The 69,019-nt window shown below is 49.1% G+C and overlaps 5 protein-coding genes across 5 annotated transcripts in view; 2 read left to right on the top strand and 3 right to left on the bottom strand.

The window, feature by feature from the left end:
* The window catches only part of ZDHHC18 (zinc finger DHHC-type palmitoyltransferase 18), a 30,119-nt gene extending 24,536 nt beyond the window's left edge, over positions 1-5,583 (top strand). The window contains exons 7-10 of the mRNA XM_040229710.1: positions 625-737; positions 1,623-1,722; positions 4,186-4,263; positions 4,834-5,583. Of these exons, the coding sequence (XP_040085644.1) occupies positions 625-737; positions 1,623-1,722; positions 4,186-4,227 (255 nt within the window). The 3' untranslated portion in view covers positions 4,228-4,263; positions 4,834-5,583. The remainder of the gene's footprint in view (positions 1-624; positions 738-1,622; positions 1,723-4,185; positions 4,264-4,833) is intronic.
* Positions 5,584-9,106: 3,523 nt separating this feature from the next.
* SFN (stratifin) lies at positions 9,107-11,445 on the top strand. The gene has a single exon (XM_040229712.1). It carries the CDS (start codon positions 10,182-10,184, stop codon positions 10,926-10,928), a length of 747 nt encoding a protein of 248 aa, XP_040085646.1. The 5' UTR covers positions 9,107-10,181; the 3' UTR covers positions 10,929-11,445.
* A 7,206-nt stretch (positions 11,446-18,651) lies between these two features.
* Positions 18,652-29,731, bottom strand: GPN2 (GPN-loop GTPase 2). The gene is made up of 5 exons (XM_040229714.1): positions 28,998-29,731; positions 28,258-28,414; positions 25,856-26,016; positions 22,067-22,197; positions 18,652-20,604 (listed from the first exon to the last, which is right to left on the bottom strand). Exons 1-5 carry the CDS (start codon positions 29,406-29,408, stop codon positions 20,532-20,534), a joined length of 933 nt encoding a protein of 310 aa, XP_040085648.1. The 5' UTR covers positions 29,409-29,731; the 3' UTR covers positions 18,652-20,531.
* An 87-nt stretch (positions 29,732-29,818) lies between these two features.
* On the bottom strand, positions 29,819-36,696 carry GPATCH3 (G-patch domain containing 3). The gene is made up of 7 exons (XM_040229713.1): positions 36,230-36,696; positions 34,484-34,896; positions 32,619-32,793; positions 32,224-32,283; positions 31,395-31,516; positions 31,156-31,283; positions 29,819-30,566 (listed from the first exon to the last, which is right to left on the bottom strand). The coding sequence occupies exons 1-7, from the start codon at positions 36,663-36,665 to the stop codon at positions 30,350-30,352; spliced, it is 1,551 nt and encodes a 516-aa protein (XP_040085647.1). The 5' UTR covers positions 36,666-36,696; the 3' UTR covers positions 29,819-30,349.
* An 11,563-nt stretch (positions 36,697-48,259) lies between these two features.
* Positions 48,260-50,442, bottom strand: NR0B2 (nuclear receptor subfamily 0 group B member 2). The gene is made up of 2 exons (XM_040229715.1): positions 49,815-50,442; positions 48,260-48,852 (listed from the first exon to the last, which is right to left on the bottom strand). The coding sequence occupies exons 1-2, from the start codon at positions 50,353-50,355 to the stop codon at positions 48,611-48,613; spliced, it is 783 nt and encodes a 260-aa protein (XP_040085649.1). The 5' UTR covers positions 50,356-50,442; the 3' UTR covers positions 48,260-48,610.
* Positions 50,443-69,019: the final 18,577 nt, after the last annotated feature.

Here is a 69,019-nt window from a genome sequence, read left to right on the forward strand (position 1 = left end):
AGATGCCATCAGTCAGCTTCTCCCAAGCTGATTTCCTGGGGGTGTTTCTGCAGGATATCACTAGGGGGTAAGCAAAAAAGGGCGTCATGGCCAGATACATTTGGAAGACTCTACGGTGCAGTCAAGCTGGTCTCCTTCACTGCTGGTCTCCTCAGTGCCTTTGACAGCCAGCTCCGTGGAGCTAGAGAGGGGCAGGGTTTCATCTCATGCTCCGCCAGCGTTGCTAGAGTTCCCTGGTTTTCAAATGAGAACTGAGACTGAGAAACAGTGCTCTGTCCGGGGTCACGAGCAAGTCTGGGAGAACCAGAGTTCACAGCCAGGTCAGCCTGAGCCCTGGGCCCTTGCACTAGCCTCCTTCCTGCGTGGCTGGCAAGAGAAGGAAGGATGCACTGCGAAAGCTTCCTCTGGAGGCGTCTCTCTGGCTCTGCTCTGACTTCTGCCTCCTCTTCTGGGTGCCTTCCCAACACCCAGCAGTCCTCCACATTCTCACAGAACGACTAAAGGGTAAAGGCACATTCCCTCCAATAGGCTAGAATTGGTTTCAGAATTTGCTGGTCTTCTCCAGCCTCTAGAACAGGGAAAATGAAGGGAGGTACCTGACTCAGAGCTCCTTCCTGCCTGCAGATCAAAGGCTCGTGGTCCAACAAGAGGGGCGGCGAGGCCTCTGTCAACCCCTACAGCCATAAAAGTGTCATCACCAACTGCTGTGCTGTGCTGTGTGGCCCCCTACCTCCCAGGTAAGCCAGGGAGGGTGTTTGGGAGGTCACAGGGCCTAGCCTGGCCAGTGTGTGTGTGTGGAGTGGGGTGGGGTAGCTCTGTGAGTCTACTCCTCTCAAAGAGGTTCTGGAATCACTGATCTCTCCACACCAAAGATGCCCTCCGTCCGTCATCCCCTGCTGTGTGCTTTCAGGGCCCGTGTCACAGAAAGGAATTTACAGTAGAGTTGTAATTTGTAATCCTGTGTGCTCATTGTAGAAAAAATTAAGAACAAAACATCAGAAAGAGTATTAGATATCACATGTAATCTTACTCCCCAGGGATAACCACAATGAATGTTGTGTCTACCTTGAGGGACTCTGCTGTCTGGTGCTGATGGCTGCACTGGGTGGAGCCTCCTCTCCCTCCTGGTGGCTCAGCTCTGCAGGGAAACGCCCCATCTGTCCGGACACTAGGGGGCGCCAGATGTCCAGATCGGGAGTTCAATTGGAAGCCCTGAGGGCGGGTTGGGGGTGGGGTAAGATTTCCTCACACCTTCCCCACCTCCTCCCGCCCAATATCCCGTCTGCCTGTCGCCCATCCCGCCCCTGGGGAAAGGACAGTAGGAACTGCAGGATCTCCCAATGCCCTTTCGTCCTCGCTCTTCTCACCTGCAGCTTGGGAGCCCGACAGAAAGCCAGGCAGTTTGAATTAATAGTGAATAAATTCTGTGGCCCAAAGCCAGGTGTCCAGAGTACAGAGAAGGCCCTTCCAGAAAGGAAGGGTCTTGAGCCACCAACTGGAGCAGCCTTTCTAGGGCTGGGTCTTGCCTCATCTGGGAGGTGGACCCAGCTGTCCAGGCCCCGGCCTGGAGCTGTGGTGTCAGGCAGGGCCCTCATGTGTCCCCCCACCTTGTTTTTTGGAAGCCTGATTGACCGGAGGGGATTTGTGCAGTCCGACACCGTGTTGCCCTCGCCCGTCAGAAGCGACGAGCCAGCCTGCGGAGCCAAGCCTGATGCCAGCATGGTAGGAAGCCACCCATGAACCGGGCTCAGTACTTGCCACCTGCTGGCCTGTCTGCCCCTCCGCACTCACCTGCCACCCTTCACACCTGCCAGGACCTCCTCCCCATTCCACCTGAAGGGAAGCAGAGCCGCCCAAGACTGCTTGAATCTTTTCATATTTATTTCCCACCCTGCGTGGCTTTCCTCGCACTGTGCCATGGCTGTGCCCTCTGCTCCCCAGACCAGGCTCACACGGCCGGGGGCCCCAAGTTCCCCCAGCTGGTCAGTGGCAGGATTAACAGGAGAGAGAGGCCAGGGCCCCTGAGGCCCAGCGGACCACGCCAAGCCTCTGCCCAGCCGTGCCCTGTGTGAGTGAGGCTGTGGACTGAGTGTGACGCCTCCCGGGTCGGGGAGATGCTGGGCCCTGCTAAGCCGGGGGCCGAGGCGGGTGAAGCTGGACTGAGAAGTCGGCTCCGGACAGCAGGCTGTTGGAGAGGATGCCTCTGGGGGCTGCTTGGGCGTCCGGGCCCCTTCCTTCCTTCTGGGAGAGCTGTTGTTCTTTCTTCCGTTTTTGTTTTTGTATGGAGTCGGCCAGTAGACTAGAGCTGGGGCTCCAGGTAGAGAGGGCAGAGCTGGGGGTGGGTGGGGGAGCAGCCTGCGTCAGAGGAAGCCACATCCGCCAGCCAGACACCCGAGACCTCAGCGCCTGCATGACTCCTGGGCAGCACACTAGGAAGGGGGAGCCTCGCCCCCCTCTGCCCATGGAGGGTTCTCCAAGGGCCCAGCCTGCCCCCCACCACCACCTCCCTCCCAGGTCAGGTCTGGGGATGGGCAGGTTTTACTTATGCTGGCAATACTTGAAACGGGTTTATTAATGCTGGGTATTTTGCACAATTTTATAGACCTCTTTTCTACATAGCATTTTTTTTAATGGAAGACAAAAAGAAAAAGTCAGCCACATTGCTATCTTTGTAGTGCCAGGTGAAGGATTATCTGAAGGCACCCTGGTTTTAATAAGTTTATTACAAGAGACCTTCTGGCTGTGAGTGAGCGAGTGTGTGTGCGCGCGCGTGTGTGTGTGCTCTTGTACGAATGTGGCTGGCTCCCACACCCCCTGGGTTGCCTCACTCTCTGCCATCGCCCTTGGGTGCCGCCAGTGGTGGCAGCAGGAGCAGCCTGAGCCGTGGGGACGGGGAGTGTGTGCACTGGTCACAGGAGACACCTGGGCTCCTGCTGCAGTCCGGGCCATCCTCCTTGCCCCCCTCCAAGGACCTCAAATAGTGCCCGGGACTTGGCCACCCAGCCCCCAGGTCAGGCTTCCAGCTGGGCCTGCCCAGACAGGCTGGGGCCTGGTCAGCTGGATGGGGTAATGGCTGTGGGAGTGGCTGCCTCGCCACACCCCCTCCTCCAGGATCTGAGTATGGGACCCAGCGCCAGGGGCTAGAGCATGGCCAACTGAGGGCCTCCCTCCAGGAAGGACCAGGGTGGGCTGAAACGAGTGAAGGTTGGCCTAAATCTGGGCCAGAAACTTAGAGGATGGCCCTCCTCTCCTGGGAGTGACAGTTTCTTGTCAAAATAGATAGGAAATTGTCTCTCCATCCCCCTCCTTGGCCCTCTAAGAGGGCCAAAGCCCTTGGAAAAGGACATAGAAAGTCCCCGCACCTTGTCCTTCCTTGCTCCAGAGCCTGGTGGGTCACAGGCAGCTGAGAAGTCGCAGCCACCAGGAGTCCCCTCTGGGAGAAACCACTTCGCCCCAGCCTCAGGGCCCTGGGCTCTGCTGCAGTGGGAGTGAGGGGTGGGGAGGAAGCTGGCTAGAGGAGGGGACTCCGACCTGCCTTTTATTTAAGCCAGTATTCTTTGTTCCTGCTTGTAATAAAATTTTTGTTTTTAAGAATTGATTTGCTTTGGTTTGGTTTTTATTTGCTCTTTCTTTGCTGAGACCCCAACTGGCAGCTCTCTGTTCTTTTAGCCAAACTTGGTCTTTCCTCTTCAGTTCAGTTCAGTCACTCAATCGTGTCTGACTCTTTGCGACCCCAGGGACTGCAGCACGCCAGGCTTCCTTGTCCATCACCAACTCCCGGAGCCTGCTCAAACTCATGCCCATCGAGTTGATGATGCCTGGGTAGACAGAAAGAGGGCAGGCAGCCCAGTGCTCCAGCTGAAGCTCTCTCCTGGCTGGAGTCTGTTTGCTGGAGGCTGAGCACAGAGGGCTGTAGCTAGGCCCCCGCAGGCAGGGCAGAAAAGCCATCCTGTCCTCTCTCCATGCCCTCTACTTCCTCCAGCCCTGGGGGCTTGCGACCCCTAAGTTCTTTCTTTTCTGTCTTTCCACTCTGACCTCCAGTGACTGCTTAGCTAAGAAAATGTTTGTAAAGAAGTAGATTCCAGTTTGAGAGCCAGAGCCTCCCTGGCCCCCACCCCCGCCTGGGCAGCAGGTCCCCACCAAACAGCTTGTAACCCTGGCCCACCTCTCTGGTATCTCCCCCAGGAGGACACCTGTCAGGATTTTGCCATCTCCTGCACAGCCTGAGGGGAGCTAACAGGCCTCTTTGCAGAGGGTTAGCTGGTAAGACTGTATCTCCCCTGTCGGCCAGCAGCACTGCCCGCTCCCCTCACACACCATACCATCCTCATCGCATGCCTCGCTGCCCCCACGGGGCCCATTCATCTGTCTGGTGTGCGGTGCAGTGTGTGTGCTGGCCGTGGTAGGGCCCTCAGGACTACCCCCCATCAGCGGAAGGGCTGGGGCGTGGGCGCAGGGCTAGGAGCCGCCCCACCCTGCACGGAGGAAGTGGCTTCACGCAGAGCAGCTCTCCAGCTGGAGCAGGAGGTGAAGGGCAAGGTCGGGAGAGGATGGCGTACCTGCCCTGAGGCGCTGGGGCCTGCTCTCACGGTCCTGGTGCGCGAGGGGGCCCTGGGTCACTAACTTGTGTCCTGGCTTTCTGTCCTGCTGAGCTTTTTCTCTCACCTGCCTGTTTTCTCTCTGCTTGGTTGCCTGCTGCCCGAGCCTCGGCCCTTCTGTGGGGAAGACGCAGGTGCTGTGGCCACCCCCTGCTCCCCGCCGGCCTCCTCTCTCCTCCCCATCGCGCTAACCCTCTCTCTTCTCCTCCTTTGCTGTCCTGCCCGGGATCTCCAGTGTGTGCGGGGGCTTAAGGACCTCCTGAGGACTGCTGCTCTCTGCCTCTCCAGGAGCGGCCTGGGGGGCACCAGGCCCCCGGCACCTCCACCTGCCTAACCCGTGGCCCGTCTGCCACCGTCTGTGCCTACAGGGTCTGCCCCCAAGCCTGCCCCGCATATATTCTCTCTAGAGCCCACCCCCCCAGAGGAGACAGGAGTTGGCCTCTCTGCCCCCGCTCCCACTCCCCGCCAGAGTGTAGAAGGCGCCGGAAAGCAGCTGTCAGCACAATGATGTCAGACTCTGCTGAAACTTGCCCTCCCCTCCTCCACCTTCCTTCCCCTTCCCCAGATCTGTCAGGAGTCAAGACTCTAGGAATCTTGCCTTACAGCCTGCCCACCCCAGGATCAGGCAGAGCTCTAGTCTAGCCGAGCAGGTTTCTTCAGGAGCCTTCTGGAGTGTTGATGACGCTGCTGAACAAGTTTGGTGACTGTTCTGAGCACAGCTGGTTTGACACTGTTCCCACGCCTCCCCCCCCCCCCCCCCCACCCAGCGGGTAGGACGCAACAAGGAGGACGCTGTCCCCCTTTGCTTCAGGCACCGAGGGGCCGGGCTAACGCTGACAGTCCTGAGCTCTTCAGAGGAACTGAAGGCAACCAGGTGGGCCTAGGGAATCTGCTGAGCCCATGGCGGGGTGGGGGTGGGGGGCTGCTTGTCTATTGTCCTGTACCTTTTTTTAACCAAAATAAAGATCTCCCACTTCTTGCCATACCTTTGAGTGTCTGGTACCACCTTTATTTGGGGTCCAGGGCTGGGGCCTATGATGAATCTGCAGGAGAACATCTGGCTTATCCTCAATGCCAGGCTAGTCAACTGGTCAGAGCCACTCTAGAGATTTTTAAAAAGAGGCACAATGAAACCAGAGGGGACACAGGCAGAGCGGCTAGGGTTGTCTTCACTCTGCCCCTCCAGAACTCCTGGTCTCAGTTCCAGAGACCTTCAAGTCTTAGCTGACCTCTGAACTTGGAGAGGTCCCAGTCCAGGCTGGGGCAGCGGGTTTAATTCCCGTCTGGGGCTGTCACACCCTGAACTGAGCCCAGCCCAGGGTGATAATGGAATCTTGCCTTTCCCCAGCTGACATCCCACATCAGAATACACGCCTAGGCCCATTCTCGCCTAAACCTATGAAGAAGGTGATGACAGCCTTTTAAGGAATTGCCCAGGGTCTCGCAGCTGATAAATCCAAGATCTGCACCTGCCCCATGTCTCTCCCAACCTCTGACTTTTCTGCACCACCCAAGGAATGAAGATGGCTGCGGTGGAAGGAGGGGATCTAAGAGAAGAAACCTTAATATCAGAGAATGTCGTTCAGAGCTAGCAGGGGCTGAGGGATGATCTGTGTTGGCCTCCTTGAACTGATGGGGAAACTGAGGCCAAAAGATAGGAATGGACCTGCTCAAGGCCTTATAATGGAGCTGGGATGCAGTTCCACACCCAGACCACATTCCATTCTCTTTCCAGTAATTCCACACACTGTGTCCTAGAATGGCCAAGGAGACGTAGGATACTCTAAACAGCAGTGCCTTGAGGAAAAAAGACTCAGATAGCTGAGTCATTTAAAAGTGATCTAATATCTCTCCCAAAGACAGCCAACTAGTGGAGTGAGCTCTTAGCTGAATAACTGAACTCTTCTTTACAACTAACCATGGGAGAAGGTACCATAGTTTCCCCTCTCTCTCTCTAGTCACTAAGTTATGTCCGACTTGAGACCCAGTGTACTGTAGCCTGTCAGGCTACTCTGTCCATGGGATTCTCCAGGCAAGAATACTCGACTGGGTTGCCATTTCCATCTCCAGGGGATCTGCCTGACCCAGGAGTTGAACCCGGGTCTCCTGTATTGCAAGCAGATTCTTTACTGACTGAGCTATGAGGGAAGCCCTTAGTTTCCTCTAAAGCGTCTGCCTACAATGCAGGAGACCCGGGTTCAATCCCTGGGTCGGGAAGATCCCCTGGAGAAGAAAATGGCACCCCACTCCAGTATTCTTGCCTGGCGAATCCCATGGACGGAGGAGCCTGGTAGGCTGCAGTCCATGGGGTCGCAAAGAGTCAGACACGACTGAGCAACTGCACTTTCACTTTCTTTCACTTTAGTTTCCTCTAGTTACCTGATTGATCATTCCAAGACTGAAAAAAATTTCCGAGGAAGTTCACTCTGAAGTCTAACCAGCATCCCTCCTGCTGCAATCAGATCCCTGTCCTTGTTCTCAGTGGAGGTAGATAGCAACTGGTTGGTGCCTTCTCTATGCCACAACCCTTCAAAGCCTGTTATTACCAGTTAGGAAGGAGTGGTTGTCTGTGGGACAAGAGGCTTTGATCCTGCGGGTAGGAAGGATGCTCTATGGGAGGGTGGGGAGGTAGCAGGCAGGATGAGGAAAGCCCCTTTGCGCTGCAGACCCCACTCCTGCCCTGCTGACTCAGGCGGCTGACAGTGGAACCCCATGCCCTGTCAGGGCCTGCTGCCTCCTGCCTGCCTGGGCTCCTGGACTTGGGAAAGGGAGGCCTGGAGGCAAAGGGAGGTGCCTGAGACAGGAACTGAGTCAGGACTGACAGGCCAGAGCGGGCAGGAGGTGTTAGGTAGCCTGGCTCCCAAATTCACCCCTGAGCTTCAGCAGGGGAGGGGAAGGAGTGACGAGGTTCCCTTTCCCCTGCCCAGCGCTGTGCTGAGGGCCTGGAACTCGTGGTGTAAGCCACCACCAGGTCTATGGTGAGAGTGGTAGGAAGAGAAGTAAGTCTTCCTGCCTTGAGACAGAAACATCTGCAAAATCCCTGGGTCTACCAGGCCCTGCCCTCCAGGTTTCTAATGTTTTGGAATCTCCAGCTTTCCCCCAGGACCTGGGAAAGCCCGGGCTGGATGACTAGTACCAAGGAAGGTCCTTGAGGGCCCAAGGCCTGTGGAGGCCAGAGGAATGTGTGAGCTGGAGAGGGTGGAGGTAGTGCTGAGTGAGTGCCTCTGACCATTCATTCATCGTCTCTCCAGTTGGGCAGGGTCTAGCCTTTGGTTGAGACTTGGTTTGGGGCCGGCCCTTCCTTATTTCATAGAAATCAGCTCCATACTAGTGCTTCAAGTGTGTATATTTATAATAATAAGGCTCGGTTTTCTTTTCACATAATGTTAATAGTTACCATCCACTCTGCTAAGTGCTTTCCATCAACTCATTTAATTCTCACAACAAGCCCCATTTTTATTCAGGAAAACTGAGGCTCATAGAGGCCAAGTCACTTACCCAAAGCCACAGTAGCTTGTAAGAACTGAACCCAGGCAGTCTGATTCCAAGACTGTAGGCTGTTCTGTCATAGAAAAATAATACACATTCACCATTGATAACCTGATGATACTAGGAAAGTCAAAGGAAAAAGAAAAACCCACTTAGAATCCTACTACCTAAACATACACTGTAAATTGGTATTCCAGTATGTTTCTTTTTCATTGTTTTCTGTCAGTGATCTGATTTAGGCAAAGCCTTCAGGATGGCAAGCCTAAAATCCCTTCTGCTTGCTTCCTTGGAAAACATGGCATCAGCTCAGACACGTCCCTACTTTCCCTTCAAAGAAGCAGATCTCATCTCTGGGCCTCAGAGTTCTGGTCTAAGCCTCCCTCCAGGAGGAGAGGGTGGGTGTTCAGACACCAAGAGGAACTGGGGAGTGACAGGCTTGTGAAATAGTTCTGGTTCAAGCATTAAACTGGCTGGATCCCAGAGAGAGGAGCCCCGCCCCAAGCCCCATCTGAGCTTTGGCTAGAGGTAGAGCAGACAAGCAGGAACCCACCCTCCTAGGTGCAATCCCAACACCTTTGGGTGAAAATTTCAACTGACACGGAGACAGGGTCTCAGTGAACAGGGACAAAAGACTGGCAACAGAGAAGTCTCCATCTCTGAGGCTTCTGCCAGGAATCAGAAGTGGGGCCGTGGTCAGAGGGAAGGGCAGGGAAACTTCTGAGAGGCAGGCTCACTCAGCTGGGGGGAAGGGGAAGGCAGCACTCAGCTGGGACTGCTGCCCCATAAAACGAAATGACGTGTCACAGCCGCCTCCATCTCCTCGGTCCTGTCTTTTCTCCCCAGTTGCTAGCGTTTCCCCCCCTCCTGGTACCCAGCTGGGCAGGGTACCCAGGTGGCGGGCATCCCTGCCTCTGACAGAGGGCGGGGCTGAGTTAGGCAGGAAAGTGGAACAGCCAGTGAGCTGGGTCCCCACCCTCTGTGCGCCCCACTGACACATGATAGCAGACAGGGGGGGCAGGTGACCTGGTGTGGACAGCCAGAGGGCAAGTCCTCAGACAAGTGGCAACAGGCCACCAACTTGAAAAGGAAAATTGTGCTGTGATGGGGAAGGTATCCAAAAAACCTACTGGGTGACTAATTACAAAGGCTGGGCCAGAGCGTCAGAGGCCGCTCGTTAAACACCTCATTAAGTGGCACTCTGAAAGCTGCCACTTTTGCATTCTGGGAGCTCAGAGGGGACAGGATCCTGAGAAGGAGTGAGGGGTGGTGGGTAGAACCATTTCAGGTAGACTCCGGAAGAAGCCTGCATGTCACTTTTAAATAGTCTGGAGCTCACAAGTCAAAAGACAATGGGAGCAAAGCCAAATTTAGTAGCTGTGTGACTGTGAGCAACGCTCATCTTTCTCTGAGTCTTAGTGTTCCCATCTCTACAGTGGGAGTAGTGTCACAGACTTGCCCATTTCACACAGACATAGCCGGTTAGATTAAGTTAGATCATGGGTATGAAGGCGCTTGGGAACCTAGCTACCGCCCTACCTAAACAAAGAGTTATCTCTCCTGAACCAATGCGGGAAACATACCTGGCAGGACTGGGAACCCCATCCTCCTGCACCTGGCTTTATGGGCTCTGCCTAGGCCCATAGCGGCCAGGTAGCTGAAGCCATCCTCAACCCCTGTAAGAACACGGTGAAGGAGGATCTGATTTGAGCAACTGGGACAGCTACCTACGGTAGGCATGTAATAGAAGCCCTGAACCAGAGGGGGCAGCCTGGGGCCTGGAAAGGTGTCGGTGCAGGTGAGGCCAACGCCCAAATCTCTCCCGCTGACAGTCGGGATGACTCACCCCCGGCCCCCGCCTCCCTACCCGCCATCCCAGCCCTTTTACCTCTAAGGAAGAGCGGAAAGGGTGTGGGGGCGAAGAGGAGAGGGAGGCTGGTCCAGGGCCCTAGCCCCGCCCTCTGCCCCTCCCACCCTTCTCTGGGCCTGGCCTTCCAGCCAAAAGGCGGGCAGAGAGCAGGAGAGGCACAGAACCCGGCCTTGGTTCCGAGGCAGCCAGTTAGTCCGCCGCCTGCCTGTCTGCCTGTCCCCAGAGCCATGGAGAGAGCTAGTCTGATCCAGAAGGCCAAGTTAGCCGAGCAGGCCGAACGCTATGAAGACATGGCAGCTTTCATGAAGAGCGCTGTGGAAAAGGGCGAGGAGCTATCCTGCGAAGAGCGCAACCTGCTCTCAGTGGCCTACAAGAACGTGGTGGGTGGCCAGCGGGCGGCGTGGAGGGTCCTGTCCAGTATCGAGCAAAAGAGCAATGAAGAAAGCTCGGAAGAGAAGGGCCCGGAGGTGCAAGAGTACCGGGAGAAGGTGGAGACAGAGCTCCGGGGCGTGTGCGACACAGTGCTGGGCTTGCTGGACACCCACCTCATCAAGGAGGCCGGTGACGCCGAAAGTCGGGTCTTCTACCTGAAAATGAAGGGCGACTACTACCGCTACCTGGCCGAAGTGGCCACTGGCGACGACAAGAAGCGCATCATCGACTCAGCCCGGTCGGCCTACCAGGAGGCCATGGACATCAGCAAGAAGGAGATGCCGCCCACCAACCCCATACGCCTGGGCCTGGCCCTGAACTTTTCCGTCTTCCACTATGAGATCGCCAACAGCCCGGAGGAGGCCATCTCTCTGGCCAAGACCACCTTCGACGAGGCCATGGCTGACCTGCACACCCTCAGCGAGGACTCCTACAAAGACAGCACCCTCATCATGCAGCTGTTGCGAGACAACCTGACGCTGTGGACGGCCGACAACGCCGGGGAAGAAGGGGGCGAGGCTCCCGAGGAACCCCAGAGCTGAGCCGCACCCGCTGCACGCCCTGCCCTGCCCTGCCCGCTCCAGTCCCCCACTCCCGGCAGAGAGGACTTGTATGGGGTGGGAGGCCCGACCCTTCTCCCCAAATGCTCTGGCCCAGCTCAGAAAGGCTCCATAGAGAGGAAACAGCAGAGCCGAGTCCCCCCTGGAGCCAGAGGATTCCACACTTCCTGCAGCTGTCAGGCGCTCCTGGCCACTGGTCATCATCCAGCCCTGCTCTCTGTCTCCACCCCCGCCCCCCGTCCCAGACACCCCCCCAACCTGACCACTTCCTCCCCACTCCAACCCCCTCCCGCCCCTGCTACCTATGGATCTTAGGAATTGAGGAGTGTCCCATCCTTAGAGCTGAAAACCGAACTGTGTGGCCGAGGTTGGTGATGAAAATGTGTGTGTGTGTGTGTGTGTGTGTGTGTGCGCAGCAACCAAGACCCAGGATGAGAGGGAAAGCATGTCTGCTGGGTGTGACCATGTTTCCTCTCAATAAAGTTGCCCTGTGACACTCCGCCTGTCTTTTTCAGTTATTGCGGAAGGGCGGGACAGGGATTGGTGTGTGAGTTACAGAGACCCTGACCTCCTTGGGGCTGGCTCAGTGACCCGCAGGCAAGACTCTGGAGCCAGGAGAGAGGCTGGGGATCCAGCCCTCTCCATCAGGGTCTGGTCTAGTCCCCTCAAACTGGTCCTATCCCGGGAGGGTCGGGTGAGCAGCGCCAAGGCGGCTTGGAGACTCCTCTGCCAGGAACGTGGGGTGGGAGGCTGAAGCCCTCAGGTGTGAGGGGACAGTCTCCGGGGTGAGGTCGGAGGGGTACGCCGCAGTGAGCGGCACTGAGCACCTCAGACCTGAAAGCGGGGAACAGTCCCATTAGATCTGAGCGGAGGGAAGTATCACCAGGGGGCGGGTATGACGCCGCCATCAAAAGCTCAGGTCTGAGGAGAAGACCGCCTTCCAACGTTCGGAGATGGGGACAAAATAAAACGGCCGTTGACGAAGAAGCGCAACTTGAGTGCGAAGGGCCGCCAAGAGCGGGTTCGGCTGTGGCGGGCCAAGCCCACCGCCTCCGCATCTCAGCTCCCAGCAGCGACGCTCCTTGGCCTGCGGCCGCCTAGTGAAGCCCTACCTTCATAGCCTGAGGCCAGAGGCGGGCCCGAGGCTGGTGTCATCCAATCACGGGAAGGAGCTGCTCAGGGTACCGCCCCCGGGGCCAGACAAGGAGCGGCGGAACGCGCTGGGAGCGTCTTCCCGTCGCCCGCCGGGCCCTGCAGGCGCCGGGACACGCAGCGGGGAGAAGAGGCCCCCGCCACCCGCCGAGTGCCAGGGGCGGAGCTTTCCTGGTTTCACTCGGACAAGTTGCCACCCGCCCGACCCGAGAGCTCAACATCCTGAGAGCAGCGGGGCGGGGCGGGGTAATGCGGAAAAAGCAGTCCCCGCCCTCTGAGTCATCCGCTCTACCGGCGGTGCCTGGGCCTGGCCTGGCTGGCAATATGGGCTGGAAAAAGGCCACCAGGGTGTCTCCATCGCACTCTAGAGCCCAAGCAGCCCTGACCTGGTGGCCAGGAGGCTTGGATATGACCCTCACTGGCTTTGCAACCCTGTGCTATGTGCTTAGTCGCTCAGTGGTGCCCGACTCTTTGCGACCCCATGGACTGCAGCCTGCCAGGCTCCTCTCTGGCCATGCCCTCCTCCAGAGGATTTTCCCAAACCGGGGATGTAACCCAGGTCTCCCGTATTTGCAAGCGGATTCTTTACCGACTGAGCCACCAACCTTGGAAAAGTCATTAACCCCCACCCTGGGCCTCAGTTTCTACCTTCTGTATCATAGGAGGCTTGAACTAATGGCTTTTTAGTTTGACTCCAAGCCTGCTTTGGCCAGGGTTCTTAACCATGCTTACCTTTTGTCCTTATTTGTGAAGTGAGGATTAAAAAATAGTTCCTTCCTCTTAAAAGTTGCTGTGAAGTTTGAGAAAAATAAATGTATGTAAAGTAGCCCATAATACATATTTATACATGTTACCTATTATTAATCCTTCCAGCTTCGATAGTCCAGAATTTATCTAGCATTTCTGTGCCAAAAGGAGAATAATCAGGCCCAGTCCTGAGGAACAGCTTTACTGCCAAAGCCAACCTGCCTGATCACTGGATCACCCTAGAATACTGGCCTGACACATACTGGGGGAACTGAGTCCAGCCTCATCAGGTGGAGTCCAAGTTTGGTCACACTCATGGACTAAAAGGCTCTTATCAGAATTTCTAATTCTTCAGGGGACGCTGGCAGGACCACTCAGATGCTCTCTTGGTCCCTTGTCTTCTCTTTTCAGAAGGGTATTAGGTATTAAGGTTTCAAACCAGTGAAAGACTCTGGGAAAGAGCAGGTGACTTCCCTTTAGCTTTGGAAGTGACCTGGTTTCTCTTACCAGACAGGTCTGGTGACTTTCTCTTAATGAGATAGGTCCTGGGAAAGCAAATTCTTCTCTTTTCTCTCTGCATTTAACTTTTGCCTACTCCCTTTACACCACCCATGGTTGCCCTCTATGGGGAAAGAAACGAGCTACTCTAAGGTAGCCTGTTGGTGTTGACAGATTTTAAAAGCAGATGCTATGGTTTGGAATATCACCAGACAGGCTAGCTGTGAGCTGCCTCAGGCACCAGCTTCTGAATTGGGTCCCAGACCTTTCTATCTAAAGCTTTCTTAAGGTTACCCAGGGTGGGGCCTCAGTGAGCATTTCTGGTCATCTTTTCCTGGCCTAAATTTGACATTAAAAAATTTTCAGTTCTATACAACCCAACACTGTATATCAACTGTACTTCAATAAAATTTTAAAAATATATATATTTTTCAGTCCTGGTGCTCTTGGGTATGAAATTTCTCTTAGGGTGATAAAATCTTCTTGGATTTAAATAGTGATGGTGGAGTAGGAAATGGCAACACATTCCACTATTCTTGCCTGGGAAATTCTATGGACAGAGGAGTCTGGCGGGCTGCAGTCCATGGGGTAGCAAGGAGTCAGAAAAGACTGAGCGACTGAGCATGCAGCATGATGGTCACACAATTTTGTGACTATATGGGGGGAAAAAAACACTGAACTGTGAACTTTACAGTGAATTTTATGATCTGTGAATTATGCTCAATTAAAAAAAATCAGCCCCAGAGGGCAAAGTCGGTAAGAATGCAAAGTTCCAATAGAAATTTCATGATGGCCACTCCTCTTTTCTCATCATCCTCTCCACTTGATCACTTTCTTCTAAACTTTTCCAAATTTCAAAGCCATCTTCAGGTCAAAAAAAGACTAGCCACCACTCCTTTCCCTTTAACACATACGGAGCTTTGGATATGCTACCTAGTCTATCAACTCTTTTCACTTCTTAGGTATATTTATTCAGCCATGGTTTCATATCTATTTGGTTCTACCTCTAGCTTTGCAATTATGTCCTGGGTTTATTTTTTTAACTCCCCAGAGAGCTCCCTTAAAATGGTAACGTTGTCCCATTACTCCTTCCCACAGAGTCTCCAGCAAGGTTTCGTGTACCGGAAGGAGCTCAAAACTTAGTTTTAAAATCATCCTTCCAAATGCCTGGAAACTAACATAGGTTAGTACCAGGTCCTCTACCGTGGAAATGGAAATACAACTAGTTCGGGGATAAAGCAAGGCTGTCGAAACAGAGATTGGGCTCACCAAGAGTTAAGTAAACAGAGTCCTATCCTTTCTGCATTGCTGGATAATCCCCCAGGAAACAGAGACCCAGGGCTTACAAAGATCTTCCTCTGCCAAGAATTTGCCTTGTATGGGGAAAATTTGCAACCTAAGATTTCTCGAGAAGGTATCTACTCTTCTCTCTCTTACATGTAGTTACTTCAGAGAGCAAAGTTCAAACTGGCTCTGTCAATCCACAGGGGTAGGTGATGGGAAGCAAGGGGTAGGGGTTAAGGTGCTTTATCAGGACTAAATAGGCACCCTAGGAAGACCAAGGCACTCGGGTCAGGCAGGCTACTGTGGCTCCTTCCAAAAAGGCAGAAAGGCAAGAGACTCACACACAAACTTACATACTGCCCAAGTGTCCAGTGCCTTTTTGGAAGAACTTAATTTCAGATGCTTGCACCAAGATTGCTCTTCTGACCAAAAGTCCCTATTCTTGCTTCTTCCTAGAGAACAGAAAACAGTTGTTAAGAGCACAGTGTGACTGCTATATGCCAGGCGGTTTCATACCTTAATCCTTACATATTATCTCCTCGGTTTTGCTTATGAAGAGACTGAAGCTCAGAGCAGCTAAATAACCTAATAATCCAGGTTACACATGACTTATGTGCTCGGGGAGTAGAACAGGTCCAACTCCAAGGCTCATGGTTTTTAAACCACAATGGCTATTTTCAAATTTTGCTCAGAGGTTTCCCTAGCAGCTGCCACAGGGCACGGGCTCAGTGGTCAGGGGTTCCCCAGTTTCCCCACACTTTGGCTAAAATAGCCACACATATGCCTTTTTTTGTATATTGGGAGTTTCATGAGTTAAAAATAAATTTGAAAAGAAACACCTTATGTTATGCTGTCCTGCTCCTATCTTGGACTTTCTAAGAATCAAGAGACGCTTCTTCCTCTACTCAATCTAAAGCCACCCCAGGGCCCAGCAGAAAGGAGTTGTTTTAAGTGAGAAAAAAATGTGTAGTGGACCAATTTTCTGGCTTGTTCATCAAGTTAAGGTTTCCTTAACCTGGTTACATCTTCTGTTCCTTTTCAATTCTTCACCCTGTTCTTAGGGTCTTCACCCCCAGCCCTGCTGTGTGTAGGAGGAAAGGGGTTGAGGAAGGCAGGATTCTGCAGGGGTAAGTCCCCCTCCTCTCACAAACCCCCTAGCCCCACCTACCCACTGAGTCAGGAGCCAGGAATGTCTCTGGGGGCAGCAGACAGGTATATCGCCCTGGGGTTGTCAGAGGGCTGATTCATCTCTCATCTCCACCCAATCTTCCCCTTACTGCTCTCTGAAAAATTTTAACTCCTTTTTTTGGCCGCAGCTTGCAAGATCTTAGTTTTCTTCCGCCGGGGATTGAACCTGGGTCTGCTGGCAGTGAAAGCTCTGAGTCCTAACCACTGGACTGCCCAGGAATTCCCAAGAAATATAGAGATTTTGCCTAGGGATAAAAGAAGAAACCCCAGACTCTGAAAACACGGAGTCTTCAATCTGTGGCTAGGTACAGTGTTTAAAAATACATCAGATTATGGTATTCAATGAATATTTGCTAAAAGAAAAGGCAAGAGGAAGATACATTTCCCCCTTTTCTTCCTCCAGACTAAAGTTAACCTGAAATTTCCTTGCCTGACTGTAAAGGGGACTGGTTTTTAGCTCAGAATCGAAGATGTGGCCACTGGTGTGACTTACGAGTTGTCCCAGTACATGTCCTTTGCTGTCTCTGTGACCCCAGAGAGCAATGTGGAGGCTCCAGGATTAATGTACAGGCAGAGGTGACAATCCAGAGTAAAGGGAGGGCTAGGGAGCATTTCTTGAAGCCATATTTGGACAGTGAGCACACCACTTTAGATTTGCTTATTTGGGATGAGTTTGAAGGGCCCTCTCACCTCCCTCCTCTGTAACTGCTTCAGGGTTTGGGATGGGGAGAAAAAAAATTCAATTTTGCTGTGTTCTAGTCCAGAGCATTTTACCAGTACTTGTATCTTTCACCTCAATTGGGCTCCAAACCTCCAGCCTATCCCTTCACAGTCCCTCAGCCTTAGGTCACTTGGAACTCGGGCTTCTGGGACTGTGTGCAGCTGGCCGGACATGAAGGACACAGTGGGTTGGAAGTGAAGTACATGGCTCTCTCCTACCCTCATCAAGCCTGATGCCACTGACGGCTGTGTCATCTGGGACTCAAAGGGGACTAGAAGAAGAGGTGAGCAGCCCAGACCTGGCTGAGTAAAAGGTTCAACAACCAGGGGCAAGAGAAGAAAAAGGAGAGGAGAGCTACTCAGCTTGATAGGGAATTTCCTGCCAGGATTCTGAGGTGGGTAGGCCTCCCCGCTTCTTCAAAAACAGGGTGGGCCTGAGTGGTGCTGGGAAGTCACTCCCATCTCTGTCAGAAGCCTTGAGAATCTCTCAGACCCTGATGGGAGCCTCATCTTCCCACAGACCTTAATGGGGTCAGGCTTCCTATTCTCAGCCAATTGTGGGTGAGCGTTTTGCTACTTCAGCAACAGCAGAGGGCAGACTGGTTGTGCTTCAGCTCTGTGGGCTTTAGGGTGTCATCCTCACTCCTCAGCCTCTTTGTCCAGGCTGGAAGCCTTTCCAGTGAGCTGTGGTCTGATAGGTTCCAAATGCTATCTTCCGATTGTTGGAGGTTCCCAGTTCAGAGCCAGGAAACGCACAGGTTAGCCATAATGTCAGTGGTTAGCAGAGATGACCAAGAAGGTCCCTTGGAAGACACTCAGGGACGGTTTCCTCCCTTCAGAAGTCATGATTGCCAGGTGAGGTTGGGACTGAGAAGAGCACTTCCAGACAGGGCCTGTGAGATGTAAGGTGGCACTTTTCTGGGAGCCATTTTGGGAATATGAACCCAGAACCTAGAAAATGTTGGTAATTTTATTTCTAGGACTCATGTATCGTAAGTTAAAAGTCAGAGACTCAGACAAAGATGTTAATCACAACATTATTTATAATAGCAAAAAACTGGCAACAACTTAAAGACTAACCATGGGAGTCTGGATAAACAATGTTTTAATCATATTATAGAATATTATCATGACCTTAAAAAAGGTTTTTCTAGTTTTCAACAAGGACCTTCTGTACACACAGGGAGCTCTGCTCAATATCATGTGGCAGGCCTGGATAGGAGGGGAGTTTGGGGGAAAATAGATACATGTATGTATATGGCTGAATCCCTTTGCTGTCCACCTGAAACTATCACAACATTGTTAATCAGTCATATTCTAATATAAAAGTTAAAAAAGATTTTAAGATTTTTCTAGTTCTAATTACATGAAAAAATATTAACTGAAAAAAGGTTATAAAGCCATAACAATATATCCCACATATATAAATGCTATAGCTATCCCTCTGAATGTATAGAAAAATAGACTGAAAGGAAAAACACAAAATATATTTATACATTTGAATAGAAAATTTATTACTTTCATTTTCCAAGTATTTTTTCTATTAGGGAAAAGAAAAAAAGAAATCTTAAGGACAGTTGTCACTTGCTGCCAAATTGAGGGTAGTCTTTCTCTGGTGGTTTAGTCTCAAGTTGCGTCTGACTCTTGTAACCCGATGGACTGTAGCCTGCCAGGCTCCTCTGTCCATGGGATTCTCCAGGCAAGAATATTGGAGTGGGTTGCCATTTCCTTCTCCAGGGAATCTTCCCAACCCAGGAATCGAACCCAGGTCTCCTGTATTACAGGCAGATTCTTTACCAACTGAGCCACAAGAGAAGCCCTAAAGAAAGTCACTCAGCCGTGTCCGACTCTTTGCGACCCCATGGACTATACAGTCCATGAATTCTCTAGGCCAGAATACTGGAGTGGGTAGCCTTTCTCTTCTCTAAGGGAATCTTCCCAACCCAGGGATCGAACCCAGGTCTCCCGCGTTGCAGGATTTACCACAAGGAAAGCCGTCTTTCTCTGACCCTGCCTCTATCACGCTGAGCACACCTCACCTGCAACTCAGATGCCTCTGCTTTTCTGCACTGTGCTGTCCCCCTCGTCCTAACAGGGGAACAGAAAATCATGTTGCTATCAGTGGGAAGTGGTCAGAGCTCCATCCACTGGAGGAGACACACCCTTGTTGTCACACCAAGGCCTGAAAATAAAGCTTGGAGTGTTTCCATCCTTCTCCACTCGCTGATGCTGAGGGTGCTTGCATATGAGGCCATAAAGTTCTACATGACGCCTTTCTTCCATCTGGTGTGTTTTGGTGGTGGCTGGGGCCTCTAGTTCGGGGTAAGCATCAAAACCCCTGACCACAACTTTTGGTACCAGCTTCAAACACACAGCACCCACCCTCACGCCTTAACTGATGAGGGCTTTGTCCAAGAGCCTGGGCGTCATGATTCCCAGGCTCCAGGCCTCACAGGTGACTCAGACAGCCCCAGGTAGTGCCTCCTGGCCTCAGTTTCCCTGGCTTGCCCTGTTGATACTCCCCACCTACTGTGTACAGTGTTAATAGGGGTGAGGTGCTTTGAACTCCTCAGATGAAAGAGGCGGGGGAAGTAGTACCCAGTTATTATCCTGTATCCTGCCAGGCGTGGGAGTCGAGGTCGACTGCTTTCATACTGTTCCAGTCCAAAGAGCCTCCTATGGCCCCTTCCCCTCTGCCTTGTGCTCTGATGGCAAAACTAAGAAAGCAAAGCTCAGTCACCCCCATCTCAAGGCCACTTCAGAACAGTTCCCCCTGATTTACGACTCAGGGATACTCTACAGGTGTCTAAATTCTTTCTCCTGATTGGCTACGAATCCCGTGGGAGAAGGGGCCGTGACTTTTCACCACTAAGGATTCACCATTTAAGAAGTCAGCAGAGCGAGTGTGAGAGCCAGGTTGACCGAGGTTCAAACTCCTCTGTTTTCTGTTTCCTCATGTAAAGTGGAGCTTAGCACTATTTCCCGTCTCATCTGTATCCCTAGGCGTTCCTGTGAGGGTCATATGAGGACTGTCTGTGTGGAAGCTCTTTGTGAAATGCGAAGCCCATCCCATGTGTTAACAGGCCTGAGTGTCTGCAAATAAGACTACTGGCACAACTGCCATCTGTCCCCTTCTGCCTCCAGGCTACAACTGAAAGAACATTAAAATTAAAAAAGAAAGAAAGAAAAGAAAGCCTGGGGCGCCACCTATGGTTGAAAATAGGAATTGAACCCAACTAGCTGCAACACCCAACCAGAAGCAAGTACCAGTATTTCCAACCTGAGTCAACGTAATTTTTGTCACAGCCTTCATGATACCGTATTATATACTAATATTTTTCTTTCAACAACTCATTTTGTATAAATAACTTCATTCAACTTTAATCATTACTATAAATGGAAAACTAACACTTGCCCCTCAAAAGAATAAAACTGTGAAATAAACAATAAAATAAAACAATGCAAGATCTGCTAGGAAGTGGTGCTTGTGAAAGCTCAGGCTTGAGTTCACTGTTAGCGCTGAAGATGAACAAAGGAGCACAACTGGAGGCTGAGTCATCCCTCCAGCATGATCCTGGGCTTGGGGGCGACCCTGCCCTGGAGTACGAAGAAACAGGCCTCTTCTGAGGAAAGGCAGCCTTCCCACGTTCCCACCTCCCTTGGCCAGGGTGGCGGAAGGAAAGTTTGGAAGCCACAAGAAGCAGAAAGTAAGCTCTTGTATTGCAGCACATTCCATCACAGCCTGAGTGGGTCAGTGCTGAATGCCCGGTGGCAGCACCCAGAGCTCACCAGGGTGTGACTGGTGCTCTGCTTGGCGGCACATCTGGCTTCAGGCCAGAAGTCCTCCGCAGGCCTGAGTCTCCCCGCGCCTTCCAGCTCTGGCCTGGAGGGCTGCTCTTGGATCTGCAGCTGCTGAGCCATCCAGTTCGTCACTGGGAGCCGCCACCCACCCCAGCGCTGGGTCGTGTGTCTCGTCCTCTGGAGCCCAGCTTGCTGCTACAGCTGCATGGCCTCCTGCTCCACTGACTGCTCTGAGGGCGCCAGGTACTTCTCCTGGAGGCCCAGGGTGCTGATGGGGGGGCTTGTCAAGGCTGACAGCACAGGCAAGGATGGGGAACTGGTCTGGGAAGGATCTGATCTCTGTGATGCCTGCCTCCCAGCTGTGTCTGGCAGGTTTCTCCCATCCTGTTCCCTTCCTCATAATTATAGCTTCAGGCCAAGGGGACCAACTGGTCTGGGAAGTCCCTTGAAGCATCTAGACCCACATGCTCCGCTTTGTGCCTTTTCCCCACACTGCTGAGCAGCAGAGAACTGGAGCGCGCCAACCTCCCGGCTCTGTGTTGTGGCACAGGCTCTGGAGCCATGCCCCTCAAACACGGCACAGCCCTCAGCTCCCACCCCTGCTCCCCACCTGAAAAACCTGCCCTCTCCTCTTCCATTTCTTGCCTCAGTGAGCACAACCACCCCTGAAAAGTCAAAGTGTTAATCGCTCATCGTGTCTGTCTGTGACCCCATGGACCACAGAGCATCAGGCTTCTGTGTCCATGGAATTCTCCAGGCAAGGATACTGGAGTGGGTAGCCATGCCCCTCCAGGAGCTGGAGGTTTTCCCCATCCAGGGATCAAACTTGCACTGCAGGCACATCCTTTACCAGGCAAGCCACCAGGGAAGCCCTACAACCACCCCTGCCACCTGGGTCTACCTTCTGCTCCACCTCCTTCTACCCTATAGCCACCTGGTCACCAGCTCTGGTTGTCTATCGCCTTAGTATTTTTCCCAGGCCACACCCTTTTTTCTATTCTCACTACTACTCTCTACTCCGTTTTTTACTCACTACTTTTCTACTCTCACACCGTCCTCACCTGGAGACTAAAAATGCTCCTGCTCCCAATCACATTCCTTAAATGCACTTTCTGTACTTAGAAAGTGAAGTTGCTCAGTCGTGTCTAACTCCTTGCGACCCCATGGACTGTAGCCTACCAGGCTCCTCTGTCCATGGGATTTTCCAGGCAAGAATACTGGAGTGGGTTGCCATTTCCTTCTCCAGGGGATCTTCCCAACCCAGGGATTGAACCCAGGTCTCCCGCATTGCAGGCAGATGCTTTAACCTCTGAGCCATCAGTGCTTTTCAAAAATGGACATCTGATCACATCATGCTCAGCTCATCGGTAGGATGCTGGTTCCCACTGGCCACCCACAGACCGAAGTCCACACTCCTCCACTGCCCACCTCCCTTGACCACTGCATCTCCCCTTCTCCTTCACGTTCAAGACACCAGGCAAACTGAAGCCCTTGTGTCTCTCCCACGTGACCAGTGCCCTTTCATGGCTGGGCCTCTGTATTTGTTGCTCCTTCTGATCAGTGTCCTACTTTATCCTCAGGTACAAACAACCCTGAAGCCTTCCAAGGGAGCAGCCACCAGGGAGCCCACTGGTCAGAAGGAATCCAGTCATCTGTAAGGGCAGACGTGGCCACTCCTCAGCCCCGGCCTCCTGCTCTTGGCCATGGTGGAGGCTAGTGAGGAAGGATACGAGGAGAAGTGGAAGTCAGCTCCCATGGCGGCAGACATCATGGCCTCCAGGCTCCGCTGCTCCTGGACCCCAAAGCAGTAGCCGTTGGCTTTATCCACAGCCTGCAGCACCCGTTGGATACTCTCCTTGTCCTGAGCAGGGAGGAGAGAAACAGAGGTATGTGGAACTGAGGTTGTACCAAACCAACTGCATTCTCCAAATATGCTCCCTCCATCTTGCCTCGTGAAGCCTCTAGTCCATGCAGCTTCCTTGGCCTAGAATATATCTTCAGTGTCACCAGAGGCCCGACTACACCCCTTCTTTCCTGACTACCAACTCACCCAAATTAGAACAGATAAGCTCCTCCATGCACACTTCACCCAAATTAGAACAGCTAAGCTCCTCCATGCATACTCACCATCCCCTGGGTTATCCCCACTGTAGCTATGAGCCTACCATCTTACTATTAACAAGTTAGTAACTGCCCCACTGGACTGTGCACCCCATGAGGTCAGGAACTTGTTTGCCCAGGCATCCCCAATGCCTGGCATAGCACTTAGCTCACAGCAGGCACCCAGTAAATATGCATGCAACTTATTTGTTCCTCCATGTAAAAGTGGTAAGGATGGTCCCTACATCACATGATGGGAAAGAGATCAAAAGAGCGCATGCGACAGTCCTCGGCACACACACACAATATCTAACACAGAAAGCCTTCAACAAGTTGTAAATTGTACGATTAATATTATAGGGTTCACCTTCTCATGGTAGAGGAAAAAAGTGTGGCACTGAACAGAAGAGACAAGTTCTTTTAAGTCCACCCACAGCAGAAAGGAATCTAACACGCACCTTTTTCTCTCAGGTTCCCTTTGCAGGGCACAAGGTGAGAGACACACAGGTTGGGTACTATTTTGTAAAGTCAACAGACAGTTGCCCATCTGGAAAAAGCCTGAAAGACTTGTCTCAGGCCTTGGTCAAGTCCCTTGCTGGGGACTTTCTGAACTTATCCATTTTCACACAGAGGAGGTAACATATGTGGAGAGAACCCAGCAAAACAGAACAGATAGGGCCAAAGTCTGGTCCACCCTCTTGACTGGAATCCTGCCTCCCACTGGTCTCAAAACCAACGAGACTGAATGATAGCTGAACCCAGGACAAAGACGACTGTTTGAGGCCTCAAAGCTTCCTATAGCCTTGGTCTGGAAGCGCAGTCCCAGGCACTTCAGAGCCAATAGCCAAGGGAGGAGTTGTCCTAGTGCCTAGTACAAGCACACCTCGGAGATACTGTGGGTTGGGTTCTAGAGTATTCCAATAAAGCAAATCCCACGATCAAGTGTGTCACATGAATATTTCAGCTTCCTAGTGCATATAAAAGTCGTGTTCATGCTATACTGTAGTCTACTAAATGTACAATTATGTCTAAAAGAAAATACCTTAATCAGGAAGTACTTTATTGCTAAAAAATGCTAACTACCATCTGAGCCTTCAGTGAGTCATAATCTTTTTGCCGGTTGAGGGTCTTGCCTCCATGTTGAAGGCTGCTGACTGATCAGGGTGGTGGTGGCTGAAGGCTGAGATGGTTGTGGCAGTTTCTTAAAGTAAGACAACAGTGAAGTGTGCAGCATCAATGGACTCTTCTTTTTATGAACCATTTCCCTGTAGCGTGCAGTGCTGTTTGACAGCATTTAATAGCATGACAGGAGAACTTCTTTCAAACTTGGGAGTCAGTCCTCTGAAACCCTGCTGCTACTGATCAACCGAGTTCATGTGACATTCGAAATCCTTTGTTGCCATTTCATCCTTCACAGTATCTTCACCAAGAGTTTCCATCTCAAGAAACCACTTGCTTTGCTCATCTCTGAGAAGGAACTCATCCATTCAAGTTTTTTCATGAGATTGTAGCAATTCAGTCACAGCTTCAGGCTCTTCTAATTCTAGTTCTCTTGCCGTTTCTACCAATCTGCAATTACTTCCTCCACAGAAGTTTTGAACCCCTCAGTCACCCACAAGGGCTGGAATCAATGTCTTCCAAACTCCTGTTAATGTTGAAATTTTGACCTGTTCCCATGAATCACAGATGTTTTTAATGACATCTAGAATGGGGATCCTTTCCAGGAGATTTTCAATTTACTTCTCCCAGAACCATGAGCATAATCACCATCTATGGCAGCTATACCCTTCAGAAATGTATTTCTTAAATACCAAGACTTGAAAGTCAAAATGACTCCTTGATCCACAGGCTGCAGAATGGATGCTGTGTTGGCAGGCATGAAAACTTCTCTATCACAGCCCCTGGGTGAATAGGTGTCTTGTCAATGAGTAGCAATATTATGAAAAGCATCTTTTTTTCTGAGTAGTAGGTCTCAATAGCAGGCTTAAAATATTTAGTAAAACATATATACAGATGTGCTGTGTATCCAGGCTTTGTTGTTCCATTTATAAAGCACAGACAAAGTAGATTTAACAGAATTCTTAAGGGCCCTAGGATTTTGAGAATGGTAAATGAGCTCTGGCTTCAACTTAAAGTCACGAGATGCATTAGTCCCTAACAAGAGTCAGCCTGTCCCTTTCAGCCAGGCACTGACTCCTCTCTAGCTACAAAGTCCTAGATAACATCTTCCAGTTTAAGGCTGTTTTGTCTACACTGAGAATCTGTTGAGTGACGTCACCTTCATTAATTATCTTAGCGAGATCTTCTGGATAATTTGCTGCAGCTTCTCCTTAGCACTTGCTGCTTTACTTACACTTTCATGTTACTGGGATGGCTTCCTTCCTTAAACCTCAGGAACCAACCTCTGCAAGTTTCAAACTTTTCTTCTGTAGCTTCCTCACCTCTCAGCCTTCAAAGAACTGGAAGGAGTTAGGTAGGGCCTTGCTCTGGATTGGGCTTTGGCTTACGGAAATGCTATGGCTAGTTTGATCTATTCAGACCTCTAAAACTTTCTCGATATCAGCTTTCTGATATGCTTCTTCATATCAGCTTTCTGATATGCTGAAAGATTTCTGTTGTGCTTTCTTACCACTCCTGTGTTCACTGAAGCAGCACTTCTGATTTCCTTCATGAATTTTTCCTTTGCATTTACAACGTGGCAAACCGTTTGGCACCAGAGGCCTAGCTTTCGGCCTTTCTTAGCTTTTTGACATGGCTTCCTCACTGATTTTAAGTATTTCTAGCTTTTAAAGTCAGAGACGTGAAGCTCTTCCTTTCACTTGAACACAGAAGCCAGTGTAGGGTTATTAACTGGCCTAATTTCCACATTGCTGTGTTTTAGGAAATAAGGCGGCCCAAGGAGAGGGAGCGAGATGAGGGAACAGCCAGTCAGTGAAGCTGTCAAAATACGTGTCAAAATCCACACGCCATCTGTGGATTAAGTTCACTGTCTTATATGGGTGTAGTTGATGGTGCCCCAAAGGACTGTAGAGAGTAACATTAAAGATCACCAATCACAGATCATCATAACAAATATAATAATAATAATGAAAAAGCTTAAAATATTGTGAGAATCATCAAAGTGTGAGATAGAGACATAAAGTGAGCAAATGCTGTTGGAACATACACTTGTTGAATGCAGGTTTGCCACCTGCAATTCGTTAAAAAAAAAGAAAAAAGCAGTAGCTGTGAAGTACAGTAAAGCAAAGTGCAAAAAAACTGAGATGTCCTTAGGGACTTCTCTGTCCATCCAGCAGTTAGCACTCTGAGCTTTCACTGTCCAAGGCCCAGGTTCAGTCCGTGGTTGGGGATTCCACAAGTTGCGCAGCATGTCCAGAAAAAAGAAAGAGAGAAAGAAAAAAAAAAAAGTATGCTTGTACCTGGATATTGAGAGGGATGAAGGAGACTAGGCTGTAGTCTTCAATGAGCTGCACCAGTTTCTCATTGAGCTGCCGGTAGTGGCGGAAGAAAGGATCCGAAGCAAGATGGTCCAGCAGGTAGGAGAGGTCCAGGACCTCTGTGTAGTAGTCCAGGTTGAAGGCTAAGAATAGAAACTGGTTAGCACGGGAACTCTATTCAATATCCTATGATAAAGATAAACCACAATGGAAAAGAATACGAAAAAGAATATATATATATGTATAACTGAATCACTTTGTTAACACAACATTGTAAGTCCATTATATTTCAATTAAAAAAGAAAAAAAGAGAAGAGAAACTGGTATTAGGAGCAGCTGGCATCAGGCAAAAGACCTGAGAACAGGGAATATTTTTTTCTTTCTTCTTTTACCTTCATTCACTCACTCATTCATTCATTCATTCAACAAATATTTGTTGAGGCAGTGAAATGAACTTACTAAGAGAAAACAACTGATTTCACTTGTTGGCGCTGCCATTTACTAGCTCCGTGGGCAGTTACCCACCTCATGAGGCTACTGTGAAGATTAATTGCCATAAACCTCAGTGCCTGGTTCAGAGAAGTGCCTGATCAATGGTAATAAGACTGAACATGTACCAATAACACTGCCTGGTCCCTGCCTCACGAGGCTCACAGCCAGGCAGTACCCCCTGGACCAGGCACACACACTCTAAGTCATCTATCTAGCAAGCTGGCCTCTTGGGAAAATGACTTTCCCTTTCTGGGCCACTTCCTTCTTAGCATAAAATGAGAAGATCAGAATAGATGACTCAGAGGTCCCTGAACTCAGTTCTATGAATACAAACTTCCTCTTAAGAGAAGCAAAGTGGGCCTTCCCATATTATCCATTTCTGCCTGGAAGACTCAAGCAGCTGGGAAGTCAGCAGATCTGTCCTAAAGTCAGTTGAGGGAATCTGGCTGTCGGAACCAACTGACTCACACCCTGAGCTCTGCTTTCTGTATTCTTACCAGCCCTGATTAGAAACTGACACCCCCGTGCCTGCAAGGAAGAACATGTGGGCATTCCAACAAACTTCTTGGATTGCCTGACAGGTATGTTTCTCACTGAGAATGGAGAAACTGCAGCCAGGTATACTGGCACTTAGATTTCCTCTCAGCTAACATGCTAGCTGAGTGACTGACCTTGGGCTATTCATGTAACTTCTCTAGGTCTCAACTGCCTGATCTGGTGTGTACCTCAATCTCTTGTGAAGATGACTGGCAAGACTCAAAGCTAGAAATGCAGAGGACAAACATGTGGCCATCTGGAATGAAGGCTGTGAAGCGGGGAGAGAGGCTTGGAAGGACATAAATCTGTACACAGATAAATGGGGTGTCTGGGCTTGCCAAGAGATGGACCAAGACTCTGGGCTGAGGTGGCCCCTCCAAGGTGCTGACATCCTTCCGCGTCCCAACTGGCAGCCAGTCACCCTCCCTGGACAAGGCCCCAACACTTCACTCTTCCCACAACCTCCTTTCAACTGTTCTTCTCTCCCTTCCTTTGTGGCTGAAGATGGTATTTACAGAACTGATGCTGCAGTCAGCAGAGCACTAATTTTGCAGGAGAAAAACGCTGGCTGTTAGAACCCTAGGCAATACCCCTGCCTCGTGCCAGCCTGCTTCTCCCTTTGTTGTTCCCACCTTTATCTGTCCACTGGTTCAGTCCCCAGAAATGTGAGAGCCATTCTTAATTCTTCTACGTCCAATCCACCAGCAAATCCTATTTACTGAGTTAAGTTTTGTATCTATCTCCTTCTCTTCGTTCCCACTAACCACCGCCTGGGTTGCTGCAAAAACCTCCTATAGGATGTTTTCATTCTTGCCTCTTTCAATTCACAAAGCAGCTAAAAGGGCCTTTTCAGTTCATGGTGTTCTCCTGCTTCATATTCATCAATGGCTTTCCTCTTTAGCCCCTGCCCACCCCTCTGACCCTGCTTCCTCCTATCACTCTCTGAGCTCCACTGAGCTCCCCAACTCCCCACCCCCTTTCCCTTGAACACAAAAAGCTCTTTCCCTAAGGGCCTTTATCGTTACTGGATCCCCTATCTAGGACACTTCTGCCTTGACTGGCTTTTTTTTTTTACTACTCAGCTCAAATGGCAGTTTACACCCTCCTTCTCATTCACTCGCTATCCATCATTTTCTTCTAATTCTTTCATAATACATATCACCCCTCTCTTGTCCCCAAAACCCAGAATAGTATCTGGCACGGAGGGGCACAAAATAAATGGGCAGAGGTCAGATCTGCCTGTGGCTACTATCACCAGGCCATACACGGTCCCTGGAAGCAGCTTCCTTCAGCAGAGACCTCTGCATCACTACAGCCCAGCTGTTGCCCTGGGCTGCCAGAACGGGATCTCTCACCCAGCTTCCCATAGTGTTCGATGAGGTCCATCTTGGAGAGGAGGTTGACGTGGGGCAGCTCCACGTGCAGCATGGTGGCCAGGGAAGTACACAGTACCGAAATGAACTTGGCAGGGTCTGTGCAATAGTGAGAATCCACCAGGTGAACAGCAGTCAGCTGGGAAGGGAGCAAGGCAAAGGCGTGAGAGTGGCCTGAGGAGGCAGGGAACATTAGCGCCTCTGTCCCTCCCATCAGACTGGGGACTTCTGAGGGCAAAGGGCAAGTCTTCCCATTAGTCTCCTCCTCCTTCTGTTTCATTCTAACAGCCACTGCTAACCCTTATCCCAGGAGAGGTGAAACACTTTTTCCTACAAGATGCCTTGCACTGACCCTCCCAGTGGGCACTGCATCTGACTCCACTGTTTCACTTTCTTTTGCCTACCAAGTCACAACAACAATCATCACGCCACTTTCCACTTAACCCCTTCAAACTCCCAATAATCCCAAATTGGGTAGTGCCACATCCATTTTACAGATGAGAAGAGAGGTTCAGAAGGATTAAACTGACTTGCCCAGGACCACATTGTGGTCCAGTGGCAAAGTGGAGTCAGTGGCAAAGCCAGAATTCGAACTCACACCTGTTTTACTTCAAAGCATCTGGGCCCCTACCTCACTGAGGGACATGGAGGCGTGGCATCTGTCCTCCTCCCTGTCTCAGTTCTTCCATCTGCAAAATAGGCCCGCTAGACCCCAGACGCACCCTAAGGTCCCACTGCGTCATCTGGGAGAAGATGCTGCGCAAGGCTCCGTGGTGCGTGCAGAGTTCCACTTGGCCAGGGCAGTCGAAAAGGAAGTAGTGGCCGCGCAGGGGGTCGAGCTTGGCACGCAGCCAGTCCAGGTTGGCCTCCAGGTACTCCATGCAGTACAGCAGGCCGCCGTTGGGGCCCAGCTGCAGCGCGTCCATCACGTCGCCCAGCCCCACCAGCTCGCCCACGTCCACGGCGCACTCGTACGGCAGCCCCTCGTTGGCTGGGTCCAGGTTCACCACCGCCACGCGCCGGCCCAGCCCACGCAGGAACTCGCTCATGCCCAGGCAGTATGTGGTCTTCCCCGAGCCCGGCGGGCCGATCACCGCCTGCCCAAACGCTGTGGTCGGAGCGGCTCCCGCCATGGGCGGCCGGCACACGGCTCCGTGCGGAGCAGCTGAGCGCGGCAGGGGAGGGAGGCGGGAGCCACACTGGAGACGAGCTCTGAGGGCAACGACGGGATCCCTCAACGTGCGCTTCGCCCCGGGCTGGCCGCGATGCCCGGGGCTCGCCTAAGGAAGAGGAGGGAACCCGCGCGCTGTGAGCGGATCAGAAGGCTAGGTACCTGCGGGACCTGCATCCGACTTCCGGAAGGCGTCGGGAAAGCCCGGCCCGGAGAGGAAGTCCCGCCCTCACGATGACGACACAGCTTGGCGCCGCGAGCTGTGGCGCCCTAAGTGGTGACGCTAGGGCGTGGGGCCGACTTGGCCCTGCAAGGACTTTTCCGGGGGTTTCCCCACCTTACTCCTGGCCCAAATCCCAAGAGAAAGAGAAATTCGGTAGTTAACTTTTTAATTCTCCCGTTAGGTCACAGACCCGGCACATCTGCGGCAGGTTGTCCGCTGCCCCGGCCCAGCCAGTGAAGGGTAGACACTGGAGCCCGCCCCAAGACTGTCTCTTAGGAGCACGAGCCCTCTCCTCTTCCGTGTCCTTAACCCACCTCTTTCTGGGCTTCATGGTAACCTCCTCCCAGGAAGGTTTTGCTGATAACCTCAGTCAGTCCAGCTTTTCAAGGGGCTGGGGGAGGCAACAGAAGCAAGCCCAAAAAATAGGGACTAGGGTTAGAAGACCAAGGAGGAGGAGTCATTAATTCCTTTCATTAAAGGGAAGTATATAACGGGGGCTTTTTGTAAAAATGTCCCTGAGGTAGACAACCAGAGGCAAGTTCTGAACAAAGCATCCTGAACAACTGTGCAGACTGCTGCTCCCAGAGTTCTCTCTGCCTTCAGTGGAAGATAAGGCTGGGCACAGGGCTGCCACTGGGCAGTTATGAGTGATCCTGATTAAGGGGGAGTCCTTGAACCTGTCACTCAGGCTCTGAGAGGCTGTTCAAGGCACAGCTGGAACTCCTCACAAAAGCCATGTCGGTGCGAAACTTCATGCTGGTGGGTGGCTGGCGACGGAGCAGCGACTCTCCTTGGTCCTGGGGTAGGGGCTCATCATAGATTGTGGAGATGAGCCCCAAGCCAGTTCCACGGGGCCTCTTCGGTTGCCCAAATGGCTGGAGCTTCTCTCCATGGTACCTGAAACAAAAAAAAGGTCTTTCAGTGAGAGGGCTGTTCTCTTACCCCAGTAAAGGGGCTGGGAAAGAACAGGGTAATAGCTACTATGTATTTTCAGCTCAGTCGCTCAGTCGTGTCCTACTCTTTGTGCCCCATGGACTGCAGCATGCCAGGCTTCGTGTCCATCACCAAAAATATCTGGTTTGTCCCAAAGACAGAGCATTGAAATCTCCTGCCCCCTCATCTTATCTGTTGATGGTGCCAGCAACCAGGGGCCTCACATACTGCTTTCATTTTAAATAGTACACAAACTTCAGAACAACTGTTACCACTTTGTGACTTACAGTCACTCCCTAAGAGCAATCATCAAGTGCAAATTCCTCAGACTTGAGGGAATGACTCCCTCAGGAGATTAATCATCCTTAATCAAGCTTGATGACCCAGTCTTGAAAAGACTAGTGCCAGATCTACTTTTTCCTTCTAATTTTGCTTTAAAGTTCAATCCCTGCGGGGTCTCTAGCACCGATCCCAGAACCAGAGGGAAGGGGGAACCAGGGTACAGCTGAAAGGCTCGCTTAGGCTCCCAGGGAAGTCCCTCAGCCATACTCACCCCAATCCACGCTTGCATCTGGGGTGCTGGCCATCATTATCCAGGGCGTCAGGAACACCTGAGCACTGGCTGCCCAGGCCCTGGCCCTCAGCCCAACCCTGCCGTTCCAGCACCTTCCGCCCAATGCCCTGCAGAGGAAAGAGAGAAGACTCAAGACATGGGGCTCCTGTCGGGGCAGGGGAGGGATTGGGGGTAAAGAAAGGAGAGAAAGGGGTCAGTGGGCTGGGCACAATGCTCACCTTGGTATGGCGCTCGAAGGTGCCCACCTGGTGTCTGATCACAGAGCCGGCCTCCTGGCCATCACGGAGCCTCCGTTCCAGACGCATTTGGACAGAGTCTCGGGCGTCTTTGTCTCCACTATCTGAGGAAGCAGAGCCCAGTTTGTCGAAGGGTCTCTCTCAGTAGAAGTAGGGAAAATCAGGTTTCTAGGCCCTCCTCACAAGATTTACATATTCATCTTTATAGTGTGTCATTACTATATTTCTCTCATTAGACTGGGAGCTTGCCAAGAGTAAGAACCATGGCTGTGCCATTTTACAGATGAGGAAAAACTGTGGTGCATAAAAGTCACAGAGCCAAAAAATGAGAGATGGAATTAGGACCCAGGTCTTCACCTCCCACTTTGTAAATCACCCTAGGTCTTTTTTTTTTTTTTTGGCCACATTGCACAGCATGTGGGATCTTAGCTCTTCAACCAGGTATCGAACCCAAGCCCTCTGCACTGGAAACTTGGGAGTCTTAACCACTTGACACCTGGGAGGTCTCAACCCTAGGTGATTCTTGACTCCAGAATCTAAATTCTTAACCATAGCCTGAACTCCTGATCCTCCCACTCTACTCAGGCCTGCCCATCAGAATCAGACCTCCCTGAGGGCTGTGCCCACATGTCCTTCCTCCACACAGAAAGGAAAAAGACACTGCCCACAACCAGCACTTAATGCACTCAACTGATGATCTTTTAAGAGACTCGTGCCCTGTCTCAGACTCTGCTAAGCAGGTCTGGTAAAGTGTCACTGCATGGCCAGGGCACCATTCCATCTCCGAGTACTGCAAGCCCAGGCCCAGTACCTGCTTCGTAGTACACGCTCATGTCCACATCCCAGTCATCAGCTGTCTGTTCATCAAAGTCTGCAGAGAGAAAAACATCAAGCAGAGTGAACCAAGGCCTCTCAGTTCTATCAGTTAAATCTAGACTCAGACACACATTCTAGAACTTGGAGTGTATATTCAAATCTCTCCTCTAGGAGGGTCACTCAGAATTGGGAAGAGGGCATTTTCTCTCCACTCCCCTGACCCACCACCCCTAGAAAGGATGGCTGGTCTCTCAAACACAACAATGTAAGCCTCTTTCCTAGCCCTCTAGTCAGGCTCACCACCAGGGAACCCACCGTGTGGAGCAGAGCGCCCTGAGTGAATGCAGCAGGGACCACCCCTGCCCTTGCCTGGTACTAGCATTACATTACCTCCTTCCTCCTCCTGCCAGAACTGGGCATCGGTATAGAACACCAGGCCGGAGCCGCCCTTCTCCCACTTGAGCTCGATCTCCTCCTCAAAGAGCCGCTCAGAGGTCCGCTCCTGCCCCGTCACGTCCTCATGCAGTGCCTCGTGCCGCTCCCACTCCTCACCCCGGTCATCATCCTGGGAGAAGGTGGAAAGAGGAGACCTGCCTGTCCAGCTACCTGACCTGAGGCCCACAAGTAGGCAGCCTGCTGCACAGGAGGTCCTAGAGATGGGACCTCAGCTCTATTCCTCCCAATTTCTCAGAGAAGCAGCAGGTTTTTGGCCCCTGGGGCCTGACCTGACATCTCTCTACGCCCTGAGTGTTTCTCAACATACTTGGCCACTTCCCCTACTAGTCTTTTTTTTTTTTTTTTAAAGCTGCACCACACAGCAGGTGGGGATCTTAGTTCCCTGACCAGGGACTGAACCTGTGTCCCCTGCACTGGAAGCATTTCCCGGGCGTCCAATCGTAACCATTGGACCTCCAGGAAGTCCCAAGCCTGACTCACTCTTATCGTTGCACTTTTGGTCACGTCACTCTCCCGGCCTCTCTGCCCTGCTCTCCTACCACCACCTCTTCTACACTTGGTTAAATCCTTCTCATTCCTCAAGTGCTATAGCTCACATGAAGTCCCCCACACTGAGGCCCACAGCACTCTCACTGGTCTGTGAACTTCTCAGTGTTAATCAATATACACTGTTAATGCCTTTCTACATTATGTCACAAAGGAAGAAGGGACAAGAACTAATACCTACTGTCTACTGTGTCAGGCCCTTCACATACCTTAGCTCCTTTAATCACCCCAACAACTCTGAATAAATACCATTATTCCCATTCTACAGATAAGGAAACTTCGATTTAGTGAAGCAAAGTAATTTGCCCAAGATGGTACACCAAGAGAGGGGCAGCACCAGCCTGCAAACCCATTCTATACCATGTACCCTTTGCAGATACTTGTTCTTCCTCTTCAGGGAGAATGAAGGCTCTTTGAGGGAAGGAAATGAGTCTTAGAGGGTCTCTAGAATCCTATGCTAGCCCCTGTGTTTACAGCTGCTTGACTGGACTTGTGGAATGATAGAATGACTCCTGGCTTAAAATCCTTAAAATCCTCCTGCCCCACTTAAAATTCCAGGAAGTCTCAGGAATCACTGCTGCAGAGAAGGTGCTGGAGAAAAGGCATTACAGTACCACACTAAGGATGTGGTCCAGATGTGTTAGTAACTCCAAGTGGGGAGCTTTGAAGACATAGATCAATTGCTTTTTACACAAGGTACGCATTAAAAAAAAAGTTTCCCAATAAGTAACAAAATCTCCTGATTCAATGGGTGAACAACGAAATTTGGAGAAAGAGGTAGAAGAAATATCTCTTTCACTGATGAGGTTAGACCGGAGGCTAGCGTTCAATCCAGATTCAAGGTCGGAAAACAGAGGTGACCTCTCAACAACGTGATGAAAGCACACAGAAGTTAGATAAGGAGTGAAGGGGACTGGGTTCACATCCTAGCTCTGCCTCTACTTCCCTAGATGATCGTATCTCTTAGTAGATTTCATCAGTGAAAGAGACCCTCCTCACATTTCTTCTGAAGCAATGAAAAGAAGATGCCTTTGAGAATCTTTGGATAAAAGCTCTGGTCCCTTTTCCCAAAGAAACATATACCTGCACAAGCAAATGCAGTTTTATATTCAATGTCAGGGAGTTCAAAGTCTTTAGAAGCCTCCTGAGGACCCAGGTTTAGAACTCTCGGAATACACAATTGAAGATTGGCACTAGCCACGCGTTTGCCTCTCTAAGCTGCCAGCAAGCACAAGAGGGCTCTCTGTACTCACGTCATCTGAGTGTGTCTCTTCTTCCTCTTCTTCCTCTGGCTCTTCATGGGAGCTGGATGGTATGTCTGCCAAGCAGCTTCCCTGGGCTATTTCCTCACCCTCGGCCGTGTACACAAGCTCTTCTTGCTCCACAGTCTCTGAGTCCTCATAAGTGAAGGGCACATTGCCATAGCGCCGAGAGGAACCTGTCTTGGGGAACTGGAGCTGAAGCTGGGTGATGATCCGAGGGGGTAGGCGGCAGGCCTGGATTAATTCTAAAAAGACCCGCAGGGGAGTGCCAACATTCCCATTGGGCATCAGCACCGGTGGATTCAGCTCTGGCAGCTGCCTCAGGTCAGCCAGTGTGAAGGCTTCACTCTTAGCTTTGTGACTCTGCAGTTCCTTCCGGGTCTTGAAGGGAAAAGAGCCCAAACCTTGGAAAGCAGGGAGAAGAATGGCACTTGAAACCTGAAAGTCTCCAGCCACACGTAAGCCAGAAATTGGACAAGGTTTAAATCCTTTCGCTAATACTGTTTCTCCCTTTCAAACTTTTCCAGAGTCCCTTCCTCTGTTTCCTGACCAGAACCACCTAGTAATTTTATGCCATTTCTCATGACCTCGGTAAGCTCACAGGTTTCTTTCAGATCTGGTTCCTGATGACCTTTTGACTCTCAACTGCCACTAACCCTCACCCATGCACACCCTCATATCATGTGTTCCAATCATATCAAACAATTTAACATGCCCTGAAAGTTTTTGGACTTTCACATCTCTGTATCTCTGTAAATACCATTTACTTTGAATACCATTCTTTCCCACAAACTCCTGTTTATATTTCAAGATCCAGATGAGAAGCCACATTTCCTAATCCTTCTAGGAAATCAGTTTCTCCTCTGTCATCTCACAGCAGAGGGAGATAAAGAGCATAGGCTCTGGAGCAAAATGTCTGATTAATATTGTGACTGTCATCTTGTAACATAACTTTTGCATCCTTCAGTTTCCTCACTTACAAAACGGGTGACAATAGCTCCTGCCTTATAGGATAGTTGTCAGGCGTCAATAAGAAAATGAAAGGCTTAGAACAGTGCCTAATAAGGAAGCGATCAGTAAATGTTAACAATTAGAATGGCATCTCTGTAACAATTATCTTTTTATAAATCTGTGTTCCTTTTTGAATTCGAAGCACAGACTGTGTCCGACTGTTTTCTACATACAAGCTAGAGTCACACTCAGTCTATCAACACAGGCTAGATTTGTTGAATGAATACATTTGAGGGCCCTGCACTGTGGTTCCTGTTTCCATATCAAAGTGATTTCCCAAGAAAATGGGAACAGTCCAAATAAAAAACCTTGTCTCTTCATTTGCATCTTGCCAGAGGAGCCTGGCATGCTGCAATCCATCGGACTGCAAAGAGTTGGAGACTGAGCAACAACTACGTCTTGCCAAGAGAAGACTGGGCGGGGGACAACAGAGAAGGGGCAAGAAAAACAATACTTGACTTCCTTTTCACCCCTCTATGTCAGTGCAAAATCGAAAGGATCTAGGAATAGACTTAACAAATTGGAAAGATCATCTGAATAGGCCTCTGTTTCCCCTCTCTTCCCAAGTTTTTCTACCATGCAAACTAAGCCTGAAACTTTGTCCACAAATTATCTAAACTCTTGAAGAGCCCTAACGAGAGTCCTAACTTATCCTCATCACTCCTCAGGAAAGATGCCTCTGGTCCAGTGCCTGTAGGCCAAGTCTAGTCTCTTTCCCACGGGTACCTGATGCCTCAGTAGGTAACCGAAGTCTGCGGATGAAACAACGACCATGTAACCAAGTCCCCTGAGAATCCAGCCACCGGCGGCCCGAGTACATGCGGAGAAACCTCTGGGCTTGAGCGGCCCCCCGTACAGAGACGACACAGCAGCAGGTGCGGGTCCGGGTAGGGTTAGAGTCCTGAGTTGAGAGAGCACCGGCATCGTTGAGTGAAGTCTGGGCAAGATCCTGGCGGATAGGAGTTGGGGTAGAGTCGCGAGCAGCCTGGGGAGGGGCCCGCTCAGGCCGATGCCGGTAATGGAAACAGAGGAAGCCACAGTCGCGCTGTTCCCGGAACTGGCTAAAGTAGCTCCGAAGCTGGGCTGACCGCAACTCCGAGGGGATACCGCTCACGACTAAATAAACTACCGCCTCCTCTTCGGCCTCGCTGGATACCGCCATCTTGGCTATCACATGATCGGCTGGAACCAACTCTCGCGAGAACATCGCGAGCTGGCGATGAGACGTAGCAATATTGCGTATCCGGTGATCAGTCAGCCGGGCTTGTGGTTATGGAACAAAGAGCTGGGAACGTTCGAACGAAGTGAAGTCGTTCTGTCCTTTTCCCACAGACAGGCAAGTGGTGATGAAAAAAGTCACCCGAGAAGTGGTGTTACAGCGTTCCTTTACAAGAACGCTGCCCTTGCTAAGGCGCTTCAGTCGTGTCCGACTCTGCGACCCCATGGATGGCAGCCCACCAGGCTCCCCTGTCCCAGGCAAGAACACCGGAGTGGGTTGCCATTTCTTTCTCCAATACATGTCAGTCAGTTCAGTTCAGTCGCTCAGTCGTGTCCGACTCTTTGCGACCCCATGAATCGCAGTACGCCAGGCCTCCCTGTCCATCACCAACTCCCGGAGTTCACTCAGATTCACGTCCATCGAGTCCGTGATGCCATCCAGCCATCTCATCCTCTGTCGTCCCCTTCTCCTCCTGCCCCCAATCCCTCCCAGCATCAAAGTCTTTTCCAATGAGTCAACTCTTGACATGAGGTGGCCAAAGTACTGGAGTTTCAGCTTTAGCATCATTCCTTCCAAAGAAATCCCAGGGCTGATCTTCAGAATGGACTGGTTGGATCTCCTTGCAGTCCAAAAGACTCTCAAGTCTTCTCCAACACCACAGCTCAAAAGCATCAATTCTTCAGCGCTCAGCCTTCTTCACAGTCCCAACTCTCACATCCATACATGACTATTGGAAAAACCATAGCCTTGACTAGACGGACCTTAGTCGGCAAAGTAATGTCTCTGTTATTGAATATGCTATCTAGGTTGGTCATAAGTTTTCTTCCAAGGAGTAAGCGTCTTTTAATTTCATGGCTGCAGTCACCATCTGCAGTGATTTTGGAGCCCCCCAAGATAAAGTCTGACACTGTTTCCACTGTTTCCCCATCCATTTCTCATGAAGTGATGGGACCAGATGCCATGATCTTCACATTCTGAATGTTGAGCTTTAAGCCAACTTTTTCACTCTCCTCTTTCACTTTCATCAAGAGGCTTTTTAGTTCCTCTTCACTTTCTACCGTAAGGGTGGTGTCATCTGCATATCTGAGGTTATTGATATTTCTCCCGGCAATCTTGATTCCAGCTTGTGTTTCTTCCAGTCCAGCATTTCTCATGATGTACTCTGCATAGAAGTTAAATAAGCAGGGTGACAATATACAGCCTTGACACACTCCTTTTCCTATTCGGAACCAGTCTGTTGTTCCATGTCCAGGTGGTCTGGTATTCCCATCTCTTGAAGAATTTTCCACAATTTCTTGTGATGCACACAGTCAAAGGCTTTGGCATAGTCAATAAAGCAGAAATAGATGTTTTTCTGGAACTCTCTTGCTTTTTTGATGATCCAGCAGATGTTGGCAATTTGATCTCTGGTTCCTCTGCCTTTTCTAAAACCAGCTTGAACATCAGGAAGTTCACGGTTCAGGTATTAGTGAGGATCAAATCAGAAGTCTGAGGGAGGGACAGTGTTTAAGATTTCCCAAACCTAATTGTAATTATCAGTTTAGAGTGTTTTCCGTCGTTAATCCATTCATTCTTCCAAAACGTATTGGTGAACTCCCACATTTAGAAAATCATTTAGAAAATGATTTGGAAAAAGCATTTAGAAAAAGAGAATCCGGGGCTTCCCTGGTGGCTCAGTTCCCTGTTATTTTCATGATAATGGGGAGCTGCGAATATGAGAGGGCTTTCTGTCCTTATTTTCATTATTCATCTTTGTACGTCTTTCACATAGTAGATGCTTAGGGAAAGCTGGTTGGTTGTTGGAGGCCTTGCTGCTATTGGAAAGGATCAAGAAATGATCCCTCCCAGGGATCCTGCAACACGGGAGACCTGGGTTTGATCCCTGGGTTGGGAAGATCCCTAGGAGAAGGGAATGGCTACCCACTCCAGTACTGGGCTCCCCTGGCGATTCAGATGGTAAAGAATCTGCCTGCAATGCAGGAGACCTAGGTTCTATCCCTGGGTCGGGAAGATCACCTGGAGGAGGTCATGGCAACCCACTCCAGTACTCTTGCCTGGAGAATCCATCCCATCGCCAGAGAAGCCTGGCGGGCTGCAGTCCGTAGGGTCGCACAGAGTCAGACACGACTGAAGCAACTAAAGGCAATCCAATTGAAAAGTGGGTGGGAGACCTTTCACAGAAGAGAAACATCTAATTAATAATGAAAGATACTCAATTTCATTTCATCAAGGAAATGTAATGAGACCCACTTCATAGCCAGCAGATTGGCAAACATTTTAAAATCCCCAAATCCTCTCTTAAATCCTGAAGAAGTAGAGCAACTGGAGCTTCCTTACGCTGTTAAAAGTGTAAACTGGTACCACTGCTTTGGAAAACAGTTTGGCATTACTCTGTAAAAGTGGAACTCCACATATGTTTCGACTCAGAAATTCCGCTTCTAGTTATATGTTTTGTTTTTTAAAATCACTCATTTATTTGGCTGCCCTGGGTCATCATTGCCATGCGCAGTCTTTCTCCAGTTGTGGTGTGCGGGCTTCTCATCACAGGGCCTTCTCTTGTGGAGCACAGGCTCTAGGTGCGTGGGCTTCAGTGGCTGAGTTGCCTGGGCCCAGCTGCCCTGAAGCATGTGGAATCTTCCCAGGCCAGGAATTTAAACCTGTGTCCCCTGCTTTGGCAGGCAGATTCATATGCCCTGTACCACCAGGGAAGTTCTCTAGTTATACATTTTAAAGAAATTCTTGCGTGTGTTTATCCGGAGAGGTAGTGACAATGTTGAACCTTGCTCAAGCCCTGTGATCCTGGAAAACAGTGAAAGTTAAGAAACCCCCTCCACCCTTTTGTGTTCTGGAACCAACTTACTGCAAAGAGACAACCTTCCTTTTATGACTTAGATAAAACTCATGAGTGCCTTCTTGTTTACCTATGGCAAGGCTGGATACAGACTACAAATTTCAATTCTTTGCCTCATAAATGCTTAGATGAACTGCTTTTCCCCACAGATCAATAAAAACAAAATGTTTTAGTTTAGCTTCTCTCCTTCCTCCAGGTCCATGAACTTCGCACTGTGTTCCTCTCCCCAAGCTTGAGCTGCGTGCAATTCCTCCTTAACAGCCCCCTTGCCCCCGAAGAATAGTCTGGGTTCAGAGTAAAGCATTTTCTGACCTACTGTCCCATATGTCATTCCCAGTCATCCCGCTTCATCACACTAAGTTCTTTCTAGCCTTATTTACTCCTCCCTTGAGAGAGATGAGAATACCAGACCACCTGACCTGCCTCTTGAGAAATCTGTATGCAGGTCAGGAAGCAACAGTTAGAACTGGACATGGAACAACAGACTGGTTCCAAATAGGAAAAGGAGTGTGTCAAGGCTGTATATTGTCACCCTGCTTATTTAACTTCTATGCAGAGTACATCATGAGAAACGCTGGACTGGAAGAAACACAAGCTGGAATCAAGATTGCCGGGAGAAATATCAATAACTCCAGGAAATGTCAACCCACTCCAATGTTCTTGCCTGGAGAATCCCAGGGACGGGGGAGCCTGGTGGGCTGCCGTCTATGGGCTCACACAGAGTCAGACATGACTGAAGCGACTTAGCAGCAGCAGCAGCAGCAGCAGATATGCAAATGACACCACCATTATGGCAGAATGTGAAGAGGAACTAAAAAGCCTCTTGATGAAAGTGAAAGAGGAGAGTGAAAAAGTTGGCTTAAAGCTCAACATTCAGAATGTGAAGATCATGGCATCCGGTCCCATCACTTCATGGGAAATAGATGGGAAACAGTGGAAACAGTGTCAGACTTTATTTTTTTGGGCTCCAAATCACTGCAGATGGTGACTGCAGCCATGAAATTAAAAGACGCTTACTCCTTGGAAGAAAACTTATGACCAACCTAGATAGCATATTCAAAAGCAGGGACATTACTTTGCCGGCTAAGGTCCATCTAGTCAAGGCTATGGTTTTTCCAATAGTCATATATGGATGTGAGAGTTGGACTGTGAAGAAGGCTGAGTGCCGAAGAACTGATGCTTTTGAACTGTGGTGTTGGAGAAGACTCTTGAGAGTCTCTTGGACTGCAAGGAGATCCAACCAGTCCATTCTGAAGGAGATCAGCCCTGGGATTTCTTTGGAAGGAATGATGCTAAAGCTGAAACTCCAGTACTTTGGCCACCTCATGTCAAGAGTTGACTCACTGGAAAAGACTTTGATGCTGGGAGGGATTGGGGGCAGGAGGAGAAGGGGACGACAGAGGATGAGATGGCTGGATGGCATCACTGACGCGATGGCCATGAATCTGAGTGAACTCCGGGAGTTGGTGATGGACAGGGAGGCCTGGTGTGCTGCGATTCATGGGGTCGCAAAGAGTCGGACACGACTGAGCGACTGGACTGAACTGATGAAATAAAAACTCTTTGCCTGACCCTTGAGGCACGTGTGGATCTTATGGTTAGAGCTTCTCTTTGCAATAGCTTCCCTGTGTCTATTACAGTAATTCTTTTCCTTTCTTGCAATAACTGTTACAAATAAAATCTCTCCTTCCTTAGTCCAGGTTTCTTTTTATTTGACAGTATATATGAATTCATAGCTGCAGTGTTCGTAAGAGCAAAAACTGGCATTTAGTGCTAATAATTTCAGGTGTATGATATTGAATGAAAATAAGCAAGTCAGAAAGCACAGAATATTCCACTTATATAAAGTTCAAAAAGTACAAATCAAAAACATTTTTTAAGGATACATATGTAAGTATGCTTTAAGATCATGAAGAAAAGAAAGTTCCCTGGTGGCCTGGTAGGTTAGGATTCTGGGCTTTCATTGCCAGGGCCTGAGTTCCATGTGAGATGCTGCAAGCCACATGGTATGGCCAAAAATTCAATCCTTAGCTAGCTATGTGGCTTTGGGCAAGTTACTTAACTTCTCTGAACCTAAATTTCCTCATCTACTGGATAGGAAAATTACTGCCTCCCCTTGGAGGATTGTGGTGAGAATGTAATGTCATCATGCAAGCCTAGCATAAATGCCTAGCATACAGTGGTGGTGGTGGTTTAGTTGCTAAATCGTGTCCTACTCTGGCAACAGCATGGACTGTAGCCCACCAGGCTCCTCTATCCATGGGAGTTCCCAGACAAGAATATCGGATACATTTAGCCCTCCTTAAAAGTTACCTGTTATTTTCATGATAATGGGGAGCTGCAGATATGAGAGGGCTTTCTGTTCTTATTTTCAGTATTCACCTTTGTACGCCTTTCACATAGTAGATGCTTAGGGAAAGCTGGTTGGCTGTTGGAGGACCCGCTGCCTTTGGAAGGGATCAAGAAACGATCCTTCCCAGGGATCCTGCAATGTGGGATACCTGGGTTTGATCCTTGGGTTGGGAAGATCCCCTGAAGAGGGGTATGGCAACCCACTCCAGTATTGTTGGGATTCTCTGGCAGCTCAGCTGGTAAAGAATCTGCCTGGAATGCAGGATACTCCAGTTTGATTCCTGGGTTGGGAAAATCCACTGGAGAAGGGATAGACTACCCACCCCTGTATTCTTGGGCTTCCCTGGTGGCTCAGCTGGTAAAGAATCCACCTGCAATGCGGGAGACTTGTGTTCGATCCCTGGGTTGGAAAGATCCCCTGGAGGAGGGAATGGGCTACCCACTCCAGTATTCTGACCTGGAGAATTCCTTGGACTGTATAGTCCATGGGGTTGCAAATAGTCAGACACGACTGAACAACTTTCACTTTCTTAGAAAACTAGCATGATCTACTCAAGTTGAGCACTCATTTTGTAACTCCATAATTCCGATTCTTATTATATAGCACCAGTTCTGCAAACATCTGTGTACCAAAATGTGTGCAAGAATAATACTAGCAATATTATTTGATGGACCAAATGTTCTTCAGTAGTATAATGGATAAATAAATTGTAGTATAATGGAATACTTTACAACAATGAAAATGAATAGGTTACTGCTACATAGAGCATAGAATGGCTCTCAGATACAATATCAAGTAAAAAAAGACAAACACAAGAGTACATGCTGTACAATTCCACTTATATAAAATTTGGGTTTCCCTGGTGGCCCAGTGGTTAGGAATTCACCTTGCAGTGCAGGGAACACCAGTTTGATCCCTGGTCCGGGAAGATCCCACGTGCCTTGGGGCCACTAAGCCCATGTACCACAACCACTGAGCCTGAGTGCCACAGCTACTGAAGCCTGCACGCCCTAGAGGCTGTGCTCTGCGACAAGAGAAGCTGCTGCAATAAGAAGCCTGAGCACACAGCTAGAGAGCAGCCCCCACTTGCCTCAACTAGAGAAAGCCCATGCATAGCAACGAAGACCCAGTGCAGCCAAAAATAGAAATAAGTAAATTGGAAAAAAAAGTTTTTAAAGTTTAAGGTGAGCAATCTCGTTTATCATGTTGGAAATCAGGGGTTAGTGACACCCTTTGGGCAGGAGGGAGAGAGAGTGATGGGAAGGGTTTCTGGGGCATTGCCAGTGTTCTATTTCCTGCTCTGGGTGGTGATTACAAGGTTGTATTCATTTCATAATAATTCACCAAGTTATACAGGTCTGATTTGCATACTTTATATTACACAGAAAATGTTTAGTTAAAACTATCTTTTTTAAATATCCAAAAATTGAAAAGTAAGTGTTATACAGTAAACAGTGTGTGCCAAAATAAAGATGGTATGCTCTGGAAAAGTTGTTAGATGACCCAAGAAGTTATGCACTTATGATTACACACAATTGTTATTTGTGGGATGAAATTCCCAAGAGCTCGAATGGTGCTCAATATGTAGTAGATTCTCAGTAAATCATCACTGATGGAATGAATATTCCTGGCACTAACATGGGGATGTGCTGTTGAGTGTAGCTGAGGACTCTTTCCAGGAGAAATTGGCCACTTCCCTGGGGGAAGAAGCAGGCCAGATTTCTCACCAAAAACTTAAACCCAAAAGTAACCAAGACAGTACTTTCACTCTCATTCTGCCTTACAGTGAAGTGAGGAGAGGAAAGAGTCTAGGTGCTGTTATTTATTCTCCACTTGATCATCTCTGACTTTTAAAGACTCATGATAGCATAGTGTTTAAGGGCGTAGGACCTGTGGATTTCCCTGGTGGTGTAGTGGATAAGAAGCCGCATGCCAGTGCAGGGAACATGGGTTTGATCCCTGGTCCAGGAAGATCCCTCATGCCTCAGAGCAGCTAAGCCCGTGCATCACAACTGCTGAAGCGTTCACGCTGTAAGGCCCACGAGCCACAACTAATGAGCCCCTGTGCTGCAGCCACTGAAGCCCAAGCACCTAGAGCCCAGGCTCCACAGCAAGAGAAGCCACTGCGATGGGAAGCCCAGGAATCGCAGCTAGAGGGTAGCCCCCACACTCCACAACTAGAGAAAGCCCACGCACAGCAACGAAGACCCAGAGCGGCCAAAAATAGTTAATCAATTTTAAAAAGGAGCACAGGACCTAAATCATAACCATCTGAGTTCAAATCCTGACCCTACTACTATTAACTCTGTAACCTTGAGTAAGTTATCTAACTTCTAGGTGCTTCAATTTCTCCATCCATGTAATGGAGATAATGATAGTACTTCCAGCATTGAGTTGTAAGAATTAAATAACATAATCGATGTAATGTGTGTAGAGCATCGCTCTCCATAACTGTTTAACAGCTCCCCAGAATGACTTGCCAGGAGTGAGGGGTTCCCTTTGTTAACTCTGATTCCCTGACACCTTAACCTTGTTGCCTCCACCAGTTTCACTGGATGGCTTTTCTCTGCTGCCTTGTTCTGTGACATGCTTGCTTTTCAACTCTCCAGGATCCTCTGGTGCTCTTGGGTCTCCTGGGAACCAGTTGCCCCAGACCACTGGCAGTGAGTGGAACACTCTTGGGCTCTGACACCTCTGTGCCTTTGCACCTGTTGTTCCGTCTGTCTAGAATGCCCACCCCCTTGGCTTGCCTGGCAACGCCCTATTCAATCTCTTTAGGTCACAGTGGTCACCACCTGGCTGAAGAATTTTTCCCAAATCCATGCAGATTGGCGCAGTGAATCCACCTTCCAGAGCAGAAGATGCAAGAGACTCGGGTTCGATCCTTGGGTCAGGAAGATCCCCTGGAGTAGGAAATGACAACCTGATCCAGTGTTCTTGCCTGGAATGTTCCATGGACAGAGAATCCTGGCAGTCCATGGAGTCGTAAAGAGTTGGACATGACTGAGTGAGCACTTACACGCACATTTCTAAGCCCCTGTTGCCTGTTGGATGTCCCTCAATCACAGTTCAGATCACTCTGTGTTGCAATTACTCGTGCGTCTTTCTCTGCTGTAGATAGGATATTCAGTGAAGGCAGGGACTGTATCTTATTTATCCTGTGCTCCTCAGCATCTAGCACTGGGTCTGGTACAAGTGGACATAGAGAAAGATGTTGAAAATGGCAGGAATGGATGGATGGATAGTGGGCACTGGCTTTTGCTGGCATCATAGGTTCTAGGCTATGTGACTTGTTTCAAGGCCAGGGAGTGTCAGCACAGGGCACGGGACATGTCAGCAGCCTGACTGCTTAATAAGCAATAATGATTTGGCTAATGAAGGTAGAAATAATGATGATAATCAAATCACCTGAGGCTGACCCAGAGCCATACCCATTCTCCTGCTTCCTAGTGAGTCATCCCTGGCTGGGCCTGAGGATAGGAATCAGACTGAGAGACAGTAAACAGTGGCTGAGCTGGCTCTAGACAGTCTGATCCTGGCCATGACTCACTCCAGCCCGTGCTGCTGGCCAGAGCCTGGCCTCCACAGTCACATAGTTCAAATCCCAGCACAGAGGGTGATCACTGCAGATCCCGAGTAAGTTGCAGACCCTGTCTAAGCCTGTTTCTTCCTCTGCCCTCTCTGAGGGATGTGACACTATTCCTGCTCTTAAGATATCCATAGTGAAGGCCCAGTGCCCCACCTTCGGAAACCCTGCAGTCTCATGGAGAAAGCCTTACTGCGTTTATCAAGCTGTATCATAATTTACTTCTTTAGTTTTGCTCTGTCTTTATGTTCATCTAGAAGGCTCGGTTAAGGTACAGGGAGTGACTCAAGAGACACAGACAAGAAATAGACAGAAGTGTGGCTCCCCAATCATGTGGAGGGATAGGAAAGAAATTTGCAAAGGAACCAGGTAGGCTAGTAAGGAAAGCTATTTGGATGATGGAAACATTAGGTAAATTGAGGGAAATGGCCGGGGTGGATAGCAGAGAAGAGTGCTGTCTAATGGCTCCTCAGCATTGGAGTTGGGGTGGGGGGGCGGTGGCGGGTGAGAGGCAGGAAGAACTCAGCCTGAGAGTTCAGAGAGGTGCTTAGTGAAGGGACATAAAAGACAGAATGGCCCCAGACCCCTGAACCTGCTGGAACTGGCTCCCATGGGGAGATGAGCCTCTCCTCTCTCTTCTTTAGCTGTGGCATGCAGGAGCCTTAGCTGGGGCACGTAAACTCTTGGTTCCCCAACCTGAGAGCAAATCCATGCCCCCTGCAGTGAAGCACAGAATCTTAACCACTGGGAAACCAGGGAAGTCCCGAAGGTATATGCTCTTGAAAGAGTTGCCTCATCCATCTTCCAGGTGAGATGAGCCCAAGGGGTGGGAGGGAGGCAGGGCTGGGAGGGGTGCCTGGGGCTGAGGTCTGGATCTGGGGTTCTGGTGGAGGGGAGGAGGGTGGAGAGATGTAAGGCTTGCTCCTGGTCTCTAGAGGATGTCTCTATTTAAGGGTTATGATTAGTCCTGGCTGGGGGTGGTTGTTGAGCAGGACATGGCCTTTCTGACGGTGGATGTTGGGGTCACCGTGGGAAAAGGGAGTGACTGAGGCCCTAATGCTGTTCAGAGCAGTTTGGCCTGGACTTGTAGCTTCTGGGTAGACCCTGGAGGTGAGCGGGCACAGGTCTCCCTATGCTGGGGGCCACTGATCTTTTCACTGTGACACACAGAAGATGGTGAGCATGCCCTGGTGTGCCCCATTCATTTGCAGAGTTGGCGTAGGTGTGAACATCTGGCTTGGGAGAGTCTCTCCTTTCCCTGAACGTGTTTGCCGTGTGTCACTGGGTGAGTGTATCTGGGCCGTGCATTTCTGTGATGTGTGTGCGCTGATGGAAGGTCTGTTTTGTGGGTCAATGTAGGCAACGTCTGAGTTGTTCAACTTGGTGTGTGTGTAGGCCTGAGTTTCGCATGTGTCTTCACTGTGGGGCCTGAGCCGTGAGTTTTGGACTCATTCTGGTGTCTTGAGTGGTAGGTGGGTGATTGGATAAGGGACGGGGCACCCTTGCTGCTAGCACGGGGTGCCCATAATGGGTCCATGGCCTATTTGGTTGTGGTCTATTTCCCTGGGGCCTTAGGGAGAGGTCTGAGTGATGACTCCTAGACTGTTGTCTCTGAGTGAATGACCTCTTGTAGAGTAATCATTAACTTGGCCCCCCGTGAGAAGAATCCAGACTGTGGTGGTGAGGGGGTGGGGCCTGGTCAGGTCAGGCCTCATTGCTGGAGAAAGAGCGAGGCCAGAAACGGGGGTCCTATAGGCGTGTGTGTTGCTATCATCTTCTCCTGCCCATCCTGCAGGTCACTGACCCTGACCTGGGTGATGTTCAAAATATTTAATGAACAGTGAGGCACAGACATTGACCAATCAGAATAGACACAAGCCATGCTCTGAATGGAGCAGCCCTGGAAGCCATGGCTGTGCCAAGCATTGCCTGTCTAGGTGCTGGACAGGAGGATGGGTACCAGGAGAAGGACGAGCACTGAGGGGCAGTGGGAGGGAATGCAGGGGGCCTCCAGGCAGTGGCTGTGAGCCAGCTGCCTTGGAAGTGCGTTTCAGACTTTAACAGCTGGTGCGGCAGCTAAACCTCGGTCTGCCCTGGCTTCCAAGCAGCCCCCAGGTCAGCCCTAACTGCCCTTGCCCTCTCCCATTAGGAGAACAGGGGACCACTCCCCTTCTATCTGCTGAAAGAATAGGGAAAGTTCAGTTCAGTTCAGTCGCTCAGTCGTGTCCGACTCTTTGTAACCCCATGGCCTGCAGCACGCCAGGCCTCCTGTCCATCACCAACTCCCGGAGTTTATTCAAACTCATGTCCACTGAGTCGGTGATGCCACAGGGGAAGTGGATGATCCCACATGACAGAGATTCCCGTAAACTGTTTCAATTTGGAAATGGGCTGCTTCGTTTTCCTTACTGGTGACTCTTAGTGAGGTGAGAGGGAGGCTGGGGCAGGAGCAGAGGGAGGCATCAGCAGGGGATTTGAGGAACAGGGAGGGACACTCCTACCCCTTGATATAAGAGCAAGGATGTGTGGGGTCCTGAACTGATACTAACTCCTGGATCAGATCCACGTAAAATAAATCTCACCGCCAGAAACGAAATCACCATCCCACCCTGAAAAATCAAAACTCCAGTTTCCCGAGTTCCGGCCTCTGTGTCACTTGTAGTTCCTTTCTCTTGGGCTCCTCTGGCGGGCCGGGGGACTCTGGAGATGAACGAGTCCCTTCCACGTGTACAAACTACACCGTCAGGTTCCAAGGGTGTCACACCTTTTATTACAAAAGCCAATAACTTAAGTCAGTTCCGTACAAAGTCAGTAGAACTCCTGGCCCAACGACCAGCGGAAACTTCTACCCTGCCCCAGGAGGGGACAGGAGTCTTGGCGCAGAGGCTCTGGAACCACCAAGGGCTGGCCAGACAGCTGGAGCACTGTGTCCGAACTGAGGAGGGTCAAGGTGGGGTGTGGCTGAGTGAGGGCCCACCTGGTTGGGCTGGGGTCAGCTGCTCTGGGGAAGCCTCTGGGAGCACTGGGTCACCCAGGGGACAGCCAGGCCGAATCAGTGCTGCCAGCCTCCACCCAGGCCCTGCTTGGGCTGGAGCAGGTCAGCTCAGCAGAAGCATGTCTTCAAGGAGGTCCGCGATGTCAACGTCTCCAATGACGGGGCGAAGGAAGAGATCTCCAAGCAGGCTGGGTGGAATGGACTTGAGGGTGGAGGCCGTGAGGAGGACACGCGCCAGGCGGCTTTGGCCTGCTGGGCACCAGGGTTCCAGGACCTCCCACAGTGCCTGGCGCGCCTCCTGCTGCAGGTGACCGACGTGGGAGGAGGCGTAGAGACCTGGCACATCTGCGGGCAGAGAAGGCAAAGATGGCTGGTGAGTGGCCTACTCCAATTCCACAGGGCAAGACTGGCCCAAGACCCAAGGCCACCAGCTTGGTGCCTTTGAGTCCCCATCACTACCTCCTTCATTTATTTATTTTTCACTTCATTTATCCATCCTTCATGGAGAGGCAGGGTAGAGCCATGGGTAAGACCCTGGGTGGCCTGGCTTTGAATCTCGCACTGTCACTTCATTAGCTGTATGCCCTTGGGGAAATTTACTCAATCTCTGTGCCTTGGGTTCCTCGTTGGTAAAATTGGGACAAATAATAGTACCTATCTCCTAGGCTTGTTATGAGGTTTAAATGAGCTAGTGTATATAAAACCTTTAGAACTTGACCTAACATACAGTAAATGTAATGCGAGTGTTTGCTATTATTATAACGAATTACTCTGATCATGCATTCCTTGGGGGCGTTTTGATGAATTCTCATCTAAGCACCTTTCAGATCACAAAGAAGGCTTCCTCTATTTGTTGTCCTGGCTGAAATTTACGAAGACTCCTCCCTCTTTCCCCCGCCTGACCCCCATTTTCATCTCTCTTCTCTACGTGGTCTTTCTGAAACTGCAGTTTCATCTTCAGAACTTCTCCATACGGTCTGCTCGTGAAGGCGTGACCGAGGCATAGTTAGGTCTGCCCACCCTCCCCTCCCCTTCTTCTGCCCTAAGGGTCAGGGAAATTTCTTAGCAGAGCAGTAAGGACTAGATTTTGATATCAATAGACCTGAGTCCCCATTCTTCCCCTACCTGGCTATGTGACTTTTCGCAAGTCACTTTGCCTCTCTGAGCTTGTTTTGCAAAATGGCTATTTGGAGATAATCAGGACCCAAAGGGATTTCAGTTCTTAAGTCCTTAGAATGTGTCTTTCCCTGGCTGAGCCCTGCCCCCCTCCAGCCTTGGCCCTCATCCAGAAATGTCTGGGATCTCACCAGGGTTGAAGAGGACAGTCCCTTTCAGGTAGGCATATTCCTTGGGGCCCAGCTCCAGACTCCAGAAGGACTCCAGGCAGCACTGTAGCCACTGCACCTCAGCTAGCGAGGGCTGGGGCTGATCGGGCCGCTGGCTGCTGCCCGCCCCGCTGCTGGGCTTCTCCAGCAGGATCTTCTTGAGTATGCTAGGCATCGGGACCTCGGCCACCTGGAAGGTCACAGTGTCTTGGGCCAACCCCAGCAGGAAGAGGGGCCCCCAGCAGCCCCGCAGCAGCTGCCGCCGATCCTGGGGGGGCAGCTGGCAGAAAGACGGCAGGTTCCTGAGGAAGGCCAGCATCTTGGCCAGAACATCCAAGGCTTCCTGGCAGGTGCGACGGGGCGTACACAGCTGGACAGGCCGGTGCTGCCTGCACAGGCAGCGGCCACGGGCTGGGGCCATGGAGGGCCAGTCCCTGACGCTGGGGCTCAGAAGTGTATACAGAATGGTCGGGCGACCTGCAGCACCCTGGCACGGGCAGGACCCTGGCTGGCTGGAGCTCATGGTCGAGGCTCTGCTTTGCCTTCCTGCTGGCTCTCCCACCCTCCGCTTGGTGCTATTTATATCCCGAAATGGGGGAGGGAGGTGGGAACCGCCCAACAACCTTGACTCCAAAAGTCATGTTCATTGAAAAAAAAAAAAGAAACTCACACTGACCCTGGCAGGACCCAGGGGGAAGTGGTGGGGGAGGGAGACTTGGGAGCTCCACGTGGCCCCGATATCACTTCAGTCAATGAAGCAGTGGGTGCAGGGCACAGGGCCGCCTGCCCGCTGGCCCCGCTGCCCTTTATCAGATGATTCAAGTGGATAAACAGGGTCATTAACCCAGGCTGTACCAGGGCACCAAGGCCTCAGGTGCACAATCAGCAGGTGGCCGTGGCAGGTGTCCCTATTGGTGCCTGCAGGACTCGCGCTCAGCAGGGGAGCCAGCCCCAGAGCCTGACGAGCCTTGAACGCAAGGCCCAACCTGGAAGCGCCTTATCACTTGCTTGTTTGCCTAACCTTGAGGCCCTGCTCCTGTTGTCAGTAAGGAACAGGCTGTAGGGAAGGGAGCCAGGATCCTGGGGGGGCTGGGAGAACTTTGCCTGGCTGTGCAGTCTGGAAGGAGGCCCCCTTCCTCTGACCCCAAGTTCTGGGTGGCGGGGAGGCCTGCAAAAATAAGGTCCTTAAGAACTCTTTCTCCCCAGCCTGGATTCCTGGACCTCTTGAAGGGCCCTTGTCTGCTGAGAAGCCCTGGCAGAATGATGATGAAATACTACTGTTTATTGAGCGCCTACTATGCGCCAGGCACTTTCCACTCTAATATTCAGAGCTTCCTTCTGAGGCAAGATTCTTACTTTTTGAGACTCAAAGAGGTAAAGTGATTTGTCCAAGTTCACATCACTAAAAAGAGACAGAGCCTAGATCAGTCTGACTCCAAAATCCTTGCTTGTACCCCTGGACCCACTGGCCCAGTTGTGCAGCCAGAGCTGGTGACAACCTGGGCCCCCACCTCACTGTTGCAGATGTTGCCCACTTATGATCTGGACAGAAACGTTGCTCTGCCGCCAGCTGCCATGGCTCCTCTGTCCCCAGGCAGCTGTCTCGGATGCTGGGGCCTGGGTGGTGAATGCTGGTGGCAAGGTCCTTGGCTGTGTCAGGTCTGTGGACCTTGGCAAGCCCAGCCTGGCAAGCCTTCTGCTGACACACTGTTGGGCAACCGTCGCCACCCCTGACATCCTCTCCTGGCTCTCTGTCTTCCCAGTTGTGTGACTGTGGGCCGAACCCCAAATCTCTGTGGGCCTCAGAGCTTCACTCAGGATAGTGCCTGCCTGCAGGGCTATGCTGTGAGGACAAAGTGAGGCCCTAGGTGTCAAATTCCAAGCAGTTTCTGGCATACTGGAGGAGGACTTTGCTCCCCCCTTCCCCTGACTAAGGAACTAAGGCAAACAGGCCCACAGACAGGCACGCATCTTTCATGCAATTAAATTCGCATAATAATCTTTTTTTAAAAAGCACAAGTAGATTTTGATAAATTATAATTAGGTTGATCACCTAGGTTTAATGTGAAACTAAGGACATCAATTTTATGGCCACACATACATATTAAAAAAGCCACTCTAAGATGCTGCGCGAAGCCCTAGCAATGTGTTCACATGGTCATACAATTGTATAAAATTTGTGAAAGTGGACCTTTTCGGAAATCCCATAGTAATCTTAATTCTTGCGCTTATAAAGTTCATTTAATGCCCTTATATCTTCCTATGTCTTCACAGCATCCCCTGGAAGGAGAGTCTAGAGTTAGATGGGCTAGGTCTAAACCCTGCTTCAGCACTTGGCTGAGCGACCTGGGCACGTCACTTCATGCTTCTGTGCCTCGGCTTCCTTACCTTTGAAGGGGCAGTAAGAAAAGCCACTCGTGAATATTGGTTTTATGGGGACTGAAACTCATACAATTTTGTAGGGCCTTCTTTAAGAGTAGAAAAATCAGTTGTGAAAGTGAACATTTAATAAATGAAAAAACAAGTTAGTACAATTTATAAACTAAAATAAGCTGACCAAAAATACAAACATCACAAACCCAGAAGAACACCAAAGTACTTTTACTGATGAAGTGCCTGGCAATAATTGCCAACATATTTTATGTGCACTCTTTACTCATCTCTTCACATGTTAGTGATATTTATTTTGAAGCCAATGCAAACACAGAAAAGTTGTTGGGACTTCCCTGGTGGTCGAATGGTTAAGACTCTGCTTCCACTGCAGGGGGCGTGAGTTTGATCCCTGCCAAGGAACTAAGATCCTGCCTGACACAGAAAGGTTGCAAGTATAGCACAGGGAACTTTTCTTACTAATTTGAAAGTAAGTTGCCAACCTGAGCCCCAGCACCCCCAAATACTTTAGTGTGCAATTCCTACAAACAAGAACATTTTCATATACTACGTAACAATCAACATAAGGAAACAGACATTGAATAAAGCCAGGAAATTAACATCTGATTTCATTGAATAACATCAGGAAATTAATACCTAATCTCTAGTTTTTACCTTTTAAGTTTCATCAAATGCTCCAGGGAAATCACTGTAGTAAAAGGACTCAGTCCAGAATCGCACGTTGCAATTCTTCACCATGACACTTCAGCCTCTTGTTTAGTTGCTTAGTTGTGTCTGATTCTTTGCAACTCCATGGACTGTAGCCTGCTCTGTAGGCTCCTCTGTCCATTAGATTTCCAGGCAAGAACACTGGAGTGGGTTGCCATGCCCTTCTCCAGGGGGTCTTCCAGATCCAGGGATCGAACCTGCATCTCCTGCATTGCAGGTGGATTCTTTACCGCTGAGCCACTGAGGAAGCCCCACTTCAGCCTCTATTGGTCAGGAAAGCTCATCCTCAGTCTGTCCTCCCCTTTCACAATCTTGACACTTTTGAAGAGTTGTTATTTTGTAGCATGGTTTTCAACTGGGTTTTGTCCATGGCTTTTTTGTGATTAGACTCAGGTTAGTATCCTACTAGGACTGTCCCTGGAAGTGATGCTGTGTTCTTGATACACTCTGATATATCAGGGAGGACCCATTTCCGTTTGTCCTAGGGTTCACTTTGATTACTTGATTAAGGGGATTTCTGCTAGACTTTGCCATGTACCAGTTACTCTTTTCCTCTTTGTAATGAATCAGTATTTGTTGGGGAAGTACTTTGAAACTAGGTTGGTCATAACTTTCCTTCCAAGGAGTGTCTTTTAATTTCATGGCTGCAATCACCATATGCAGTGATTTTGGAGCCCAGAAAACTCAAGTCAGCCACTGTTTCCCCATCTATTTGCCATGAAGTGATGGGACTGGATGCCATGATCTTCGTTTTCTGAATGTTGAGCTTTAAGCCAACTTTTTCACTCTCCTCTTTCACCTTCATCAAGAGGCTCTTTAGTTCTTCACTTTCTGCCATAAGGGTGGTGTCATCTGCATATCTGAAGTTATTGATATTTCTCCTGGCAATCTAGATTCCAGCTTGTGCTTCTTCCAGCCCAGCGTTTCTCATGATAGAAGTTAAATAAGCAGGGTGACAATATACAGCCTTGACAGACTCCTTTTCCTTTTGGAACCAGTCTGTTGTTCCATGTGCAGTTCTAACTGTTGCTTCCTGACCTGCATACAGGTTTCTCAAGAGGCAGGTCAAGTGGTCTGGTATTCCCATCTCTTGAAGAATTTTCCATAGTTTATTGTGATCCACACAGTCAAAGGCTTTGGCATAGTCAATAAAGCAGAAATAGATGTTTTTCTGGAACTCTCTTACTTTTTCCATGATCCATCGGATGTTGGCAATTTGATCTCTGGTTCCTTTGCTTTTTCTAAAACCAGCTTGAACATCTGGAAGTTCACTGTTCAAGTATTGCTGAAGCCTGGCTGGGAGAATTTTAAGCATTACTTTACTAGCATGTGAGATGAGTGCAATTGTGTGGTAGTTTGAGCATTCTTTGGCATTGCCTTTCTTTGGGATTGGAATGAAAACTGACCTTTTTTCAGAAGTCCTGTGGCCACTTCTGAGTTTTCCAAATTTGCTGGCATACTGAGTGCAGCACTTTCACAGCATCATCTTCCAGGATTTGAAATAACTCAACTGGAATTCCATCACCTCCACTAGCTTTTTTTGTAGTGATGCTTCTTAAGGCCCACTTGACTTCACATTCCAGGATGTCTGGATCTAGGTGACTGATCACACCATCATGATTATCTGGGTCATGAAGATCTTTTCTTAAAAAAAAGCATGTTAAAAAGCAGAGACATTACTTTGCCAACAAAGGTCCGTCTAGTCAAGGCTATGGTTTTTCCAGTGGTCATGTATGGATGTGAGAGTTGGACTATAAAGAAAGCTGAATGCAGAAGAACTGATGCTTTTGAACTGTGGTGTTGGAGAAGACTCTTGAGAGTCCCTTGGACTGCAAGGAGATCCAACCAGTCCATCCTAAAAGAGATCAGTCCTGGGTGTTCATTGGAAGGACTGATACTGAAGCTGAAACTCCAATACTTTGGCCACCTGATGCAAAGAGTTGACTCATTGGAAAAGACTCTGATGCTGGGAAAGATTGAGGGCAGGAGGAGAAGGGGACAACAGAGGATGAGATGGTTGGATGGCATCACCGACTCAAATGACACGGGTTTGGGTGGACTCTGGGAGTTGGTGATGGACAGGGAGGCCTGGAGTGCTGCAGTTCATGGGGTCACAGAGTGAGACACGAGTGAGTGACTGAACTGAACTGAACTTTGAAACTATGTTAACATTCCTCCTCATACATTGAATATGTGTGTTTGTGTATATTTAAGTATGAATTCATGGTCTCCTATTTTATTCAATGGCTTGTAACCTGTTACTTTCATTATTTATTTTGATGCTCAGATTGTCACAGACTTGTCAATGGGCATCCCATCCAGCTGGGATCTATGTATTTTTGACATGCCTGGGACTTCCCTTGTAGTTCAGTTGGTAAAGAATTTGCCTGAAATACAGGATACCTGGATTCTATCCCCGGGTCAGGAAGATCGCCTGGAGAAGGAAATGGCAACCCACTCCAGTACTCTTGCCTGAAGAATCCCATGGACAGCAGAGCCTGGCAGGCTACAGTACGTGGGGTCACAAGAGTCAGACACGACTTAGCAACTAAACCGCTACCAACCACCATCACTCCATAAACATCTTTTGTTTTCTGGTATATGAAGATATCACTTTTCCAGCCCCTGGAGTCAACCAGTACTAAAGAAGCTCTGATTTACTGTTTTAGTAGGGAATAGAAGGCAATGGCACCCAACTCCAGCACTCTTGCCTTGGAAAATCCCTTGGAGGGAGAAGTCTGGTGGGCTGCAATCCATGGGGTCACTAAGAGTCGGACACGACTGAGCGACTTCACTTTCACTTTTCCTTTTCATGCATTGGAGAAGGAAATGGCAACCTACTTCAGTGTTCTTGCCTGGAGAATCCTGGGGATGGGGGAGCCTGGTGGGCTGCTGTCTATGGGGTCACATAGAGTCAGACATGACTGAAGCGACTTAGCAGCAGCAGCAGTATTTAAAAACCATGATCTGGGTGCCAGAATCATATTTGGAAACCAAGACCTGGAGACTTCCCTGGTGGTTCAGTGGCTAGGATGCTGCACTCTCTATGCAGGGGGCCTGTGTTCAATCCCTTGTCAGGGAACTAGATCCCACATGCCATAGCCCTAGGATCCCACATCTACAATGAAGATCAAAGATCCCGAGTGCCACAACTAAGACCCAGCACAGCCAAAAAATTAATTAAATTAAACAATAATTTAGAAACTAAGATCTGCTCATTGCTATTAGGGTACCAATGCTCTCAGGCCCTCCTAGAGCTTCCCTCGTGGCTCAGAGGATAAAGCATCTGCCTGCAATGCAGGAGACCCGTGTTCGATCCCTGGGTTGGGAAGATCCCTTGGAGAAGGAAATGGCAACCCACTCCAGTATTCTTGCCTGGAGAATTCCACAGACAGAGGAGCCTGGTGGGCTACAGCCCACACAGTCGCAAAGAGTCAGACACGACTGAGCGACTTCACTGCACTGCTGCTCTCAGGCCCTCCTAGAGCTAGGGAATATTTGAGTGTGCATGAGTCCACACACACAGTTATATTTATATTTACTTATACATACTGAAAAACATGTGAACGTGAAAATGGAAGTCACTCAGTCATGTCCGACTCTTTGCAACCCCATGGACAGTATAGTCCATGGAATTCTCCAGGCCACAATACTGGAGTGGGTAACCTTTCCCTTCTCCAGGGGATCTTCCCAACCCAGGGATTGAACCCAGGTCTCTCACATTGCAGGCGGGTTCTTTACCAGCTGACCCACAAGGGAAGCTTGAGAATACTGGAGTGGGTAGCCTATCCCTTCTCCAGAGGATCTTCCCAATCCAGAAATTGAACTGGGGTCTCCTGCATTACAGGCCGATTCTTTACCAACTGAGCTCATGAGTGCATACTATTACCTGTAATTTTAGTCCACTACAATGGATTCAATCTACTTTTCACCCTTCTGTTAAATATATTGTACCTCCCTTCTTGACACAGGGCTTCCCTGGTGGCTCAAATGGTAAAGAATCCACCTGCGGGAGACCCAGGTTTGATTCCTGAGACAGGAAGATCCTCTGGAGAAGGGAAAGGCTACCCACTCCAGTATTCTTGCCTGGAGAATTCCATGGACAGAGGAACCTGGTGGGCTCTAGTCCATGGGATCATGAAGACTCGGACATGACTGAGCGACTCACACTTTCTCTGACATTGAGAAATCTGGTTTCTATTATTCTTAATTGATTTACTCATTGAATCAAACCTCTATTTGTAACTGATCACCCTTCTCCACCAGCACCATCTCTGCTGTGAGACGCCTTCCTCTTCCCACCTGGGTGCTGATACCTTGGGTCAGGTTGTCTCTCCCCGTTCAGGGTCACCTTCACCCTGCTGGACCTGTCCCTCTGAGCCACGTTGCTGCTCTGTGCGGACACTCCTGTCCCTGTTGAGGCCAGCGTGGTGCTCTTTCTCCGCTGGTGCCTGCTTTTACCTTGTCCCTTCTACCCAGTAGTTTTAGGATGGACATTTTCGGGAAGAGAAAGGAAGGGAAGGAGGTAGAGCTGTCAGTGATTTTTGGAAATAAAATTTCTACAGTGAGAATAGAGAGATGATTCTGTTGTTCCTCTTGCAAGGTTAATTGTTTTTAAAAAATTCTATTTTATTTTTGGATGTGCTCGGTCTTCGTTGCTGTGCATGGGCATTCTCTAGTTGCGGTGGGTGGGAGCTACTCTTCCTTGTGATAAGCGGGCCCCTCATTGCAGTGGCTTCTCTTGTTGTGGAGCACCTGCTCTTGGTGCAGAGTTCGGTAGTTGTCTTCCATGGGCTTAGTTGTTTCAGGGTATGTGGAGTCTTCCTGGAACAAGGATCGAACCCATTTCCCCCTGCATTGCCAGGTGGACTCAATCATTGGACCACTGGGGAAGTCTGCAAGGTTAATTTTTTTAAATTGATTTATTTTTTATTGAAGGGTAATTGCTTTACAGAATTTTCAACAGGAATCAGCCATAGGTATACATACATCCCCTTCCTTTTGAACCTCCTTCCCCTCTCCCTCCCCATCCCACCCCTCTAGGTTGATACAGAGCCCTTGTTTGAGTTTCCTGAGCCATATAACAAATTCCCATTCGCTAACTATTTTCCATATGGTAATGTAAGTTTCAGGTTAATTTTTTTTTAAGTTTTGTTCTTGATAGTAAGGAGATATAAAACATGCCCCTTCACACATAGATGTATTTGCTACCTGTAGTACTGCTTATAGGTTTGTAGTCAGAATTATGATAAATTCTACTTCTTATAATTCCTGTTGAAAAAGAAAAGTACTCTTGCCTGGAAAATCCCATGGATGGAGGAGCCTGGTAGGCTGCAGTCCATGGAGTCGCAAAGAGTCGGACGCGACTGAGCGACTTCACTTTCACTTTTCCCTTTCATGCATTGGAGAAGGAAATGGCAACCCACTCCAGTGTTCTTGCCTGGAGAATCCCAGGGACGGGGGAGCTTGGTGGGCTGCTGTCTATGGGGTCGCACGGAGTCGGACACGACTGAAGCGACTTAGCAGCAGCAGCCTATTCCTTATAGGAGGAAGCTTCTTGTTTGAGTTTTTTCAAAGATGAAATGACAATTTAGTGATGAGTAGAAGAACTGTGCACAGATTTGCTTCTTGCTCCACGCAAATCCTGGTTTCTCCACCACCCACATACTTCCAGGTGTCTTGGGAATAATGCATATTAGGGAAAGATGCAGAGTGAGAAGAAACAGTGTTGTTTAAAATTTTTATTTTTCAAAAGCTAAAAAGGAAAAAAAAAAAAATCTACGTATTTGACCCTAAGAAGACACTGGGGCCTCTCCTGGTGCTGCCTTGGAAGGGCCCGTGCAAATGCAAGGCCCTGGAATTCGAGCCTCGTTAGTTTCACAGCAAATCTGCCTCTAAGAATGCCTTTTCTAGGTGTTTCGAGGACACGAAGTGCCTGGCACGGTAAGTGCTCTGTAAAGGAGGGCGGCTGTCACTGTCATTGGTGATGTTCTCATCTTCACTGCCTGGAGCAGGAGGTTCAGGAGGGGGAGACCCAGAGGAGGGAGGAGACCCCTCGCTAGAGGTCATGGTAAAACTGAGCTGGAGGCTGGCTCCCTGAGTTTTAAGTCTTGCACTTTTTTGCACTCTGAGGAGCTGTGTTTTCTGAGCCCTGTGTACGGCCTGAAGGCCAGAGTGTCAGCCCTGGAGGCTCTGGAGGTGAGGTGAGACCTCAGCTGGGATCTCCAGAGCCTAGAGCCTGACTGGAATCATTTACTCGGAAGGATAGGAGGTCTCTCGGGCCAAGATGTCCCCTCAGCTGCTCTCTATCTTAAGGCAGAGACACAAGTCAACCCTCAGGAATCCCTGGTCCCAAGAGGGAGACACAGCTGCACCATTAGGAACCCCATATCTAATTGGGGGTGACACAGTCCAGGCCTCAGAGATGTAGTCCGATAGAGGAGATCAGCCTGGATTCAGGGAGCCTTCAGTGTAATGTGGAGACACAGGCCAGCCTGGAGGAGGCCCCATTCCTTTTTGGATTGTGCTGTGTGGCATTTGGGATATTAGTTCCCTGATCAGGGATCAAACCCAGGCCCCCTACAGTGGAGGCATGGAGTCTTAACCACTGGACCACCAGGGAGGTCCCAGGAGCCCCTATGGTGAGGAGAGAGAGACAGCCCCACTCCCAGTAGCTCCAAGAGGGGAGCCAGGATGCCTGCATAGGTTGGGGGTGGGGGTGGGAGCGCTACCGTGAGCAGTGGGGCTGAAGAGCTTGAATCTGGAAGGCTTTCGGGAGGAAAAGTCCGTGACAGCACTCTCCCATCTGTGCAGCCCTGTCTGGCTTACAGGGTGCCTTCACAGCAGTTATCTCAGTTAACCCTCCTGTGACAACGGGATGAAGATGTTACTATCCCAGCAGGGACAACGATCATCATCATCGTTACCGTGACACTGAGCGCCCACTGCCCAGGTCAGGCACTGGGCTGGGCATCATTTGGAAATTAAGGCGTACCCTGTGAGACCACATACTCTGCAGTCCTATGACCAGGGTGCACGTTTGCTCTCGTTCTGTACAGAGGCCTCAGACTACTTGACGGTACAGCTGGGAGACCCGGGGCAGCAGAGGGCCTGGGTTAAGGGCTGGAACTGCGAAGTAGAGAGTGAGGACTAGGTGCCTTTGCATGCTCTGAATGCGTCCTGCCACTCTGTGCCTCCAAGCTGTTCCCCGTGCCTGGGCTGTGTTTCCATTACCCTGTCTCCTTGGTAGGCTCCCGGGTCACCCTTTATGGTCTAGCACAGGCTTCACGGGTTTTCCCTCTCTGCCTCCTTGGAAGAATAAATGGCTTCCTCCCTTAGATCCCCACGGTCATCTAGTCCTAATGGAGCACTTAGTGGGTGATGTAATCACCCTCTTACCTGCCGCTGGTTAGGCGAGGTTGACTTATCACCAAGAGACTTTCCTGGGCAATGTTTATTATTTCAGTGAATTACCAGGATCCAAGATCAGGCCTTGGTCTCCCAGGACATAGTTACATCAAATAAGAACCTGGGTCTGAATTCTAAAATCAGAATGCCAATTCAGGGAGGTAGAACTCTAAGAGCTCTGGAGTCAGGCTGCGTGGGGTTGAATCTTGGCTCTTCCCTTTCAGCTGTGTGGCCCTGGGCACATGACTTCACCTCTCTGTCCCTGTTTTCTCTCCACTAAATGGAGCACTGAAGTGAAGTGAAGTGAAAGTCGCTCGGTCATGTCCAACTCTTTGCGACCCCATGGACTATACAGTTCATGGAATTCTCCAGGCCAGAATACTGGAGTGGGCAGCCTTTCTCTTCTCCAGGGGATCTTCCCAATCCAGGGATTGAACCCAGGTCTCCTGCATTGTAGGTGGATTCTTTACCAACTGAGCTAGCAGTGAAGTCCTAATGAGAGCATTATGTTAAATCAAATAATGTTGATAAAGCATTTGGCACAGTACTGGGTGCTCAATAAATTTTAACAATAAATTTAAAAATTTGTAAAATAAACTTTACCAATATTTATTAATGTTTTATAATGAAAGTCAACAGTATCAGGCAAAGACCATTTATTCATTCCTCAAATATTTATTGAGGTTCTACCATGTTTGAGGCTCTGTGCTGAATGCTCAGATAAATCAGACAGGTTCTATCTTTCGTGAAGTTTATATTCCAGGGAGAGGGAAGGGATATAGAACCAAAATTTCTTAATTGTGTATTTCAACTGTGGCAAGTAATTACAGAGGATCAGTGAAAATCATGGAGATAGAGACAATCTGTCTATTAGGGTCACTTTCCTGGTAGCTCAAATGGTAAAGAATCTGCCTGCAATGCAGGAGACCTGGGTTCGATCCCTGGGTTGGGAAGATCCCCTGGAGAAGGGCATGGCAACCCACTCCAGTATTCTTGCCTGGAGTATCCCCAATGGACAGAGAAGCCTGGCAGACTACAGTCCATGGGGTCTCAAAGAGTCAGACACGATTGAGCAACTAAGCACAAAGTTTCACAAAGGAAGTGGCATTTGGGTTGAGACCTGATAGGTAAAAAGGAGTTGCTGGCAAAGGTCTTGGAATTAGCACAGGGCATTTGAGGAAGTGAAAGCAGCAAGTGAAGAGAGATTCTGGTGTGTGAAGGAGAGTGTGGGACAAGATGAGGCTGGCCAGGTAGGCAGGGCCCTGATGTTGCTGCTTCTCAAAGGCCATGGTTGGGAGCTTGGAATTTATCCTGAATACAGTGGTGATCCATGAAGGGCTACTTTTACGCAAGGGAGTAACAAGACCTGGCTTATCCTTAAGAGCAATTGCTCTGGCTGGTCAGTGGAGGATGGACTACAGTTCAGTTCAGTTGCTCAGTCGTGTCCAACTCTTTGCTACCCCATGGACTGCAGCATGCCAGGCGCCCCTGCCCATCACTAACTCCCAGAGCTTGCCCAAACTCATGCCCATCAAGTCGGTGATGCCATCCAACCATTTATCCTCTGTCATCCCTTCTCCTCCTGCCTTCAATCTTTCCCAGGATCCAGGTCTTTTCAAATGAGTCAGTTCTTTGCATTATGGGGGCCAAAGTATTGGAGTTTTAGGTTCAGCATCATTCAGCATTCATTCCTTCCAATGAATATTCAGGACTGATTTCCTTTAGGATTGACTGGTTTGATCTCCTTGCAGTCCAAGGGACTCTCAAGAGCCTCCAACACCACAGTTCAAAAGCATCAGTTCTTCAGCACTCAGTTTCTCAGCTTTATTTATGGCCCAACTCTCACATCCATACATGATGACTGGAAAAACCATAGCTTTGACTAGACAGACCTTTGTCGGCAAAGTAATGTCTCTGCTTCTTAATAAGCTGTCTCGGTTGGTCATAGCTTTCCTTCCAAGGAGCAAGCGTCTTTTAATTTCATGGCTGCAATCACCATCTGCAGTGATTTTGGAGCCCCCCAAAATAAAGTCTCTCACTGTTTCCATCATTTCCCCATCTATTTGCCATGAATTGATGAGACCGGATGCCAGATCTTAGTTTTCTGAATGTTGAATTTTAAGCCAACTCTTTCACTCTCCTTTTTCACTTTCATCAAGAGGCTCTTGAGTTCTTCTTTGCTTTCTGCCATAAGGGTGGTGTCATCTGTGTATCAGGTTATTCACATTTCTCATGCAATCTTGATTCCAGCTTGTGCTTCATCCAGCCTGGCATTTCGCATGATGTACTCTGCATATAAGTTAAATAAGCAGGTGGCAATATACAGCCTTGATGTACTCCTTTCCTGATTTAGAACCAGTCTGTTGTTCCCTGTCTGGTTCTAACTGTTGCTTCTTGACCTGCATAGAGATTTCTCAAGAGACAGGTAAGGTGGTCTGTTATTCCCATCTCTTTAAGAATTTTCCAGTTTGTTGTGATCTACTCAGTCAAAGGCTTTTAATGAAGCAGAAGTAGATGTTTTTCTGGAACTCTCTTGTTTTCCCAATGATCCAACAGATGTTGGCAATTTGATTTCTGGTTCCTCTGCCTTTTCTAAATCCAGCTTGAACATCTGGAAGTTCTTGGTTCATGCACTGTTGAAGTCTGGCTTGGAGAATTTTGAGCATTACCTTGGTAGTGTGTGAGATGAGTGCAATTGTGTAGTAGTTTGAACATTCTTTGGCATTTCCCTTCTTTGAGATTGGAATGAAAACTGATCTTTTCCAGTCCTGTGGCCACTGCTGAATTTTCCAAATTTCTTGGCATATTGAGTGTAGCACTTTAACAGCATCATATTTTAGGATTTGAAATAGTTCCAAACTGGTTCCAAACTGGGATGGACTACAAAGTGACAAAAAAGGAAGTAAGGAGACCAATGAGGAAGTTGGATATAGTAGATGTCAAGCAAGAGAGGATGCTGGTTTAGACTAGTAATAGCATCTTGCTTCACACAGCAAGGTAAGAAAGAGAATCAGGATGTATTTTGGAGGGAGAGCTAACAGGACTTACTAATGGATTAGAGTCGGACACGACTGAGGGACTGAACTGAACTGAACTGAATGGATTAGATGAGGTCAGGTTTTGACTGGTCAAAATTGGTGGATGAGTTAAGTTTGGGCTTTTGCAAATTAGTGCTTAAAGTGCCATTTAATTTAATGGGGAAGACTTTGGGAAGAATTAATTTGTATGTGTTTGGGAGCATCAATATTGGCCATGTTGGTTTTTTACAACAATAATTCTTGAAAATAATAATAGAGTGTCTATTAAGAGTTCAGATTTCAAATTGTCTCATAAACTTATAAAATTTCCTACTGTGTTAAAATACACCTAAGATTACATTTGCCATTTTAGCCATTTTTAAGTGTACAGTTCAGCGGCATTAAGTAGATTTACATTGTTATGCAACCATCACCAGCATCCATCACCAGCCATGTGAGTTTTGCGATATCTGCTAGTCAACCCAAGTGCAGTGCAGGAGACTTGAGTTCAGTCCCTGGGTCAGGAAGATCCCCTGGAGAAGGAAATGGCAACCTACTCCAGTATTCTTGCCTGGGAAATCCCATGGAGGGAGAAGCCTGGCGGTCTACAGCCCATGGAATTGCAAGAGTCGGACCCAATTTAGCAACTGAACAACAATAATAAAGGAAAACAACTGTAAAACCCAAGTGGGGTTGTCCAGGAGCTCAGGATTGATATGGGCCAGAGGCATCATGAGATCACCTACAGAGAAAGTACAGAGAGAGAAGAAAAGAAGGTATGGACAGAGCCCCCAACATTTATAAATGTGGGTAGGTTGGAGAAGGAAATGGCACCCCACTCCAGTACTCTTGCCTGGAAAATCCCATGGGCGGAGGAGCCTAGTAGGCTGCAGTCCATGGGGTCACTACAAGTTGGATACGACTGAGCGACTTCACTTTTACTTTTCACTTTGATGTATTGGAGAAGGAAATGGCAACCCACTCCAGTGTTCTTGCCTGGAGAATCCCAGGGACCGGGGAGCCTGGTCGGCTGCCGTCTATGGGGTCGCACAGAGTCGGACACGACTGAAGCGACTTAGCAGCAGCAGCAGCAGCAGGACACTTAGAAGGAGTGTTAGTAAGGTGGGAAGAAAAAGCAGATATGTGTGATATATGGAAGCCCTATTAGTTTTCTGCATCTGCTATAATCTATTACAGACTGAGTGACTTAAACAGAAATTTATTTTCTTATAATTCTGAAGGGTAGAAGTCCAAGATCAAGGTGTGGGCAGGTTTGCTTTCTCCTGCAGCTTCTCTCTTTGGCTTGCTGATAGCTGCCTCATACAGCCTTTCCTCGGCTTGCTTAGGAGTCTCTGTGGTGTCTTCCTCTTCCAGTAAGGACACTAGTCATATTGGATTAGGGCCCCACCCTTATGAATTCCCTTAACCTTAATTACCTCTTTAAATAGTCACATTGGGAGTTAGAGTGTCAACATAAAAATTTGGGGAGGGGCATAAAATTCCATCCATAAGAGAAGCCTATGGCAAAAAATTGCTTCCAGAAGGTGGAAGGGGTCAACTGTGTCAAATGCAGCTGAGAAGGTGAGTAAGATAATAGTGGTCTACTGGCTTTGGCAATAAGTAGGTCATTGTAACCATGGTCAGAGTATTAAGAAAAGACTAATTAGGGCTTCCCTGGTGGCTCAGTGGTAAAGAATCCTCTTGCCAATGCAGAAGACATGGGTTCTATCCTTGGTCCCAGAAGACCCCACATGCCATGGAGCAACTAAGTCTGGGTACCGTGAATATTGACCTGCGTGCTAGAACCTGGCAACTGCACCTCTAGAGTGGGGAAACTGCAACTACTGAGCCCACAGGCTACAACTACTGAGCCCACACGCCCTAGAGTCTGTGTTCTGCAAGGAGAAGCTCATGCACTGCCACTAGAGAGTAGCCCCTGCTCTCCACAACTAGAGAAAAGCCCACTCAGCAAAGCAGATCTGGCCCAGCCAAAATTAAATAAAATTACATATAAAGAAGAAATCATCATTCATTCAGTCACTCAGTTGTGTCTGACTCGTTGCGACCCTATGAATTGCAGCACGCCAGGCCTCCCTGTCCATCACCAACTCCCTGAGTTCACTCAGACTCACGCCCATCAAGTCAGTGATGCCATCCAGCCATCTCATCCTCTGTCGTCCCCTTCTCCTCCTGCCCGCAACCCCTCCCAGCATCAGAGTCTTTTCCAATGAGTCAACTCTTCACATGAGGTGGCCAAAGTACTGGAGCTTCAGCTTTAGCATCATTCCTTCCAAAGAAATCACAGGGCTGATCTCCTTCAGAATGGACTGGTTGGATCTCCTTGCAGTCCAAGAGACTCTCAAGAGTCTTCTCCAACACCACAGCTCAAAAGCATCAATTCTTCAGCGCTCAGCCTTCTTCATAGTCCAACTCTCATATCCATACATGACCACAGGAAAAACCATAGCCTTGACTAGACGGACCTTAGTCGGCTAAGTAATGTCTCTGCTTTTCAATATGCTGTCTAGGTTGGTCATAACTTTTCCTTCAAGGAGTAAGCGTCTTTTAATTTCATGGCTGCAGTCACGATCTGCAGTGATTCTGGAGCCCCCCAAAATAAAGTCTGACACTGTTTCCACTGTTTCCCCATCTATTTCCCATGAAGTGATGGGACTGGATGCCATGACCTTCGTTTTCTGAATGTTGAGCTTTAAGCCAACTTTTCACTCTCCTCTTTCACTTTCATCAAGAGGCTTTTTAGTTCCTCTTCACTTTCTGCCATAAGGGTGGTGTCATCTGCATATCTGAGGTTATTGATATTTCTCCCGGCAATCTTGATTCCAGCTTGTGTTTCTTCCAGTCGAGATTCTCATGATGTACTCTGCATATAACTTAAATAAGCAGGGTGACAATATACAGCCTTGACAGACTCCTTTTCCTATTTGGAACCAGTCTGTTGTTCCATGTCCAGTTCTAACTGTTGCTTCCTGACCTGCATACAGGTTTTTCAAGTGGCAGGTCAGGTGGTCTGGTATTCCCATCTCTTTCAGAATTTTCCAAGTTGATTGTGATCCACACAGTCAAAGGCTTTGGCATAGTCAATAAAGCAGAAATAGATGTTTTTCTGGAACTCTCTTGCTTTTTCCATGATCCAGCAGGTGTTGGCAATTTGATCTCTGGTTCCTCTGCCTTTTCTAAAACCAGCTTGAACATCTGGAAGTTCACGGTTCACATACTGCTGAAGCCTGGCTTGGAGAATTTTGAGCATTACTTTACTAGCGTGTGAGATGAGTGCAATTGTGTGGTAGTTTGAGCATTCTTTGGCATTGCCTTTCTTTGGAATTGGAATGAAAACTGACCTTTTCCAGTCCTGTGGCCACTGCTGAGTTTTCCAAATTTGCTGGCATATTGAGTGCAGCACTTTCACAGCATCATCTTTCAGGATTTGAAATAGCTCAACTGAAATTCCATCACCTCAACTAGCTTTGTCGTAGTGATGCTTTCTAAGGTCCACTTGACATCACATTCCAGGATGTCTCGCTCTAGGTGAGTGATCACACCATCATGATTATCTTGGTCTTGAAGATATTTTTTGTATAGTTCTTCTGTGTATTCTTGCCACCTCTTCTTAATATTTTCTGCTTTTATTAGGCTCATACCATTTCTGTCCTTTATCGAGCCCATCTTTGCATGAAATGTTCCCTTGGTATCTCTAATTTTCTTGAAGAGATCTCTAGTCTTTCCCATTCTGTTGTTTGCCTCTATTTCTTTGCACTGATCGCTGAAGAAGGCTTTCTTATCGCTTCTTGCTATTCTTTGGAACGCTGCATTCAGATGCTTGTATCTTTCCTTTTCTCCATTGCTTTTCGCCTCTCTTCTTTTCACAGCTATTTGTAAGGCCTCCTCAGACAGCCATTTTGCTTTTTTGCATTTCTTTTCCATGGGGATGGTCTTGATCCCTGTCTCCTGTACAATGTCATGAACCTCTGTGCATAATTCATCAGGCACTCTATCTATCAGATCTAGGCCCTTAAATCTATTTCTCTCTTCCACTGTATAATCATAAGGGATTGGATTTAGGTCAAATCTGAATGGTCTAGTGGTTTTCCCTACTTTCTTCAATCTAAGTCTGAATTTGGTAATAAGGAGTTCATGATCTGAGCCACAGTCAGCTCCTGGTCTTGTTTTTGTTGACTCTATAGAGCTTCTCCATCTTTGGCTGCAAAGAATATAATCAATTTGATTTTGGTGTTGACCATCTGGTGATGTCCATGTGTAGAGTCTTCTCTTGTGTTGTTGGAAGAGGGTGTTTGCTATGACCAGTGCATTTACTTGGCAAAACTCTATTAGTCTTTGTCCTACTTCATTCCGTATTCCAAGGCCAAGTTTGCCTGTTACTCCGATGTTTCTTGACTTCCTACTTTTGCATTCCAGTCCCCTATAGTGAAAAAGACATCTTTTTTTGGTGTTAGTTCTAAAATTTCCTAAGTCTTCATAGAACCATTCAACTTCAGCTTCTTCAGTGTTACTGGTTGGGGCATAGACTTGGATTACCATGATATTGAATGGTTTGCCTTGGAAACGAATAGAGATCATTCTGTCGCTTTTGAGATTGCATCCAAGTACTGCATTTCGGACTCTGTGTGGCTACTCCATTTCTTCTTCCTGCCCACAGTAGTAGACATAATGGTCATCTGAGTTAAATTCACCCATTCCAGTCCATTTTAGTTCTCTGATTCCTAGAATGTTGACGTTCACTCTTGCCGTCTCCTGTTTGACCATTTCCAATTTGCCTTGATTCATGGACCTGACATTCCAGGTTCCCATGCAATATTGCTCTTTACAGCATCGGACCTTGCTTCTATCACCAGTCACATCCACAGCTGGGTATTGTTTTTGCTTTGGCTCCATCCCTTCATTCTTTCTGGAGTTATTTCTCCACTGATCTTCAGTAGCGTGTTGGGCACCTACTCACATGCTAGTAAAGTAATGCTCAAAATTCTCCAAGCCAGACTTCAGCAATACGTGAACTGTGAACTCCCTGATGTTCAAGGTGGTTTTAGAAAAGGCAGAGGAACCAGAGATCAAATTGCCAACACCTGCTGGATCATGGAAAAAGCAAGAGAGTTCCAGAAAAACATCTATTTCTGCTTTATTGACTATGCCAAAGCCTTTGACTGTGTGGATCACAATCAACTGTGGAAAATTCTGAAAGAGATGGGAATACCAGACCACCTGACCTGCCTCTTGAGAAATCTGTATGCAGGTCAGGAAGCAACAGTTAGAAGTGGACATGGAACAACAGACTAGTTCCAAATAGGAAAAGGAGTACGTCAAGGCTGTCTATTGTCACCCTGCTTATTTAACTTATATGCAGAGTACATCACGAGAAACGCTGGACTGGAAGAAACACAAGCTGGAATCAAGATTGCCGGGAGAAATATCAATAACCTCAGATATGCAGATGACACCACCCTTATGGCAGAAAGTGAAGAGGAACTAAAAAGCCTCTTGATGAAAGTGAAAGAGGAGAGTGAAAAGTTGGCTTAAAGCTCAACATTCAGAAAACGAAGATCATGGCATCCGGTCCCATCACTTCATGGGAAATAGATGGGGAAACAGTAGAAACAGTGTCAGACTTTATTTTGGGGGGCTCCAGAATCA

The sequence above is a fragment of the Oryx dammah genome, unplaced genomic scaffold (genome assembly GCF_014754425.2).
Source record: "Oryx dammah isolate SB20612 unplaced genomic scaffold, SCBI_Odam_1.1 HiC_scaffold_27, whole genome shotgun sequence".
Lineage (NCBI taxonomy): Eukaryota > Metazoa > Chordata > Mammalia > Artiodactyla > Bovidae > Oryx > Oryx dammah.

Bases quoted from the DNA above. Each gene is read 5' to 3' on its own strand.
- GPATCH3 (XM_040229713.1), bottom strand. From the start codon at position 36,665: ATGGCGGTATCCAGCGAGGCCGAAGAGGAGGCGGTAGTTTATTTAGTC. The intron at 31,284-31,394 runs GTGAGCATTGTG...TTTCCTCTGCAG, and splicing joins CCTTCGAGCGCCATACCAAG to GGCATTGGGCGGAAGGTGCT. The intron at 30,567-31,155 runs GTGAGTATGGCT...TTTTTGTTTCAG, and splicing joins AGATGCAAGCGTGGATTGGG to GTACCATGGAGAGAAGCTCC.
- SFN (XM_040229712.1), top strand. From the start codon at position 10,182: ATGGAGAGAGCTAGTCTGATCCAGAAGGCCAAGTTAGCCGAGCAGGCC.
- NR0B2 (XM_040229715.1), bottom strand. From the start codon at position 50,355: ATGAGCTCCAGCCAGCCAGGGTCCTGCCCGTGCCAGGGTGCTGCAGGT. The intron at 48,853-49,814 runs GTGAGATCCCAG...CTCTGCCCGCAG, and splicing joins GACTGTCCTCTTCAACCCTG to ATGTGCCAGGTCTCTACGCC.
- GPN2 (XM_040229714.1), bottom strand. From the start codon at position 29,408: ATGGCGGGAGCCGCTCCGACCACAGCGTTTGGGCAGGCGGTGATCGGC. The intron at 28,415-28,997 runs GTGCGTCTGGGG...CTCCCTTCCCAG, and splicing joins TGACGCAGTGGGACCTTAGG to CTGACTGCTGTTCACCTGGT. The intron at 22,198-25,855 runs GTACAAGCATAC...CTCCCTGCTCAG, and splicing joins TCATCCCTCTCAATATCCAG to GACAAGGAGAGTATCCAACG.